General features: G+C 39.2%; 1 protein-coding gene across 1 annotated transcript; it reads left to right on the forward strand.

Moving 5' to 3' along the window:
- Positions 1–4,338: 4,338 nt before the first annotated feature.
- On the forward strand, positions 4,339–31,806 carry HSD17B13 (hydroxysteroid 17-beta dehydrogenase 13). Its single transcript, XM_045473417.1, has 7 exons — positions 4,339–4,650; positions 10,143–10,250; positions 11,161–11,292; positions 19,541–19,647; positions 22,148–22,285; positions 25,598–25,714; positions 31,594–31,806. The coding sequence occupies exons 1-7, from the start codon at positions 4,441–4,443 to the stop codon at positions 31,682–31,684; spliced, it is 903 nt and encodes a 300-aa protein (XP_045329373.1). The 5' UTR covers positions 4,339–4,440; the 3' UTR covers positions 31,685–31,806.
- The last annotated feature ends 40,283 nt before the right edge of the window (positions 31,807–72,089 follow it).

The raw sequence follows: 72,089 nt of genomic DNA on the forward strand, positions 1-72,089 counted from the left end.
CTGGTACACTTTAGAGCCAATCTGACCACTCCAGTTGTTTTTTGTTTTGTTTTGTTTTGTTTTCCTTTTTCTTTCCCTCTTTTTTTTTTTTTTTAATTGGTCTAGGGATGACTGGACAACCTCAGGATGAGAGAGATGTGCCTTTTACTTTCATAGACTTCCCTATAATTGTGGGTAGCCTCGTATAGTAATTCAAGCTAGCATCTTCTCTACACCATCTGTGTTCCCCAACAGAAAATGGCACATCTAACAAGTGTCCAAGCTAAAAACCTGGAATTACACCTGCCTCCTTTTGTTCACCTTCATCCCTCATCTCAGAAAAATCCTCTAGTCCTTGGCACACACGTTAAATATTGGTCACCATTCCCACACTTATATTTCCAGCCTGAATCTCTCCTCTGAATGCCACACACATATGCAAATACCTTCTTGATATCTCTGTCTCTATGACCTGCAGGCATTTCGACGCAATATTTCTGAAGCTGAGATTTTCGTGTTATCCCAAAACTGTTCCAAACCCCATTATTCCAGTTGCTCAGGTCTGTATGACCTGCAGGCATTTCGACGCAATATTTCTGAAACTGAGATTTTCGTGTTATCCCAAAACTGTTCCAAACCCCATTATTCCAGTTGCTCAGGTCAAAAAATGTAGTGTCATCCTTGATTCCTCTCTCTCACTCCCCACATTCATTACAAAAACAATTCTGGTTGTTTTACCTTGAAAATATATACGGGGTGCTTGGGTTGCTCAGTCGGTCAAGTGTTCAACTCTTGATTTCGACTTAGGTCATGATCTCATGGTTCATGAGTTCCAGCTGTGTCAGGCTCCGTACCGACAGCGAAGCCTGCTTGGGATGCTCTGTCTCCCTCCATCTCCGCCCCTCCCTTGCTCTCTCTCTCTCTCTCTCTCTCTCTCTCTCTCAAAAATAGACAAATAAACATCAGATATATCTATATCTATATCCAGAATTCTATCACCTCTTATCATCCCTACTGCCACCACCCTGATGCAAGCCACCATCACCTCTTGTTACCCCCAGCACAGCAGCCAGAATGGGTCTTTAAAGTATGAGTTCACATCATGCTTCAGCTCACAATATCCCATCAGCTTCTCGTCTAAAACTTAAAGCTAAAGTTTTTACCATGACCTAGAAGGCCATATGTAATCTAGTCTTCTTCCCCACTACCTTATTACCTGTATTAGAGTTCTCCGGAGAAACAGAGCCAGTAGGAAATTTTATATACATACATACATACACACATACATACATACATACATACATACATACAAGAAGAGATACAGTTCAAGGAATTGAGGAATTGGCTCATGTGATTGTGGGAGGCTAGCAACTCTGAAATCTGTTGGGGAGACAGGAAGACTGGAAACTCTTGGGCACAAGTTGATGTTGCAGTCTTGAGGCAGAATTTCTTCTAACTCAGGATATCTTAGTTCAGGCTGACAATATCAAGGATTTGGTGTCTAGTGAAAGCCTGCCTCCTGGTTTACAATCAGCCAGCCTGTTTTCTTTCTGTGTCTTTACATAGCAGAGGGGGCAAGGGAGGTCTCTGGTATCTCTCTCTCAGTCTCTTTTTTTTTCCAAATGTTTATTTATCTTTGAGAGAGAGAGAGATAGAGCCCTGAGTGGGGCTCTGTGCTGGCAACTCGGAGCCTGCTTGAAATTCTCTCTCCTTCTCTCTCTCTGCCCCTCCCCTCTTTCTCCCAAAATAAATAAACATTAAAAAAAATAAAGACTACTGATCATAGATATTAAGCACAAAATACCTTCACAGGAATACCTAGATTACTGTTACACTGAATAGCTAGAAACTATAACCTATCCATGTTGACCCATAAAACTGTCACACTACCCTCACCTTCTTTCAGTTCACGCCCTTGATGTTCCATGACCCACCAGACATATTCCTATCTCAAGACCTTTGTATGTCATTGTTCCCTTTCCAGAATGTTCTTCCTGCAGATACCCACATGGCTAGCTCCATCTTCCCTTTAAGTCTTTTTTCCCTTAGGTCTTTTCAGAACTTAGCACTCCTTACCTAAAACCCTGCCTACACAACCATGCCCTACCAGATTCCATTTCTGCCTCTGTTCTCGATTTTTCTCCCTGGCACTTACCATTGTGGAGCACACTATATATCTTCCTTATTTATCATCTTTATTGTCTACATTGCCCCTAGAGCATAAATTTCCCAAGGGAAGTGATTTGTTTTGATGTATTTTGTTCAATGCTGTATCCCCAGTGCCTGGAACAGTCCCTAAGACTATATCAAGAGTTTGATGTATATTTATTAAATTAATGCCCACTTATTCTGTTATTCCCTCTCCCAAATATCTCTTTGCCACCACTTTCATTCAGGCCACCACCATCTCTGGCCTGGGTGACCTAACAGCTGTCCAACTGGTTTCCCTCCATCTATTCTTGCCGTTCTTCCAATGCATCCTCCATCCTGTGGCATTTCTAAATCTGATGATGGCAGTCCTCTGCTCAAAACATTTTACTAGCCTTCCTTGATGCTGAGGCTCTCAATGATTGAGCCTCTATGCACCTATACATTATCTTCTCTCTGCCCTACACTCTCTTATCCAAGACAGACCTAGTCCTTCAATGTGCCATGATCTTTCACATCCCAGTGCCTCTACACATGGTTTCCTATATCTGGAGCATTCTTATCCTCTTCACCATGTGGTCAACCCCTGCTCGCCCTTTAGGTCCCATTTATGGCTCACCTCCCACCCACCTTCCATCTTCAGGACTGGTGATGCTCACATAGCTCTTTATATTTAGGACCACCATGGCACTATGCACCAGGTGAAGAATAAAGAGACAAGAGATTTCTATCCTCCCAAGGAAATGGGTAGCCAGATAACAGAGGTAATTGCTATATAATAATCTGACAGTAAGATATGAAAGACAGGATGGTAAAAGGGGATTGGGTAGGGAAAGATTTCACAGAATATTTTTATAATTGGAGAGATCAGAAGGTAGTTGAAAGCAAAAGAGACAGGGCCTGTAGGCAGGAAGAAGTTGGAATTAATAGGGAAAAAAGAATAATTGGAGGAACAAGGAAAGAAATCTTGAGAAGTACACAATAGCGATCAAGACCCTTTCTTTGCTACTATAAGAAAAAAAGTAGGATTGATATGCAGAGATGAAGCAACGGGTTTCATAAACAGAAAATATGCAGAGGCCTCTACAAGATGTGAACTTGGGATTTGTTCAGGTAGGAACTAGGTTTTGGAGCTTCAAGAAGTTTATAAGACATTTAAGACTACCTACTACTGCTTTATCAGTTTGGTAGGGCACAGAACCTTTGACAATTAAACCTCCAGAAAGGAAGGGGAAATTATTTATTTGAAGAGATTATAATCCTCAACTTCTACTTGGCAGACTACTATAGTTAGACTAAAACAGTGGGTTATAGCAATGTACATAAATCCTGTAAATGTCTCATGTTATAGTCTCCAAAGAAATAGTGGTATTTCCCAATAACCACCATTCTACTTTCTATCTCTATGTATCTGACTAATATAGGTTATATAAGTGGAGTCAAACAATATTTGTCCTTTTGTGTCTTTTATTTTACTTAGCATAATGTTTTTAAGGTTCATTCATGTTGTAGCATATATCAGAATCGCATTCATTTTAAAGAGGAATGATATTGCATTGTATGTATATATAACATTTTGTTTATCCATTCATCTGTTGATAGACACTTGGACTGTTTCTACTTTGGGGTATTGGAAGTCACACCACTTTTAAGTGGAGACTTTTGGAGCATAAATCAGGAGATTTAATGCTCATTCCCATAGTATCACAAAGGGATTTGATTGCTTTGTATAACCTCCAATCTCCCCCAAACTTAAGATGGTTTCAGGGAAATGTGCATCTCATGTAAAAAAAAAAAATTAGTTAACTGAAATATTGATGCTGAGCTTTCATGAATAAATGAATCAAACTAAGCTTGGTTGGCCCATAACTTTATTTAAGTCTCCTTAGGACAATACCTCTACTTTCTCTTTTTCCTTCAATTAAACACACACACACACACACACACAAGTTTACAGAAAGATACCAAGAGACTACCAAGAGACAATTAGCTGATGCACCATCTTTAGAATTATTTGTAGAATAATTGCACTTAATTGTGCAACACAGCACAAAACTCCTTCTCCATGAGCAAGTCCAGAGAGCACTTTCTCCAGGATTCCTTTGTCCCTGCGCCAAGCTTTTAGTAGCAATTGCATCATTTCCAAACTCGAGGTGTAGCCAGCCTATCAGAACACGTAGAGGAAATCTGGCTTACTTCTGCCAGTCCTATCAACACCTGGAGCACAGCTCTCCCCTGGACCTTTGTGCAGAAGGTGGCTCTTAGCTGCGGGTAGACAAGGATTGAGCCAGAGAAGGAGTACAGAGCAGAGCCATGAATATTATCTTGGATCTCCTCCTTCTTCTGCTCACCATCATCTACTCCTATTTGGAGGCATTGGTGAAAATTTTCATTCCCCAAAGGAGAAAATCTGTGGCTGGGGAGACTATCCTCATTACAGGAGCCGGACATGGAATAGGCAGGTCGACTGCCTATGAATTTGCAAAACGGAAGAGCAGACTGGTTCTGTGGGATATTAATAAGGTAATGGATTCATTTGCCCCATCTTTTAAAGTCATAAGTAAGGCATATGTTTCGAAAATTATTTGACTTAGCATCTGCGTACCTTTGTATTTTTCTTTTTTAATGTTTAATAGCTAACTTCCCTGGTGCCTTATTCTACATGCATTGGGGTGATTTGATGAAGGAAACATAACTGAGAACTAAGCAGTGATTTTTTTTATGCCATGATATTTAAGTTGATAACACAGATTCAGGAGCCAGGCTACTTCCAAGCTTCCAGTTTCCTTATCTTTGAAATGAAGATAATACCTCACAGGATGGGTAATAACAGGTGTTAGCAAACTCTGGCTAATGGAACAAACCTGGTCCTTGGGCAGGCTGTTGAGCTAGCAATGTTTTTTACCTTTTTAAAGGGTTGTCAAAGCAACAAGCAAATAAAGAAACAAAGAAGAACATCCGACAGAACCTCTTATTGCCTCCACTCCCACCCACACAATCCTAAAATATTTACTCTCTCGCAGTTTACAGGAAAAGTTTGTGGACTCCTTGGCAAGAGGATTAAACAAGTGAATTTTATGCACTAAGAACAATGTCTGTCCATACTAAACATAAGCCATTTTAAAAACAACAACAACATGCAGTGGGTCAGGCTTTCTCTTGAGCATTCATATTTTTCTTTGTAAACATTATATTAGCTACTCAAAAATAAAACTGAAATTTTGTATCATTTTCCCTACACTTGTGAATTCTGGAAGTCCATAAAAATAATACACAGAAAAATGTGACAGGATTTTTAGGTTGGAAAAACTGTGAAGTTTTTTTAAGAATCAGATTTTCAGGGCACCTGGGTGGCTCAGTCAATGATGGGTCCAACTTTGGCTCAGGTCATGATCTCATGGTTCATGGGTTTGAGCTCCACATCGGGCTCTCTGCTGTCAGCACAGAGCCCGCTTGAGACCCTCTGTCACTCTCTCTCTGCCCTCTCCCCATCCATGCTCACTCTCTCAAAAATAAATATGAAAAAAAAAATCAGATTTTCCACAGATCACAGTGAGATTTTAATTGCCACTATATTACTACTCTCTGATGTTCTTTGCTGTCATGTCCAGTTGTCCTATTTCTTAAAGCCTTCAAAAATGTCATTTTGGGGCACCTGGCTGGTGCCCCGATCAGTCGGTAATGTGTACCTCTTGATTTCAGGGTTGTAAGTCCAAGCCCCACGTTGGATGTAGAGATTACTTAAAAATAAAATCTTTAGGGGCACCTGGGTGACTCAGTCGGATGAGCGTCCAATTTTGGCTCAGGTCGTGATCTCACAGCTCATAGGTTCAAGTTCTCTTTCTCTTCCCTACTTCCTCCTCTCCCCACCCAGCCAAGATCGCCCAACACTGGTGGGAAACAGCTCCAACACTCTCCATATAACTTTCTAACACTGCTTGCCCTGAGTGAGTCTGAGATGCCTGTGGGACAGTCTGGTGAAGATATCTAATATGTGGCTGTATATTTAAATTAAAGAGCTTTGTGTTAAAGATATATAAACTCGAGGGGTGCCTGGGTGGCTCAGTTGGTTGGGTGTTAGACTTTGGCTCGGGTCATGATCTTGTGGTTTGTGAGTTCAAGACCTGCATCAGTCTCTGTGCTGACAGCTCAGAGCCTGGAGCCTGCTTCAGATTCCATCTCCCTCTCTCTGCCCCTCCCCCACTCACACTCTGTCTCTGTCTCTCAAAAATAAATAAATGTTAAAATTTTTTTAAATAGGGGCGCCTGGGTGGCGCAGTCGGTTAAGCGTCCGACTTCAGCCAGGTCACGATCTCGCGGTCCGTGAGTTCGAGCCCCGCGTCAGGCTCTGGGCTGATGGCTCAGAGCCTGGAGCCTGTTTCCGATTCTGTGTCTCCCTCTCTCTCTGCCCCTCCCCCGTTCATGCTCTGTCTCTCTCTGTCCCAAAAATAAATAAACGTTGAAAAAAAAAAATTAAAAAAAAATAAATAAATAAAAAATTTTTTTAAATAAAAAATAAAATAAAATAAAATCTTTAAAAAAAAAAGTCACTTGATCTTAGAAAAGTAGTTCTTCTCTGGTTCTTTCCAGACAGTAGAGAATACTGTACAAGGAAAAGTTGATACATTTTGTGTAACATACACAGGCATTTAATAGATGAGTTGATATACAGGGAAGTGATTTGTCATCAGTTGGTCCTTGAAGAGATTCCAATGAGCTTTCTAGAAGGGGACGAGATTTACAAATTGAGAAAACTGCTGTCTGCTGTTCTTAGGCATTAATGAAAGAAAGAAAGAAAGAAAGAAAGAAAGAAAGAAAGAGGAAAGATAAAAAAGAAAAGAAAGAAAGAAGTATAAATCCAGGAAAAAGTCTTGATAAAATATAACCTTTTAATCTCTTTCTAGCTATGTGTTTGGGAGAGATGACTGATATTTATTATATTTTTATTTTTTTATTTAAAAAAATTTTAATATTTATTTTTGAGAAAGAGAGAGAGAGAGAGAGTGAGCAGGGGAGGAACAGAGAGAGAAGGAGACATAGAATCCAAAGCAGGTTCCAGGCTCTGAGATGTCAGCATAGACACTTAACTGACTGAGCCACGCAGGTGCGCCTATTGATTACATTTTTTTAAATTCCAGTGACAAGGAATAAAAATGACTTATTTAAGATTCTGCCTGAAGGATGAGTCACCTAACCTCATAGGGTATCTTTGAATCCCTGAATTTTATGGTTAAACAATGAAGGTATTAAGGGCACCTGCATGGCTCAGTTGGTTAAGCAACCAACTCTTGCTTTCAGCTTGAATAATGATTTCCTGGTTTGTGGGATTGAGCCCCAAGTCTCTGCGCTGACGGACCCTGCCTGAGATGCTCTCTCTTCCCCTCCCCCACTTGCATGTGTGAGTGTGCTCTCACTCTCTCTCTCTCAAAATAAAAAAAAAAAAAAAAAAAAAAGAAAACTTAAAAACCAAACATTCAAGGTGTTAAATGATTCACTGTAAGGCTATAAATGTAACTCAGATCTCCTTTAACCTGTGGAAGGTGCCAGCTCTCTTGGTTATGGCTGATTTCTTTTGCCTTAGAGTCATGTTAGTGTGCCCTCATTCAATCTAAACTGTTGCTTTAGGAACACTCTGAAAAGTGGAGTCACTGCAAACTGGGGTTGAGGTTAAAGCAAATATTTTTTTTTAAAGGTGATTAACATGGAAAGTATTTATTTTATTTTATTTTATTTTATTTTATTTTTTAAGTTTTTTTTAATTAACTTTTTTTTTTAATATATGAAATTTATTGTCAAATTGGTTTCCATACAACACCCAGTGCTCATCCCAAAAGGTGCCCTCCTCAATACCCATCACCCACCCTCCCCTAAAGCAAATATTTTTGCTTACAAAAAGACAAGACATTACATTTTGTAGTTCTCTAGCACGGGTAGAAGACTGACACATTATTAATTCTTTAATCAAAGCATCTGATGAAAGCTCTGGTCATGAATTCTCTCTACTGACCATGAGTCTAGAGACAAAAAAATGCATGGTGGTTCTTGTAATCTGACAATGAGCAAGCTACGTCTAAATTGGTGAAAGAAAGGGGCGCCTGGGTGGCTCAGTCAGTTAAGCAACTGACTTCGGCTCAGGTCTTGATCTCACAGTTCATGGGTTCGAGCCCCGCATCGGGCTCTGTGCTGACAGCTCAGAGCCGAGAGCCTGCTTCGGATTCTGTCTCTCTCTCTCTGCTGCTCCTCCACTTGTGTTCTGTCTCTCTCTCTCTCTCAAAAATAAATAAAACATAAACAAAAAAAAAATTAAAAATAAATAAATAAATAAATTGGTGAAAGAGCTCCTCTCCTCCCTCTTTACTCCTCTGCAAGCCCCAAAAGGTTATGAGGGGATATTGGCTCTGTGACTTTGTGTCCTAATGTCTGTGAGGGTCTGTTCTTTGGGATTTCAGGCTGCTACTCTGGGGCTGAGCCTGAGGTAGTGGAATATGAAGGACCCAAGGGAGGCAGCACTGGCTAAGGGAACCACTTGCCACTCATTCAGGGACCGCCTCAAGTAACAGCCACACTGTGAACATCCTGGTGTGAGAAAAAGGCTTTCAGGCAGCCTTGCCTCTTCGTCACAGGGAAGAATCTACAAATTGTGAGAGGAAAAAATGTAATTAAAAAAATTTTTTAATGTTTATTTTTCAGAGAGAGAGACAGAGCATGAGCATGAGCATCAGCATGAACAGGGGAAAGGCAAAGGGAGACACAGAATCCAAAGCAGGCTCCCCACTGTCACCACAGAGCCGGACGTGGGGCTCAAACCCACGAGCTATGAGATCATGGCCTGAGCTAAAGTCAGATGTTTAACCGACTGAGCCACTGAGGCACCCCAAAAAGTGTAATTTTTAAAACCTTATAATCTCTATAAAATCAACAGATGTCAAAACTTGAAAAGAATTCTAGTTTTCCAGAAATACAGATCAAGAAACATCAGGACAGTTTTATCTTAGGAAAAAGGTCTTTGAATTTAGGCTGAAAAAAAGTTTCTCTATATCCATGTCTTGGGTTTCTGCATACAAAGTTACTATAAACTTATTACATGTATGAAGTTGTTACATAGATGAGACTCTAGCTGTGGCCTTTGCCCATTTTCACTCCAAAACACTTGAACATAATATTATATCACCAAGAGTGGTAGCATTGCCTCCCTAGGAAAGGCTTCCTCGAATAAGGATCCTTCTTTCTCCTTCCCTCCTAGTGGCTTAAATCAGAATCATCAAGAAAAGTATGACAGGCAGAGGCATATGGTTTAAAATTACCACTAGTTTAGAATTGCTATTTGGTGCTTTACTGCTACTATATGGTTGGTGCTCAGCAACAATTTGACAATCTGTCAAATGAAAAGCTGAATTTTCTTTTCTTCTGTGTACCCCAACACCTCCATTCATGACCCCACAAAGAGCAACATCTTTCAAGCATGTTCTGTCTATGAGAGTAGTCTGCTTTTAAAAAACTGCCTCTTGAGGAACCTCTAACCCAAGATAAAAAGCTGGAAAAACATGAAGGGTGTTTGGTTTGGTTTGTTTTGTTTAGATGCAGAATGGCTGTTGAGAATGTAGTCAAAGATAAAAAACCCATATCTAGTATGAGCACTCACTGGCAGAAACACCACATACACTCCCTTTGCAAGTTGGCAGGCAGTGTCTCTCACGAAGCTTTTGTACAAACAAGGAGGGCATTTTGGACATGAATTTTAATCTTTTATTTGTTTGTTTGTTTGTTTGTTTGTTTGTTTTTAAAGTAGGCTTCATGTCCAGTGCAGAGCCCAGTGTGGAGCCCAACATGGGGCTTGAACTTGCAAGCCTGAGATCAAGACCTAAAAGGACAGCAAGAGTCAGACACTTACCCTGAGCCACCTAGACATCCCATGAGTTTTAATCTTTAAAGAAATATCTTCTCCAAGTCTTTCTCCCTTTGTCTTGTCCCCTAACTGACCTACATCTTTCTACATTTGTTTTTTCCAATTACAGCACAGTGTTGAGGAAACAGCAGCTGAATGCAGAAAACTGGGGGCCACCGTGCATGTGTCTGTCGTAGACTGCAGTAACCGAGAAGACATTTATAACTGTGTAAAGCAGGTGAGATTTCAAACTACAAATTCCTTCAAATAATTTTGTATCTATTTCCATGGACATGGATTCCTTATGGCTGCCTGATTTAAATTCTATTTTAGCCTCTGCTAACTAAGGTGGTTGTATGAATAAGGAAGGATATACATTTCTTTCCTTGTATAGAACCCACTCAACTCTGCCTATTATTATTATTTCATATTACTAACCAATTTCTTTCTGATCAGAAGTTTGAGCAGTGGTATAGAGTGACAGAGAAGAGATTCATCACCAGAAGAAAGAATCACTTTCTTAGTTTTATCTTAATCCTATTACTTTTGCAGTAATTCCTTTTTTTTTCTTTATTTTCTCTATGGTATTTTATTTATGTTGCCAGTAATCTAGTCTTCTATAGAAAATGTAATGTTAGTAATTATTGTAACAATTTTTAAAAGAGTAAATATCAAATGAACCGAGCACTCTGATAAACTACTGCATCTTTTAATTTCATCTCTACAATAACTCTATTAACCTCATTTGACAGATGAGCAAACTGAGATTTTGCTCTGCTAAGGAGGAGTTAAGCCAGTCCACGATCATATAATTAGTAGGTGGTAGAAACAAGACTACTCAGTTAGCACTATAAAAATGTTTGATCAGAACCAATATATCAATTAATCAACACAAATATTAATTCACTTTATAGATAAAGTTTAAAAATCTATGATTTACATAATATGAAAATTCAGATGTTAAAAAACATAGTTTCTCCTAACTTTATGACAGTGTTCTCTTTGCATCCATTTTTTGGACTAAAGCTCTTTCCAGCCTGAACTCTGAGATTTCTTATCAAGTGGAATAAAGAATCTAATTCGTGGATGACATCAGCCCCAAAACTTTGAGTTTCTATAACATACCTAGTAATTTTTTCCCTTCACAGGTAAAGAAAGAAGTAGGAGATGTAACCATCTTGGTGAATAATGCTGGGGTAGTATATCCAGCTGACCTTCTTAGTACCAAGGATGAAGAGATTACCAAAACTTTTGAGGTCAACATCCTAGGACATTTTTGGGTGAGTGTGAGAAACATTTCCGGTTTGTGCATGTCTGACTCATCCTCTTAAGGTACATGAAGTTTGTAATTGAGTTCACACCTTTATATTTGCCTAAAATCAAGAATTACCAAATTAATTTGAGTGGAAGAGTCTCTGAGAGAAGGACACAGAGTTTGAAGAGACACAACTCACCAGAATGTAGGCTAGTTGGTCTGTCTTATCCACCAGAATTTAACACAAAACATGGCATGGGTGGACCAAGTGCTCAAAAAATACTTGTGGAGTTTTGCTAAGGGTTGTCAGTATACATTTTTTCAGTACTTTAGAGGAAATATATACAATATACATTCACTTGTGACCTCATGTCATGGAATTTTAGAACTGAAAGGACAACATAAATTACTACTTCTATGTATGTAGGGGTTGGACATTTTCTGCATGGGACTCAGATAAGCTCTAGATCCATGTTGGAACTTAGATAGATGGCTCTACAAACCTCTTGTAGTTGGTTAGTAGAAGACTGAAATATACCTTTGTAGAAAACATTTCTATGGATTAATCTTACAGTGCCCCAATATCAGTGTAGAGCAAATCTAGATTCTGGAAGAGAGAAGAAAATAGATATGTTCTTTCCATCTTCCTCAACCCGTCACACATGGTAATGAGGATTGATTATTATGACCACAAAAGTACATAGAGACCTCCTGTGTTAGTTGTCTATAGCTGCATAACAAATTTATTAAAATTTAGTGGCCTGAGTTGAGATGGTGGAGTAGTAGGGGGACACTATGCTTGCCTCATCCCTCGAACTCAGCTAGATAAATATCAAATCATTCTGAACACCCAAGAAATTGATCTGAGGACTCAGAGAACAAACTGCACAAATAGAGGGAGAAAAGAGGCCACATCATGGAAATAGGGACAGACTTCAGTGAGCAGCACAACATCCACAGTGGAGGTTTGAGCTGCTTACACCAAGCCTTGTCCATCTGTGCTCTGCAGGTACTTTTATATGAGGGCAAGTATACCTGAGAGCCAGAGCAGCAGTGGGCCCCTCCCCAGAAGACCAGCACAAACCCCTACATGCACCAAGTCTACTGACCATAGAGTGCTGCAAAGCCTTAGCTACAGTGGAAATAAGTTCTGTCCTCTTTTAACAAGAAGACCAAACCATATTAGTTGAAACTCACCACACAATGGACAAGGTCCAAATACTCCCCACTGAAGGCAAGGAAAAACTCTGCAGTGTACTGACCTGAGGGAAAGAGCATCCAAAACACAACAGCGGAGTGTGCATAGCATACACTAGAAACACCTCATGAAGCACCACAACCTGGACCTCTTCTTAATAAAGCCGTTACTCTCAGGAGTAGGAAACATAACAGGCTTTTCTAACACAGAGAAGAAAACAAAGATCTAGACAAAATGCCAACACAGAGGAATTCATTCCAAAAGAAAGAACAAAAAAGGTCATGGCCAGGGATCTGAAACAGGTATAAGTAATACGCTTGACTCAGAATTTAAAACAACAATGAAAAGGATACTAGCTGGGCTTGAGAAAAGCATAGAAGACACCAGGAGTCCCTTAATGCAGAAATAAAAGACCTAAAAGCTAGTCAAGCCAAAATAAAAAATGCTATAACTGAGATGCAAACATGACTGAATGTAATGACTACAAAGATGGAAGAAGCAGAGGAATGAATAAGTGATATAGGAGATAAAATTATGGAAAATAATTAAGCTAAAAAGAAGAGGGAAAAAAATATTGGATCACAAATGTAGACTTAGAAAACTCAGCAACCCCATAAAGCATAATAGTATTTGCTTCATAGGAGTCACAGAAGAAGAAAGAAGGGAAAAGGGCAAAAGGTTTATTTGAGCAAATTTTAGCTGAAAACTTCCCCAATCTGGGGAAGGAAAAACATATCCAAATCCAGGAGGCACAGAGAACTCCCATCAAAATCAATAAAAGCAGGCCAACACCAAGACATATCATAGTAAAATTTGCAAAATACTGAGATAAGGAAAATATTCTAAAAGCAACAAGGGAGATAATCCCTAACTTACAAGAGAAGGCAAATAAGGTTAGCAGCAGATCTAGCCATAAAAACTTGGCAGGCCAGAGGGAGTGGCATGGTATATTCAACATGCTGAATGGGAAAAATATGCAGCCAAGAATACTCTAACCAGCAAGGCTGTCATTCAGAACAGAAGGAGAGATAAAGAGTTTCCCAGACAAACAAAAACTAAAAGAGTTTGTGACCGCTAAACCAGCCCTGCAAGAAATATTGAAGAGGACTCTTTGAGTGGGAAAAAAAGACCAAAAGCAACAAAGACTAGAAAGGAACAGAAAAAAATCTCCAGAAAGAATGACTTTACAGATAACACAATGGCACTAAATTCATATCTATCAATAATCACTCTGAATGTAAATGGACTAAATGCTCCAATCAAAAGACATAGGGTATCGGAATGGATAAGAAAATAAGACCTATCTATATGCTGCATACAGGACACTCATTTTAAACCTAAAGATACTTCCAGATTGAAAGTGAAGGAATGGAGACCCATTACCAAGCTAATGGACATCAAAAAAAAAAAAAAAAAAAAAAACCAGAGTAGTCATACTTATATCGGACAAACTAGATTTTAAACCAAAGACTGTAATAAGAGATGATGAAGAGCACAGTATCATCATATAAGTCTACTGCCAACAAGAAGATCTAACAATTATAAATATTTATGCCCCAAATTGAGAACACCCAAACATATAAATAACATAACATAACATAACATAACATGACATAAAGAAACTCATTGATAATATAATAATAGCAGAGGACTTTAAACCCCACTTACAACAATGGACAGATCATCTAAGCAAAAAAATCAATAAGAAAACAATGACTTTGAATGACACAATGGACCAGATGGTCTTAACAGATATATTCAGAACATTTCATCCTAAAGCATCAGAATACACATTCTTTTTGAGCACACATGGAATGTTTTCCAGAATAGATCACATACTGGGTCACAAATCAGGCCTTAACAAATACAAAAAGATTGAGATCATACCATGCATATTTTGTGACCACAACACTATGAAACCTGAAATCAACCACAAGAAAAAACTTGGTAAGAGCATGATACATGGAGGTTAAAGAACATCCTACCAAAGAATAAATGGGTTAACCAGGAAAGTAAAGAAGAAATTAAAAAAATACATAGAAGCAAATGAAAATGAAAACATGATGATCCAAAACCTTTGGGATGCAATAGTCATAAGAGGGAAGTATATATCAATACAGGTCTATCTCAAGAAGCAAGAAAAATCTTGGGTGCCTGAGTGGCTCAGTTGGTTAAGCATCTGACTTCAGCTCAGGTCATGATCTCACAGTTTGTGGGTTCAAGCCCCACATCGGGTTCTGTGGTGACAGCTCAGAGCCTGGAGCATGCTTCTGATTCTGTGTCTCCTTCTCTCTCTGCCCCTCTCCTACTCATGCTCTCTCTCTCTCTCTCAAAAAAAGAAATAAACATTAAAAAAAATCTTTTTAAAAAGCAAGAAAAATCTCAAATATACAACCTAACCTTACTTGTAAAAGAGCTAGAAAAGGAATGAAGCCTAAAGGAAGGAAATAATAAAAATTAGAGCAGAAATAAATGATATAGAAACAACGGAAAAGAACAGTAGAACAGATCAATGAAACTAGAAGCTGGTTCTTTGAAAGAATTAATAAAGTGATAAACTTCTAGCCAGACTTATCAAAAAGAATAGAGAAAGGACCCAAATAAATAAAATCACGAATGAGAGAGGAGAGATCAAAACCAACACTACAGAAATACAAACATTTAAAGAAGAATATCATGAAAAATTGCATACCAACAAATTGGGCAATCTGGAAGAAATGAAGAAATTCCTAGAAACATATAAACTACCGAAGCTGAAACAGGAAAAAATAGAAAACTTGAACAGACCCATAACCAGACAAGAAATTGAATCAGTAGTCAAAAATCTCCCAAAACAAAAAGGGATGTCTGGGTGGCCCAGTTGGTGAAGCGTCTGAATCTGGATTTCAGCGCAGGTCATAATCTCACAGTCAGTGGGTTTGAGCCCTGCATTGGGCTCTGCATTGACAGCAGGGAGCCTGCTTGAGTTTCCCTCTCTCCCACTCCATCTGCCTCTCCCCTGCTTATTCTCTAAATAAATAAATAAATAAATAAATAAATAAATAAATTTTATTTAAAAAATAAATAAATAAAAAGATTTTTAAAATTTCCCAACAAACATAAGTCCAGGGCCAGATGCCTTCTCAGGGGAATTCTACCAAACACTTAAAGAAGAGTTAATACCTATTCTTCTCAAGGTGTTCCAAAAAATAGAAATGGAAGGAAAACTTCCAAATGTATTCTACAAGGCCAGCATTACCTTGATTCTAAAACTGAAGACCCCATGAGAAAGGAGAACTACAGGCCAATATCTCGAATGAACATGGATGCAAAAATTCTCAACAAGATACTAGCAAACTGAATCCAACAATACTATTCACCATGATCAAGAGGGATTTATACCTGAGATGCAGAGGTGGTTCAATATCCATGAATCAATCAACATGATACACCACATTAATAAAAGAAACGATAAGAACCATATTATTCTCTCAATAGAAGCAGAAAAAGCATTTGACAAAGTATAGCATCCATTCTTGATAAAAAACCTCAACAAAGTAGGGATAGGGGGAACATACCTCAACATCACAAAGGGACCCACAGCTAATATCATCCTCAATGGGGAAAAACTGAGAGCTTTTCCTTTAGGGTCAGGAACAAGACAGGGATGTCTGCTCTCTCCGTTGTTATTTAACATAGAACTAGAAGTCCTAACCTCAGTGATCAGACAACAAAAGAAATAAAAGACATCCCAATCAGCAAGGAAGAAGTCAAACTTTCACTATTCAACATGATACTCTGTAGAAAACCCGAGGGGCACCTGGGTGGCTCAGTCAGTTGAGTGTCCGACTTTGGTTCAGGTCATGATCTTGAAGTTCATGAGTTCAAGCCCCACATCGGGCTTGCCGCTGTCAGTGCAGAGCCCTTTTGGGATCCTCTGTTCCCCTCTCTCTGTTCCTCCCCCACTTGTGCTCTCTCAAAAAGAAATAAACATTAAAAAAAATAAGATGAAAACCCGAAAGACCCCCCAAAGAAATGGCTAGAACTGATACATAAATTCAGTAAAGTTGCAGGATGCAAAATCAACGTACAGAAATCTGTTGCATTTCTATAGACCGATAATGAAGCAGCAGAAAGAGAAATCAACGAATCAATCCCATTTACAATTGCACCCAAAACCATAGGATACCTAGGAATAAACCTAACCAATGAGGTAAAATATCTGTCCTCTGAAAACTACAGAACATTTTGAAAGGAATTGAAGAAGACATAAAGAAATGTTAAAACATTCCATGCTCAAGGATTAGAAGAAAAATATTGTTAAAATGTCTGTACTATCCAAAGCAATCTTCACGTTTAATGGAATCCCTAACAAAATATTACCAGCATTGTTTGCAGAGTTAGAACAATCCTAAAATTTGTATGGAACCACAAAAGACCCTAAACAGCCAAAGCAATCTTGAAATAGAAAAGTAAAGTTGGAGCCATCACAATTATGGATTTCAAGCTATATTACAAAGCTGTAGTCATCAAGACCATATAGTACTGGCACAAAAACAGACACATAGATCAGTGGGACACAATACAAAATCCAGAAATGGACCTACAACTAAATGGTCAACTAAACTTTGACAAACCTGTTAAGAATGTCCAGTGGAAAAAAGATAATCTCTTCAGCAAATGGTGTTGGGAAAACTAGACAGCAACATGCAGAAGAATGGAACTGGACCATTTTTTTACACCATACACAAAAATAAATTCAAAATAGATGAAAGACCTAACTATGAGACAGAAAACTATCAAAATCCTAGAGGAGAACATAGGCAGCAACCTCTTTGACCTTGGCTTTAGCAACTTCTTACTAGACATATTTCCAGAGACAAGGGGAAAAAGCAAAAATGAACTACTGGGACTCATCAAGATAAAAAGCTTCTGCACAGAGGTGCCTGGGTGGCTCAGTCAGTTGAGCATCTTGATTGCTCAAGACATTGATTGACTCTTGATTTCTGCTTAGGTCATGATCCCAGGATTATGGGATTGAGCCACGGGTCAAGCTCTGTGCTGAGTGTGGAGCCTGCTTGAGATTCTCTCTCTCTCTCCCTCTGCCCTTCCCCCCCTACTCTTTCTCTCTTAAAATAAAAATAATAAAATAAAATAAAAACTTCTGTACAGCAAAGAACACAATCAACAAAACTAAAAGGCAGCCTACTGAATGGTAGAAGATGTTTGCAAGTGACATATCAGATAAAGGTTTAGTATCCAAAATCTATAAAGAATTTAGCAAACTCACACCCAAAAACACAAATAATCCAGTTAAGAAATGGGCAGAAGATATGAATACACATCTTTCCAAAGAAGACATACAAATGGCTAACAGACACATGAAAAGATGCTCAACTTACTCATCATCAGGGAAATGCAGATCAAAACTAGGAAGATATACCACCTCATATCTGTCAGAATGGCTAAAATTAACAATACAAGAAACAACAGATATTGGTGAAGATGTGGAAAAACAGGAACCCTCTTGCACTGTTGGTGGGAATGCAAACTGTTGCATCCACTCTGGAAAACAGCATGGAGTTTCCTCAAAAAGTTAAAAATAGAACTACCCTGTAATTTAGCAATTGTGCTACTAGGTATTTAGTCAAAGGATACAAAAATACTAATTCAAAGGGGCACATGAACCCTGATGTTTATAGCAGCATTATCAACAATTGCCAAACTATGGAAAGAGCCCAAATGTCCACTGACTGCTGAATGGATAAAGAGGATGTAATGTATATATACACAATGCAATATTACTCAGCCATCAAAAAGAATGAAATCTTAGCATTTGCAATGACATGGATGGAGCCAGAATGTATTATGCTAAGCAAAATAGTCAGAGAAAGACAAATAACATGATTTCACTCATATATGGTATGAGACAGGTGAACATAGGGGGAAAAAAGAGAGAAGCAAACCATAAAACAGACTTTGTTATTATTTTGAGAGAGAGAGCAAGAGCATGAGCAGGGGAGGGGCAAAGAGAGAGGGAGAGAGAGAATCCCAAGTAGGCTCCATGCTCAACTTGGAGCCTGACACAGGGCTCAATCCCACAACAGTTAGCTGAGCTAAAAGCAAGAGTCCGACGCTCAACTGACTGACCACCTAATAGTCTGTGCCCCCAGACTCTTAATGATAGCGAACAAACTAAGGGTTGATGGAGGGAGTTGGGTGGGGGATGGGTTAAATGGGTGATGGGCATTAAGGAGGGTGCTTGTTGGGATGAGCACCGGGTGTTATATGTAAGTGATGAATCACTAACTTCTACTTGTTAAAACAAACAAAAATAATTTAAAAAATTAGTGGCTTGAGGCAACAATAAGTGTTTATTTTCCTTTCACAGTTTCTGTGGGTCAGAAATTTGGGAGTGACTTGGTTTCCCAGTTCTGGCTCTATTAATTTGCATAGGGTCCATAGGGTGTGTTTATAAAATTCTCATAAAATACTATTAATATTTCTCACAAAACAGTAAAAGCTTTTTGGAAATAAAGACAGACTTTTTATTTCCCGTAACATCAAAATATAATACATGATGTTACAAACAGGGAGATACTAAATCTATTCATGATGGATAATGATTGTAAATCAGGACAGAACTCAGCTGTTTCTAGTTAACTTGCTATAGTTGCACATGATTTCAACTCTTCTCATTAGAATGGTAAAACCCTAAACTAAAAAAAAAAAGTTACACGATACCAGACTACCATAGGAAATCTTCTCAGTTCTGAAAACTCTGAATTTTTCCCTTGATATTATTGTTCATATGATATATCCATAAAGGAGATATTTGATTGCTTCCGAAGGCAAGACAGAGGAATATTAAGATGAGTTCTTAGCATGTGATATTCAGTGCACAGCCCTCAATGCCAATTTAAACAAATACATTTCAATCTTTTTCATTTCTGTAGAAGTAATCATGAAATCTTGACACATATTCCATTTCATCACAAAAGTCTCAAATGCTCTTTTTTCTTAAAAATAAAACTACCTACTTTTGAAACTTAACACCTGTGCCATTGTTTTTTTTCTTTCTTCAATGATCTTTAAGATCACAAAAGCACTTCTTCCATCAATGATGAAGAGAAATCATGGCCACATCGTCACAGTGGCTTCAGTGTGTGGCCATGGGGTGATTCCGTATCTTATTCCATATTGGTAAGTATTCTTTTCCAGCAATGCCATATAGATAGATGGATGGATACATAATACATACATACATAATACATACAGACATACTCACATACTTTTAAGGGTTTATTAGACCTTAGATTCTAATCTTCATAGCAGGGTTATCTATGAAACTGGTTGTAATTGTTTAAAATATTTTCAGATTTCTGAAAACTGCTCTGTAAAGCAATGAAATGTAATGCCAAGTATGTTTCCATCGTATCCTGGAATGAGTACATGTTGATAAAAGAAACAGGGAACCCACAGACTAAGAAGTAAAACAGAAATACAGAAATCCAAATGAACATAAATGTATTCCATAGCCTGCATGCCCAAGATAAGCTAATTAGGGTGACCCCTGAATCAGAACATTTTCCAGTATTCTCGTGCCATGAAAGATTGTGTGTGTGTGTGTGTGTGTGTGTGAGAGAGAGAGAGAGAGAGAGGAACAGAGACAGAGACAGAGAGATTAAGAGAAACCATCTACCTGATTAAAAGATGCAGATAGTACACTCCATGATCTACCAAGGACACAAAGAGAAAAGGTTGAGAGGCCCTGAGGATACACTACTTGCAAAATATCTTTTCCTTATAAACTTCTTCAATGGCATCTCATTTCCTTACTTCTGCTTTATATCAACTTCATAGAAAAATTTAACTTGCTAACATTTGGTCCAGTTCTTTTTGTAACAGTCAACACATGAGTATCAGTGGGAGGGTGTAGGGGTGCATAATTAATGGATTTATTATTTACTTATACACAATGGTTAAGGTTAAACTGAGTCACGGACAAAATTACTTCTGACACTGAATGTGGTCACAGATATGGCTACATTTCAATGAAGTTAAGGGGTCATTGCACAGACATACGGTGTTTCAAGCTGTCTCTACCATCTTTTTTTTAATGTTTACTTATTTTTTTTTAAATTTTTTTTTCAACGTTTATTTATTTTTGGAACAGAGAGAGACAGAGCATGAACGGGGGAGGGGCAGAGAGAGAGGGAGACACAGAATCGGAAACAGGCTCCAGGCTCTGAGCCATCAGCCCAGAGCCCGACGCGGGGCTCGAACTTACGGAGGGCGAGATCGTGACCTGGCTGAAGTCGGACGCTCAACCGACTGCGCCACCCAGGCGCCCCAATGTTTACTTATTTTTGAAAGAGAGTGAGTGGGGGAGGGGCAGAGAGAAAGGGAGACACAATCTGAAGCAGGCTCCAGGCTCTGAGCTGTCAGCACATCTTAAAACACAAGTAAGAATTTCACAGATTAAACATTTGCTATTGTTTTAATGTTTAGATATGTGGAACCCAATATAATAATACTTTTCCATTTTCTCTTCTCCCTTAAGAAAGCATCAAGCCTTTAACTTTACTGTTCTTCTTGTCACCTGGATCAAAACTACAATGAATAGGGGCACCTGGGTGGCTCTATCAATTGAGCATCCAACTCTTGATTTCAGCTCATGTCACCTGCATTTAGAAACGAGAAAATCAGGGGTGCCTGGGCGACTCAGTCAGTTAAGCGTCCGACTTTGGCTCAGGTCATGATCTTACGGCTAGTGGGTTCCAGCCCCATATCAGGCTCTGTGCTGACAGCTCAGGGCCTGGAGCCTGCTTCAGATTCTGTGTGTTCCCTGCTCTCTACCCCTCCCCCGCTCATGCTCTGTGTGTGTCTCTCAAAACTGAATAATTAAAAAAAAAAGAAAGAAATCAGAAAATCAAAGAAGATAAAGTGATATGCTGAAGGCTGCACACACAACACACTCACATCACCTAAGGTCTTTTTACTCCAGATTTTCACAATGAAATTAAGAAGCCAAAGTGGCCTCCAGTGTCAAAAGAGAAACTAGCAACTAAGTTAACAAGAGAGGTCCCACAGAAGTTCCAATGTAGATATTAGTTATGTAGTTTTTCTAAATACGTCTTTCCTGATTCATATTTTTCAAAATAAAACAGCAATTAAAACTGATTAGGCAAGGGGCGCCGGGGTGGCGCAGTCCGTTAAGCGTCCGACTTCAGCCAGGTCACGATCTCGCAGTTCCGGGAGTTCGAGCCCCGCGTCAGGCTCTGGGCTGATGGCTCAGAGCCTGGAGCCTGTTTCCGATTCTGTGTCTCCCTCTCTCTCTGCCCCTCCCCCGTTCATGCTCTGTCTCTCTCTGTCCCAAAAATAAATAAACATTGAAAAAAAAATTGAAAAAAAAAAAACTGATTAGGCAAGAGTTTGAAGACTGAATGGAAAACCTTACCTGTAGGGTGGAAAAGTAAGCAGTAAGCCAGTTAATACATTACTAGGATTTGTTCTATTGCTATCATCGCTAAGTAAGAAACTGGTACATTTAAGAAAAAGTAAATGAAAATTGACCAAGTGGAAGATTTGGAAAATTGGCTTCTACTTATTCTCGAACCAAATCAGCATTGCCTTCTTACAGAAAGCTGGAGAATGTGTTTCACTGTACCTTAGCTAACAATGGTGGGTAATTCTCTTACAGTTCCAGCAAATTTGCTGCTGTTGGCTTCCACAGAGCTCTGACATTAGAACTTGAAGCCTTGGGAAAAACTGGAATCCAAACCTCGTGTCTCTGCCCAGTTTTTGTGAATACTGGGTTCACCAAAAACCCAAGCACAAGGTGAGGTCAAAGTCAACTCAGGATGAAAATATGGCATGAGAAATTGACCTGAAAACTGTAGGAGATTTTTAGGTGGGTCAACTGAGAAAATAGAAAAAAAGTGAAAAAGGAAAAATGTTTTTTTTTAAAATGTTTATTTCTTTTTGAGAGAGACAGATCGGGAGTGGGATAGGGACAGAGAGAGGGAGACATAATCTGAAGCAGGCTCCGGGCTCCAAGCTGTCAGAGTCTGATGCAGGGCTCAAACTCACAAAATGTGAGATCATGACCTGAACCGAAGTTGGATGCTTAAAAGACTGAGCCACTCAGGCACCCCAAAATGTTTTTCTTAATGTTGTATTGCCTTTTTCACTTTGAAATGAGATGAACAAAGGGAAAAAATTCATTGAGGACTGGCAGGAGTGACCAGCTACCAATGATTTAAGCAATTGGGGTTTATTTGTGAACAGGTTAAAGGTTCAACACACTCAGGTGCCAAGAGGGAGTGAAGGAGTGGGGCAGGCTGGAGAGGTGTGCTTTTTTTTTTTTTTTTTTTTTGCTTTTTTTTAATGTTTATTTATTTTTGAGAGAAAGAGAGAGAGAGGACAGGCAGGGGAAGGGAAGAGAGAAAGAGGGAGACAGAGAATCCAAAGGTTCCAGGCCCTGAGCTGTCAGCATGGAGCACAACGTGGGGCTTGAACTCACCAACTGTGAGATCATGACCTGAGCCGAAGTCAGAGCCATCCAGGCACCCCAGTGTGCTTTTTTTTTCCTTTAAGTTTATTTATGCATTCATTCTGGGAAACAGAGAGAAAGAGCATAGGGGGAGGCGCAGAGAGCAAGAGGAAAGAGAGAATCCCAAGCATGCTCCTAGCTGTGCTGTTAGCACACAGCTGGACGCAGGGCTCAAACCCACAAACCATGACATCATGACCTGAGGCAAAATCAAGAGTCGGACACCCAACCGACTAAGCCACTCAGGCGCCCCTAGATAGATGTGCTTAGGGGATGTCAAGAATGTCCTCTCCTGGAAACCCACTCCCAAGATGAGCGATACCTAACATCCCCCTCTCCCATTTGTGGTTCATCCTCCTCAAATAGAGTATGGAAAGGTACAGATATACGCCCTTTTCCATTTTCCACAGTGCTAGCATGAAGTACTCCAGTATCTTTCAAACTTGTCTTGTCCTAAGAATCATCACCTATGCTTCCATAAACAATAAATGTTCTTAGGGTCTTCCTTAGAGATTCTGATTCAGTAGGCTGCGATGAGCTCCAAGAATGAGTTGTTTTGTTTTGCTTTGCTTTGCTTTACAAGCATACCTACCAGGTGAGTCTGGAGACAGGTTTGGAAAACATTGATGTATTAAATATAATCACAGCATTTGATTACCACCTTGATTACCATTTGATTACCATTACCACCTTGTCCTCTGTGAAAGTGCAAATATTCTTAGAAGCAGCAATAAATTGAGTCCCTAATCCTTTAGTCAAGGTGAACTTCTATGACAACTTTGTCTCTGGTAAAGGAGGATTTGAGACCATAAGAGAGGAGAAATTGGTCCTGAAAGGAGAGTAAAAAGGCAGAAAGGTGAGCAGAAGGGTGCTAAAATTAAGATACCTTCTTCACAAATTTGCCTCAATTCTGGTATTTTTCTGCTGCAGGTTAATAAAATCTGAAGCCAGTTTATTTCTGGAGGATTTAGTCCTAAATACATTCATTCAAAAGAGCTAACAGATTCTCCTTTAAGCTTAGCCTCATTTGAAGCTATCGACCCTGAACTCTGAATTATCTGGGTTGTCTCTGGAGCTGTGGTCACCCCCTGGCAGGGGAGTCCTTAATAGTGTTAGGCCATAGATACTTAGCAGTAATACAATATTTAAGTAAATACTATGGTACGATTGGGACTCTGGGCTCAGTTTTCTTAAAAAGCAAACTGGGCCTAATAAAAACCCTCCTGGGAAGCATTTAAGCTTAGTGTATGCCAAGAGAACCAGGTGAACTGGTAGGGAAGGCACAATAGATGAGAAGAGTAAGGCTAATGAGATCCTAGGTGGTGTGGATGCCTGGGAGCAACCCCAGAGTCTGACAGCCAAGGCTGAAGATGTGGGATTGATTACACCCAGACTGCTGGATTCTGAATATTCCTCGGCAAAAGCTAAAATGTCCATAAAGTGAGGTTTGGCTCAGAGGCTGGGTTGATGAAACCAGCTAGGAAAAATCAGGAAGACAAAAGGCAGAACCCAATAATTTAGAGAGGTATTGATTTTTATTACTCTCTGCTGGCTTACTACTCAATGCCATGGAAACCTCAATCACATAATAACCTGTAGTATATCACAGAATACGTCAGGGAAGGAAGTTATAAAATTCATTAACTGCTTACTTAACTCTTCTACACAACCTTTTTATTCACTGGCCATTCAGCTCATGCCTGGACATCTTCATTTTGATGCAACACTTCCAATCCATTTACATTTTAAACTCTAATCATCATCTTGAACTAATGGGCATTCTACACTGGGCCTGTGGTTATGAATAAATATTCAAGAACCCATGTAGGGGCACCTGGGTGGCTTATTTGGTTGGGTGTCCACCTCTTGATTTTGGCTCAAGTCATGATCCCAGAGTCATGGGATCAAGTCCCGCATCAGGCTCGAGCTAAGCATGGAGACTTCTTGAGATTCCCTGCCCACACCTCTCCCCTGCTCTCTCTAGAAAGAAAGAAAGAAAGAAAGAAAGAAAGAAAGAAAGAAAGAAAGAAAGAAAGAAAGAAAGAGAAAGAAAGCCCATGTACACAGTCTTCAGTATAAGCAAGGCTATATACCTCCAGTAGCAATGCTATACTCCCTGTGCACATCTCGAACTCTCATTAAATTGCAGTATAGGTGATTCAGAGGTGGATCTCAAGTACGGAATGCCTTCAAATCCAGCTTTATGGGATAACTCCAGAAGAAAGAGAGTATGCTTAGCAAAGCTTTGTATTAAATAAGCCTGAAGAAAGATGTCAGATGTTTCCTTTCTGTCCCATGAGTAATCCTACCCACCATTCTTCCTTGCCTCTTCACATCTGTCATTTAATTCCTCTCCACCCTTTTGATATTTTGACTGAGTGAGCCATAAAACATGCATACCTGGTGTGAAAGTTTAAGACTCTGATAACAAAACATTCCCAAGGCATGTGGGGGTGGGGGTTGGTGGGGGCAGGTGGCGTTTGTGCAGTGAATCCTGGAACCTTTTAAATCCTAATTTGGTGATATAAGTTAATTTTCCTGCCTTTGTTAATTAAAACGACAACAAAAAGAACCAAACTTTTTTCTTCTTAATCATAGACTATGGCCTGTATTGGAGACAGACGCAGTTGCAAGAAGCTTGATAGATGGAATACTTACCAATAAGAAAATGATTTTTGTTCCATCATATATCAATCTACATCTAATACTAGGAAGGTAAGCACAGCACAAAACATCTAAAATGCTAAAACACCAGTGGAACTATTGTCCTCATGAAGAGTCTTTCTCTTGTGAAAGTTGCTGTGGAAACTCTCTGTGCCTGAGGAGAATGGTTACATTGTCTCTGTTATTGCCTTATTCAATCTATAAAAAAAAAAAAGAATGATTCATTTGCTCTAACATCTCAGTTTAATCTTTGCCAGAGACTATTCCAATTGAAGGAAACACAGTTGCAAGAGAACACAGTATCTTTAAAAATAAAGGGTCTATTTAAAAGCCTGCTGGAGTTTTGACTGAAATTGCATTGAATCTATTGATCAATTGGGGGAGAAATAACATTAACAATTCTGAGGCTTCCAATCCAAGAAAACAAAGAACCCAAAATATCTTTCCATTTTGTTCTTTTATCTTCTTCAGTATCTCCACACAACATTTTATAGTTTTCAGTGTAAAAGTCTTACACAGCTTTTATCAGGTTTATCCCAAAGCATTTCATGTTTTTGATGGTATTTCAAAAGGCAGTTAAAACAATTTTTCTATTTCCCATTGTTTGGTGCTGGTGTGTGTGTTTGATTTTTGCACTTTATCTTGTATTTTAGCAACCTTGCTAAACTCATCTCTAGCAGTTTTTTGTAGATGCTAACAGATTTTTTTTACAGATTATTTTAGATGATAGTATTGTCGGCAAATAAAGACACTTTTACTTCTTTTCCAATCTGTATGGTTTTTCTTCTTACTATATGACACTGGCTAGAACTTTGCATGCAATGTCACATAGGATTGGTGAGAGCATACCTCCAAGTAGTCTTCTTGAGCTTAGAAGAACAGTACTCAGTATTTCACAGTTAAGTATAATGTTAGCTGTAGATGTTTTTTCATAGATGCTTTTTATCATGTTGAGGAAGTTCCCTTCTGTTACTATTTTGATGAGAGTATTTACCAAGAGTAAATATCAGTTGTCAAATGCTTTTGCTGATGATATTAAGATCATATGTTCTTTCCATTTTAGTTTGTTGATATGGTGAACTACACGGATTCATTTTAAAGAATAAACCACCCTCGCGTTGTAATGTCTTTGTCTGATATTGCATCATGATAATATTGACTTCACAGAATGAGTTGGAAAGTACGCCCTCTTCTTCTCTTTTCCAGAATAGCTTGTGTGGTATTGGCATTATTTTTTCTTTAAACATTTGGAGAATTCACCAGTGAAGCCATCTAGGCCTGGTGCTTTCTTTAAGGGCAAGTTTTTAACTATAAATACAATTTCTTTAAAACCTATAGGGCTTTTCAGGCTGCTTATTTCTTCTTGGTAATGTGTGTCCTTCAGAGCATTTGTCCATTTCATCTAAGTTGTCAAATTCATAGGCATAAATTTATTCAAAATCTTCCCTTATTGTATTTGTAATATGTTTAGAATGTCTGATTCCTGATATTGGAAATTTATATTTTTATTTTTCTGTTCTCATCAGTCTATCTAGAGGTTTATCAATTTAGTGATTTTTCCAAAGAACTAGCATTTGGTTTCTTTTCTTTTCTTTTCTTTTCTTTTCTTTTAAATTTTTTTTAATTTATTTTTTTTTTCAACGTTTATTTATTTTTGGGACAGAGAGAGACAGAGCATGAACGGGGGAGGGGCAGAGAGAGAGGGAGACACAGAATCGGAAACAGGCTCCAGGCTCTGAGCCATCAGCCCAGAGCCCGACGTGGGGCTCGAACTCACGGACCGCGAGATCGTGACCTGGCTGAAGTCGGACGCTTAACCGACTGCGCCACCCAGGCGCCCCTCTTTTATTTTTTTATCCATTTTTTTGTGTGTTCTATTTCACTAATATCTGTTCTGATCTTTATTATTCCTTTTATTCTATTATTCACTTATTGGCTCTTCTTTTTCTAGTTTGTCAATGTAGAAACTGAGTTCATTGATTTTTTTTTTCCAGCATAGGCACTTAGCGCTATAAATTTCCCCCTGTGTACTGTTTTTAGTTCTGTTTCTCAAATTGTGACATTCTATGTTTTCATTTATATTCTGTTAAAATGCTTTCTAATTTCCCTTTTGTATCATGGTTTACTTAGAAATGATTTTTTTAGTTTCTAACTTTTTGGAGATTTTCTAGACATTTTTCTGATTTCTAATTTAATTAAACTTTGTATGACTTGAATGTTTTAAATTTACTGAGACATGGTTAAGTTCAGAACATGGTTTATCTTGGTAAGTGTTCCACATGCACCCAAAAAGAATGAGTATTCTGTATTGTTGAGTTTTCTATAAATGTCAGCTTATGTCAAACTGGTTGATAGTGTTGTTCAAATCTTCTGTATTTTTCGCTGATTTTCTGTTTATTTTATCAATTATTGAAAGGAGGCTCAAAATCTGTAGCTATTGTGAATTTGTCTGTCTTCTTTGCTTTTCTTTCCATTCTCGCTTCACGTATTTTGAAGCCCTTTTATTATGTGTATAAGCAATTAGGATTATTTTATCCTCTAAATGAGTTAACTACTTTGTCATGTTGGAAGTGACCTTGTTTATCCTTGCTATGAAATCTACTGATATTAATATAACCACTTCAGCTTCTTTATATTAATATTATCTTACTGAATCTTTTTCTGTCCTTTTACTCTTTTTCTGTTCTTTTACTCTGTCTTTTACTCCTATTTGTTTCCTTATATCTGAAATGTGCTTTTGTAAGCAGTATATAGGTGTTTGTTTGTTTGTTTGTTTTTTACTCTAATTTGACAATCTATCAGGGGCAATTTAATAGGGGGTATTTAGACTCTTTACATTTAATACGATTATTGATATAGTTAGATCTAAAACTTACTTTAAAGCTTGCTATTTGTTTTCTATTTATCCCATTTAATCTTGGTTCCTTTTTTTCTCTCTGCCTCCTTTTGGTTTGATTGAATACTTGCATGTTTTTATTTTATTTCCTTTGTTGGCTTACTAGCTATAATGCTTTGTTTTGTTACTTTAGTTTTTGCTTTAGGGTTCATAATATGCATCTTTAACTTATCACAGCCAATCTCCAAATGATATTATACAACTTCATGTACAGTCTAAGAACCTTACAATGGTACACTTCTATTTCTCCCTTCCTACTTTAGGCTATGATTGTTGTACATTTTACTTTGACTACATAGTTTTTGTTTGTTTAAACAGCCAATATCTTTTTAAAGAGACTTAAATAACAAAGAAAATTCTTTTTTTTTTTTAATTTTTTTTTCAACGTTTATTTTATTTTTGGGACAGAGAGAGACAGAGCATGAACAGGGGAGGGGCAGAGAGAGAGGGAGACACAGAATCGGAAACAGGCTCCAGGCTCCGAGCCATCAGCCCAGAGCCAGACGCGGGGCTCGAACTCCCGGAACCGCGAGATCGTGACCTGGCTGAAGTCGGACGCTTAACCGACTGCGCCACCCAGGCGCCCCCAAAGAAAATTCTTAAATGTTCATCCATGTGGTTAATATTTCTAGTGCTCTTTATTCATTTGTATAGATCCAGAGCTCTATCTGGTATCATTTCCCCTCTGCCTGAAGGGTATCCTTCAACAGTTTCTCAGGGAAGTTCTGCTGGTTATGAATTCTTGCACCTTTTGTATGTTTAACAAACTCTTTATTTTGCCTTAAGTTTTAAAAGATACATTCACTGATCTAGGTTGGTAGATTTTTGTCTTTCAGTACTAAAATCATATTCTCTACCACCTCCATGATTTCCATATTATCTCTTCTAGAGGCTGTTTTATCATTTTTAAAGGAACACAATATAATAAAGTTGATTAGGAACGAAGGTCCCACCTAAGTTCAAAAACCACTTTACCACTTACCAGTTCTTTGACCATGGATAAGCTATTTAGCCTCTATGGCCTCATATTTTCCATATATAAAATGGGGATGGTGATAATACCTCCTGTCTAAGCATACCATAAGAATAAAATAACATAACGCAAGGAAAGCCCCTGCCATTAAAAAAGACACAGAAGTCAGATGTTAAGGGTTTAGGAGGTAGAACTTACATAGAATTCTAGGAAGAGGGGGTGCTTGGCTGGATCAGTTGGTAGAGCATGCAACTCTTGATATTGGGGTTATAAGTTCAAGCCTCACACTGGGTGTAGTGATTACTTTAAAAGACCTTTAAAAAAATGCTAAGAAGAAATAGGATTATTTACCCAGAGGAGATAATCTCTCAGCTTTATTCTGAGGGACAGTTTATAATAAATTGAAATTATATCAATGAGAACTATACAAACTTGATAAGCTCTTGGGTCATTTTGAAACAAATCCATATAAACTGCTAATTTGGAATAGACCAATTCAAGAACAGTGGACAAACTGCATTGCTGCGTCAATTTCAATCTTCCATTTTAGCTTAAATAGACTAACTTAAATTAGCCTAACCTTGACCTCGTAGCAACATCATCTCAAGAGTTGACTGTTTTGTTGCCAAGCAACTGTAGGAAATGAGTTTCGTGGGATTCCTCCTCTCTTGGGGCTCAAACCAGGTCATATTAATGTAGAAAAAATCAAAATCATAGAATATTTGCATATGAACAAGAGAATGAGCATCTCTATCGTGTCAGAGTTGGAGAATAAGTATCCCTGTACAATAAACAAGAGTCTCAAAATCTTTGGTACTATTGTGGAGCTGTCATGGTGGTTTGTTACTGAGCAACTGGGAAATATAGTTAATATTCTCCACATAAAATTCCTTTTACAGACATAGACAATTTTGTGAGCAGATGCAAGTATTAACATGGAGGTTTCCTTGTGAGAATAGTTACAAGGCATGTACAAGTTCTCTTATATTTGTCTTTCTCTCAGCCAGAACTTCCCTGCCTCTCTGCTTATTCATCCATCTTCCACTCTACCTAAGGCAAGGATGTAAATCTTGCATTAGTCAACAATACCAAAGTATTTTTCAATATGACTTTCTTTGCAGATGACTACATCTGCTTTCTTATATTCACGTGTTGGCTCTTCCTTTCATCTGCCTGCTCAAATCTTACCCATCCTTGAACACTTTTGAAGTTTCCCTTCACTATTCCAGCCCATATTAATCCTCCTCACAGTTATAGTCCTTAATTAGAGAAGGCTAATATTTTTTAATAATTATTTCAAGGTGATCTCTCATCTCATTTTAGCCTCTCCGCTCAACAATAAGCTCCTCAGGCAGGAGCTGTTTTTCGAGGACTTTTGTCTACCTTATTATAAAGTACATAATGGATATTCAGTAAATAGTTAAGGAAGAGTGGAAGGAAGGATGGAGTGGGTTCTGGTGGTGTCTCTCTGTGAATGCTTAATATCAGGGTTCATGGACAGTTTCAGCAGAAAGTCCAGACCTTCAGTTTCAGATCTTTATCACATATAATCTCATATAAGATTTTACTAATATGAGAAGGCTTGAAGAGTGGTATATATCAGTGCTTTCCTTATATATCTATAGTATTTGAACGATGAATATTAAAACACACACACACACACACACACACACACACACAAAGGAAAGAGAGGTTGCTGTGAAGGAAGAAAGGAAGAACAGAGAAAGATTAAATGCAAACCAGATAACTCTCAAGGTATTCTAACTGACGACAAAAAAGAACTTCGGTGTCAAAAATTTTTAATTGATGGGGCGCCTGGGTGGCGCAGTCGGTTAAGCGTCCGACTTCAGCCAGGTCACGATCTCGCGGTCCGTGAGTTCGAGCCCCGCGTCAGGCTCTGGGCTGATGGCTCAGAGCCTGGAGCCTGTTTCCGATTCTGTGTCTCCCTCTCTCTCTGCCCCTCCCCCGTCCATACTCTGTCTCTCTCTGTCCCAAAAATAAATAAACGTTGAAAAAAAATTTTTTTTAATTGAAAACTTTTCTACTTTTTTTCCCATACAGATTTCTTCCTGAACGTGCCTTGGCAGCTATAAATCGTTTACAGAATATTCAATTTGAAGCAGTGATTGGCCACAAAACCAAAAGGAAATGAATAAACGAGCTCCAGCCAGAAATGCAGCTTAATGATGTAAATCTAAGTTTAGAATTAATGCTTCAAAGCTTTATTTCACATTTTTCAATAATGTTAATAATAAAAACATTGGTTTGACATTAGCAGCAGTCAAATGAACAAGACTAATTACCTGTCTTTCTCAAGAACATTAATGTAGTTTTACTAGTCAGAACCATTTTTCATTCCACACCTGTTAAAAACTTTTATGCTTACATAAACATACTTAAAAGGTAATTTTTCTTTAAGAGATGTTATTTTTTTTCTTTCTGCTTACGGGGGAACAAAGCTACCTCTCCAAAAGTAAACACAAAGAGAACTTATTTACACAGGGAAGTTTGAAGACCTTATCAACATGCACACAGTGTGAGATAGCAGTTAGAAACAAATTTAAGCAGGGGATTGTGCTCCAAAGGACAGAGAGGTTATTTCTATGAAATTCAACATTTGGAATCTTTCTCTAGCTTCTCCCTTTTTCATCAGCCCAAAACAGTGCAACGGTATTCTATGGTTTCTTGTTTGATTCTGTCCTTTATATAGGTCTTATATATCCACTAAGAGTGGGCCTTCCATACTTTCTGTCCTTTTCATAATCTCTTAAAATACTGTGACACTACGAAAGGTGACCCTCTCTTGAATCTCTGAATATCTGAAATTTTAACTTCATGATATCTCTTTCTTTATAGTTTATGCTTTCACATATCATTGGTACCAGATATGTTTAGATAGTTTTGAGCTTCAAAATGGAAACTAACACTGGAAAAGGAATTAGGCTGACTACCTAATACTAGACGATGGATCTAACAGGAGAAAAAGAGTGGTCTCTTTTTTTAATAGAAAAGAAATCTGATTCCCACCACATCAAGACTAATCTTGTTTTTATGTTTTTCTCATATGTAAGAGACTGCTTTTACATCAACTATCCTCCTGTTTTTCATTAAAAACAAATGATGAAAAATAAACCATTAATAAAAACAATTTATTGAAAATAAATGATAAATATGTTGTGCTTTTATTTTATTTTATTTTTTTTTTAATTTTTTTTTTCAACGTTTATTTATTTTTGGGACAGAGAGAGACAGAGCATGAACAGGGGAGGGGCAGAGAGAGAGGGAGACACAGAATCGGAAACAGGCTCCAGGCTCTGAGCCATCAGCCCAGAGCCCGACGTGGGGCTCGAACTCACGGACCGCGAGATCGTGACCTGGCTGAAGTCGGACGCTCAACCGACTGCGCCACCCAGGCGCCCCTGTTGTGCTTTTAAAAAACAACCTCTTGTGTTTATAAAATAGAGTTTTCATTTCTAATCTCTGAGTGTCTAGGAATCTCCTTTAGGAAGCAAGGGTCTAGATAGTAATAGCATCCAGATATTAAGGGGTGCAGGGGTTCTCTCAACTTTAGCTTCTCTGATAAGTGAGAGTGTTGGTTGATCAAATGACTTACTGAATCCTTTCTATGTGTGGCACTGAGGAGAGTATGATTGTTATGAGATATTTTTTTCCCTTGTTACTTTGGCAATAATTTTTGTTCATGATGACATTTTAATTTTTTGCTTTAAAACTAAGAACTTTAGGGATGCCTGGGTGGCTCAGTCAGTTAAGCATCCAACTGTTGATTTCAGCTCAGGACATGATCCCAGGGATGTGGGATCAAGCCCCACATTGGGCTCCATGCTGAGCGTGGAGCCTGCTTGGGATACTCTCTCTCTTTCCCTCTGCCCCTTTCCCCTGCATGTACTGTCTCTCTTCCTCTCTCCCTCTCTAAAATTTAAAAATAATAAGATAATTTTTTTAAAAATAATAAAACTAAGAACTTTATAAGGTAAGCTTTAAAATGTATTATTTTAGGGGCTACTGGGTGGCTCAGTCGGTTAAGCATCCAACTTCGGCTCAGGTCATAATCTCACGGTTCGTGGGTTCGAGCTCTGCCTTGGGCTCTGTGCTGACAGCTCAGAGTCTGGAGTCTGCTTCAGATTCTGTGTCTCCTTCTCTGTCTGCCCCTTCCCCACTCACATTCTCCATCTCTCTCTTTCTCAAAGATGAATGAACATTTAAAAAAAAGTGTAATTACATGGGGCGCCTGGGTGGCTCAGTCAGTTAAGTGTCTGACTCTTGATTTCAGGTCATGGTTTGTGGAATTGAGCCCCACATCAGGTTCTGCACTGACAGTACAGAACCTTCTTGGGATTCTCTCTCTCCCTCTTTCTCTGCCCCTCCCCAGCTGGTTCTCTGTCTTTCTCTCTCTCTCTCTCTTCCTCAAAATAAATAAATGAACTTAAAAAAATAAATAAAAGTGTGTTTACAAAGGTTCAAAAGAGAAATGTGGAAAATAGAAAACATAAGCCTATCTCCCACAATCCCATTCCCCAGAGGTCAGGCTACTAAGGCACAATCTTTTGATCAGTTTCTAAGGCATACACAAGCATATATATGATAAATACATTACATTCTTTTATTATATGTGTTACATAATATGTTGATAACATACATCATATTCTGTAACTTGTTTTTTTTAACTTACCAGTGCATCACAAAGAGCTTTTTCTTTCATTAGAGTTTAACCTCATGCTTTCTCTTGGGCAAACAGTACTAAATGATATTATAATTAATGATTGTTTTGTAATAGACATGTACGATGTTTCCAATTTTTCTCAGTTCATTCACTTGTTTTTTGGTTTTTTTTTTGTTTGTTTGTTTGTTTTTGTTTTTTTTTGTTTTTTTTTTGTTGTTGTTGTTGTTTTTTGCTTAACCAATACCTGTTGGAGAGCCTGGGCAGATGCCAGAGTAAGAAGAGCTCACCTTGTCCCAGGACACACCTACATAACAGCCATACAGGCACAACTAACCCAGAAAAAGACTGGCACAACAGATTCTCCACAGTTCATCATAGAGAGGAGCCTGCATTAAAAAAGGGTAGGAAGGGAGACACAGTCAGGAACAAAACTCCTGGAAACTAGCCACAACTGGAAAGGATGCCACAAGCATGAAGAAGGGAGAGGAACAGACCCCACATCAGGTACCCCAGAACAGGAGACCTGCACTGGGAACCCAAGTTCCCATAACATTTGGTTTTAAAAGTCAATGGGGCTTAACTTCGCAAGTTTTTATAATCAATGGGACTTAACTCCAGGTACCTTCAAAATCTGTGGGTTCAGGCTCTGGGAGAGCCAAAGGGTAATAGGAAATAGTCCCCACCCTTAAAGAAACAGCATAACAAACCACCCCTCCAAGATACAACATAGAAACAGCACTTTGAGAAGCATCTGAGGTATGTGAGAAGTAGATTTATTTACTAAACTCAGAACATGCCCTGGGGAGGCAGGGATCTTTAGGATATTTCTTTTTTTCTTTTTCTTTATTTTTTTTTCTTTTTTTTTAATATATGAAATTTATTGTCAAATTGGTTTCCATACAACACCCAGTGCTCATCCCAAAAGATGCCCTCTTCAATACCCATCACCCACCCTCCTCTCCCTCCCACCCCCCATCAGCCCTCAGTTTGTTCTCATTTTTAAAGAGTCTCTTATGCTTTGGCTCTCTCCCACTCTAACCTCTCTCTTTTTTTTTTTTTTTTTCCCCTTCCCCTCCCCCATGGGTTCCTGTTCAGTTTCTCAGGATCCACATAAGAGTGAAAACATATGGTATCTGTCTTTCTCTGTATGGCTTATTTCACTTAGCATAACACTCTCCAGTTCCATCCATGTTGCTACAAAGGGCCATATTTCATTCTTTCTCACTGCCATGTAGTACTCCATTGTGTATATAAACCACAATTTCTTTATCCATTCATCAGTTGATGGACATTTAGGCTCTTTCCATAATTTGGCTATTGTTGAGAGTGCTGCTCTAAACATTGGGGTACAAGTGCCCCTATGCATCAGTACTCCTGTATCCCTTGGGTAAATTCCTAGCAGTGCTACTGCTGGGTCATAGGGTAGATCTATTTTTAATTTTTTGAGGAACCTCCACACTGTTTTCCAGAGTGGCTGCACCAATTTGCATTCCCACCAACAGGCAAGAGGGTTCCCGTTTCTCCACATCCTCTCCAGCATCTAGAGTCTCCTGATTTGTTCATTTTGGCCACTCTGGTGTGAGGTGATATCTGAGTGTGGTTTTGATTTGTATTTCCCTGATGAGGAGCGACGTTGAGCATTTTTTCATGTGCCTGTTAGCCATTTAGGATATTTCTTCAAGAGCAAAAGACCTGGGGGTGCCTGGGTGGCTCCGTTGGTTAAGAGACTGGCTTCAGCTCAGGTCATGATCTCCTGATCCGTGAGTTCGATCTCTGTGCTGACAGCTCAGAGCCTGTAGCCTGCTTCAGATTCTGTGTCTCCCTCTCTCTCTCTGCCCCTCCCCCGCTCCCACACTCGCTCTCTCTCTCTCTCTCACAAAAATAAATAATCAATAGAGGCGCCTGGGTGGCTCAGTCAGTTAAGTGTCTGACTTCGGCTGAGGTCATGATCTCACAGTTCGTGGGTTTGAGCCCCACATTGGGCTTTGTGCTGACAGCTCAGAGCCTGGATCCTGCTTTGGATTCTGTGTCTCCTTCTCTCTCTGACCCTCCCCTGCTCATGCTCTGTCTCACTCTGTCTCTCAAAAATAAATAAATGTAATAAAGAAATTTTAAAAAATAAATAATCAATAAAAAAAATTAAACAAACAAAAAGAACAAAAGACCTGACAGGTGCCATTTCTCTTCCATGCTTCCTTTCCCCCACCCCCCCCAGCCAAGATCGCCCAACGCTGGTGGGAAACAGCTCCAACACTCTCCATATAACTTGCTAACACTGCTTGCCCTGCTCCCATGTTCTCTTGTGGACTTGTCCCATCCACCGCAGCACACCCCACTCCAGGGTGGCTCCTGACATAGCTCATTCTGCAAGCAGCTTCAAAAGTGACCAATGCCACTCTTTTCCAAAGGAGAGGGGAAGATAACCACACATGCCAGTTTGACAGCAGCCCCAGCAGGGGTCTGGGGGCAGACACCTGATCTGACTGCCAGTCCACCCACCACAAAAAGCTCACAAGGGGTAGTACAAGGAGAGAGTCCTATAGTTCAGGGTCACTGAAATCCCAACAGACTGGGAGAAGATATCTGGTTTAACTGCAGGCACTGCCCATCAACAAAAGCCTTTCAAAGGACAACATAGGAATGGTGCCCTACAGTTCCATGCAACCACAGCCCTGGCAAACAAGTTTAGGGCAGGCATGTGGTCTGACCCATCTATAAGCCTAAGGCCCCCCCATATTGGCCCCTTAACAGGACAGACACCAAATCCTGCCCACGACAGGCAAAGTGAGCCATTGCAGCCAACTGGACTGAAAACAGACATGGCTATGGGGCGCCTGGGTGGCGCAGTCGGCTAAGCGTCCGACTTCAGCCAGGTCACGATCTCGCGGTCCGTGAGTTCGAGCCCCGCGTCAGGCTCTGGGCTGATGGCTCGGGGCCTGGAGCCTGCTTTCGATTCTGTGTCTCCCTCTCTCTCTGCCCCTCCCCCGTTCATGCTCTGTCTCTCTCTGTCCCAAAAATAAATAAACGTTGAAAAAAAAAAATTAAAAAAAAAAAAAAAAAAAAAACAGACATGGCTCAGCCACAACATAAAGTGCAAGCCATACACACAGGATACCCCCTGAAACATCTGGTTCTGATGAACTGGGGACACTGCCTAGGACCTCTTCTTTATGAGGACATTACTTTCAAGATCAGGAGATGTAACAAACTGTCCTAAAACATAGAAACAAGAGAAAGAGCATTCACACAAGCAGGGGAGAGGCCGAGAGAGGGGGAGAGAGAGAATCCCAAGCAGGCCCCACACTGTCAGCACAGAGCCTGCCACAGGGCTCGACCCCACAAACTATGAGATCATGACTTGAGCCAAGATCAAGAGTCAGATGCTTAACCAACTGAGCCACCCAGACGCCCCCATTCTCACCACTTTTATTCAACACAGTACTCAAAGCCCTAGCTGCAACAATCAGGAGAAAAATAAATAAATAAATAAATAAATAAAAGGCATCCAAATTGGTAAGGAAGAAATTAAACTGACACTATTTGCAGATGACATGATACTATTTATAGAAAACTTTAAAGACTCCACCAAAAATAACTGCTAGAACTAAAACTGAAGCAGCAGAAAGAGAAATTAAGAAAAGCAACCTCATTTACTATTGCACCAAAAAGAATAAAACACCTAGGAAGAAACTTAACTAAGAGGTGAAAGACATATACTTTGAAAACTGTAAAACTTTGATGAAGAAATGCAAATGACACAAACAAATGGAAGGATATTCCATGCTCATGGATTGGGAGAACCAATATTGTTAAAATGTCCATACTGCCCAAAACAATCTACAAATTTAATGTAATCCCTATCAAAATACCAAAAGCATTTTTCAGAGAACTAGAACAATTAATCCTAAAATCTGTATGAAACCACAAAAGACCCAAGAAGAACCAAAACAATCTTGAAAAAGAACAAAGCTGGAGGTATCACAATTCCAGATTTCAAAATACATTACAAAGCTATAGTACTCAAAACAGTATGGCATTGGTGCGGAAATAGACACATAGATCAATAGAACACAATAAAGGGTCCAGAAATAAACCCACAACTATATGGCCAATCAGTCTACAACAACGGAGGCAAGAATATGCAATGGGAAAAGATAGTATTTTCAACAAATAGTGTTGAGAAAACCGGGCAGCTACATGCAAAAGAATGAACCTGGGCCATTTTCTTAGACCATACGCAAAAAATAAAGTCAAAATGGGTCAAAGACCTAATGTAAGACCTAAAACCATAAAACTCCTAGAAGAAAATCTAGGCAGTAATTTATTTGACATTGGCCATAGAGACATTTTTCTACGCATGTCTCCTGAGACAAGGGAAACAAAGTCAAAATTAAACTATTGGGACTTTTGTGCAGTGAAGGAAATCATCAATAAAACAAGAAGGCAACCTACTAAATGGGAGAAGATATTTGCAAATGATACATCCAATAAGGGGTTCATATCTAAAATGTATAAGGAACTTTAACTCAACACCAAAAAACCACAAATAATCCAATGAAAAAATGGGCAAAAACATGAATAGATATTTTTCCAAAGAAGACATACAGATGGCCAACAGACACATGAAAGGATGATCAACATCACTCATCATCAGGGAACTGAAAATCAAAACCACAATGAGATGTCACCTCATACCTGTCAGAATGACTAAAATCAAAAAGACAAGAAACAGTAAGTGTTAGTGAGGATGTGGAGAAAATGAACCCTCGTGCACTCTTTGTGGGAATGAAAACTGGTGCAGCCACCCTGGAAAAGAAAATGGAGGTTCCTCAAAAAGTTAAAAACAGAATTGCCATATGATCCAGTAATTCCACCACTATGTATTTACCTAAAGAAAACAAAAATACTAATTCAAATGACACATGCACCCCTATGTTTATTGCAGCATTATTTACAATAGCAAACATATGGAAGCAGTCCAAGTGTCCATCAACTGATGAATGGAGAAAGAAGATGTGGTATACATATACAATGGAATATTACTCAGCCATAAAAAAGAATGAAATCTTGCCATTTGCAACAACATGGATGAAGCTAGAGGATATAATGCTAAATGAAATAAGTCAGAGAAAGACAAATACTATATGATTTCAGTCACACGTGGAATTTAAGAACCAAAACAAATGAACAAAGACACAAAGAGACCAAAAAAACACCCCAGATTCTTAAACACAGAGAACAAACTGATGGTTACCAGGGAGAGGATGGGGGGAAGGATGAAACAGATAAAGGGGATTAAGAGTACACTTACCATAAAGAGCACTGAGTATGTATATTGTTGAGTCACTAGATTGTACACCTGAAGCTAATATAACACTGTGCGTTAATTATACTTAAACAAACAAGCAAACAAACAAACAAACAATTGAGTATCAGCCACAGTAGTAGGCCCGGGGGAAACATGAGTTTCCTGCCTTAGTGAAAGTCACATTCTAGTAGGTGGGGTAAACAATAAACAAACGACAAGTATTATGAGAGCATATTTAAAATAGTGGAGTCAGGGAAGACCTCTCTGAAAGCAACATTTGGGTGCAGAAATATGTGTGAAGTGAAGGCATCCCTTCATGCAAATACCTAAGGAAAGGAACATGCACACTCTGACAAAAAATAAACTTCTGTGAAGGACTGTTTGAGGTCAGAGTGGCAGCACAAATGGGTAGAATTGTAGGTAATACACTGAGAGAAGTAGGCAGGGACCAGATTACTGGGGACCACATAGGACACTAGTAAAAGTTTTTATTTTTCTGAGTGTAAGAGGAAGGATCTGAGAAATATGAGTTAGGGACTAACCCAAATAAATAAAATCCTGTGTTAGTTGCAAAGAAAACATTTCTTTTTATTTCCATTTTTGGTTTTAATCCTTTATGAGGGAAACTCAGAGAAATGCCTGGGAGCACAAATATTGAGCTCTTTTTTGCCCATTTTCCTAAATATTTTGAGTGTAGACTTCTTCCTTATAAGTTCCAACTGAGTTTCTAAATGCTTTACTATGACAGGCACCCAGTCATGATTCTCCCTGCAGGTTCCCACTGCCACTAAAATCCCAGTTCTCGGACTGTCTCTAGGGTATGCAGGTCCCTGGGCAAATATTTCTTCGGGGCTCCTGTCTATAAAAATAAGTTGATTTAGGAGCATCTAGATGGCTCAGTTAAGCATCCAACTTCGGCTCAGGTCATGATCTCGCAGTTAGTGAGTTTAAGTCCCACGTTGGGCTCTGTGCTGACGGCAGGGAGCCTGAAGCCTGCTTGGGATTCTGTGTCTCCCTCTCTCTCTCTGTCTTTCTCTCTCAAAAATAAATAAAACATTTATAAAAAAAAAACAGTTTAAGGGGCATCTGGGTGGCTCAGTTGGTTGAGCAGCCAACTTCAACTCAGGTCACAATCTCATGGTTCGTGAGTTCAAGCCTCACATTGGGTTCACTGTCAGCCTGTCAGTGCAGAGCCTGCTTCAGATCCTCTGTTCCCCTCTGTCTGCCCCTCACCTGCTTGCACTGTCCCTGAAAATAAATGTTTTTTTAATTAAAAATAAGTTGATTTAAAAATATATTATAAAAGGATACCAGGCTGGCTCAGATGGTAGAGAATGTGACTCTCTGTCTCAGGGTCATAAGTTCAAGCCCCATTTTGGGGATAGAGGTTACTTAAAAATTTTTTTAAATACATATTATAAAATTCATAAGTCCATGTGAAGTATAGTGACTTCTTGATGAAGACTTAAAATAATGGGTAGATTTCTTTATTGTTCAATCAGTGCATGTAAAGATTCTTCTTGATATCCAGCTATCATTTCTTCTTGTTTGGTCCAGGAATCATTTTCCACTTTCCTTTTTTTTTTTTTCCTTTATTACCAAATGAGCTATTTATTGCTAATTTCATATATTTTGCCACAAGAAACAGTAACAATGCTGTTATTACTCATAATTCCATGGCATTTGTAACATGTTTGTATTGAAATAATATGAATCTTCTAGCCTCTACAATACCTTACTACCATTTATTAATATTAGTTGCATCATTACCTTTCACTTTGCATTATCCATTGTGCTACCTATAAATACTGGCTTCCAATCATTCAAAGATTGCTATGGCACTTCTTAAATAATAATCACAAATTCAAATCTGATCTAGAATGTGCAGGAACATATGAAGAATTTGTTTTCTGATCCTGTTGAATGTGTGATTTAGAATCCTATAGCATAGCATGGAACAACCATCTTCCAACTGTATCTTGTCTTCATATAATATTGAATTAGGGGCTTGACTTATTGAATATGAAATGATACAACTTGGATTGGATTAATATGATATAAAGAATATTTCTAATAATACAACATATAGGATTTGCTTAAAAATAATAGAAGAAAGAGGTGGAAGTAATCCAAATGTCCACTGACATACGAATAGACAAAGAAAATGTGGTACGTATGTGCAATAGAATATTATGCAACCTTAAAAAAGGAAGGAAATCTTGTCACATGCTACAACATGGATGAACCTTGAGGACATTGTGCTAAGTGAAATGAGTCACTCATAAAAGTACAAATACCATATTATTCTACTCATATGAATTATCCATTCATATTATTATATTGATATAATATATCATATATCATAATATAATATAATAGAGATGATAGCTGGATATCAAGAATATAACATAATATAATATATAATATATCATATTATTCTACTCATATGAAGGTAGTCAAAATCATAGAAACAAGAGATAAAAAGACTGGGAGCAGGAGGAAAACGGGAATTCATATTTAACGATAAACAGTTTAAGAAAGTATAGTTTCAGTTTTGTAAGATGAAGAAGTTCTAGAGATGTGTTACACAACAATGTGAATACACTTAACACTACTGAACTGTGCACTTGAAAATGATTAAGAAGGAAAATTTAGTGTTTTTAAAATCATATATTTAAAAACTAATAGAGGAGGTGAAAGTCAGTAGAAATATAGATCAAACAAGTTGGCCAAGAGCTGACAACTGGAGAAGCTGTATGATGTGTAAAGAGATTCATTATACTATTTTAATGTATATTTTATAAATCTCTATAATAGAGAGCCAAGAAAAAAAATACAAAGGTTTTCAATTACTGGATAATATCTTAACATAATTTCTAATCACACAGCACTCTTTATCCAAAATGAAAATCTCTTTTCTCTTATGAAAATTTTTTATTTTAAATGTTAACTGTTGGGGTATCTGTGTGGCTCAGTTGGTTAAGTGTCAGATTTCAGGTCTTGATCTTACAGTTCATGGGTTTGAGCTCCGCATAGGGCTCCATGCTATGTAGAGAGTGCTTGGGATTCTCTCTCTCTGTCTCTCTGCCCCTCCTCTACTCATACTCTCTCATCTCTCTCTCTCTCAAAATAAATAAATACATGTTAAAAAAAAATTGTTGGCTGTCAAAATGAAAGGGAAAAAAAGGCCCTAAACCAGATAAATAAATAAACAAATAAATAAATACCTGAAAAGACCTTGGAAATAGAGATGACAATAGAAAAAAATAAAAATCGAATGGAGGAAAAAAGATGGCGGCGTAGGAGGACGCCGGGCTCACCGCACGTCCTGCTGATCACTTAGATTCCACCTACACCTGCCTAAATAACCCAGAAAACCGCCAGAGGATTAGCAGAACTGAGTCGCCGGAGCCAAGCACAGACGAGAGGCCCACGGAAGAGGGTAGGAAGGGCGGCGAGGCGGTGCGCGCTCCACGGACTGGCGGGAGGGAGCCGGGGCGGAGGGGCGGCTCGCCGGCCAAGCAGAGCCCCCGAGTCTGGCGGGCAAAAGCGGAGGGGCCTGACGGACTGTGTTCCGACAGCAAGCGCGACTTAGCGTCTGGGAGGTTATAAGTTAACAGCTCTGCTCGGAAAGCGGGAAGGCTGGAGGACAAAGGGAGGGAGAGCTGCTGAGCCCCCGGACGACAGAGCTCAGTTTGGTGGGGAACAAAGGCGCTCGCCAGCGCCATCTCCCCCGCCCATCCCTCAGCCAAAATCCCAAAGAGAACCAGTTCCTGCCAGGGAACTTCCTCGCTCCGCGCAAACACCCAACTCTGTGCTTCTGCGGAGCCAAACCTCCGGCAGCGGATCTGACTCCCTCCCGCTGCCACAGGGCCCCTCCTGAAGTGGATCACCTAAGGAGAAGCGAGCTAAGCCTGCCCCTCCTGCCCCCGTGCACCTTGCCTACCCACCCCAGCTAATACGCCAGATCCCCAGCATCACAAGCCTGGCAGTGTGCAAGTAGCCCAGACGGGCCACGCCACCCCACAGTGAATCCCGCCCCTAGGAGAGGGGAAGAGAAGGCACACACCAGTCTGACTGTGGCCCCAGCGGTAGGCCGGGGGCAGACATCAGGTCTGACTGCGACTCCGCCCACCAACTCCATTTATACACCACAGCACAGGGGAAGTGCCCTGCAGGTCCTCACCACGCCAGGGACTATCCAAAATGACCAAGCGGAAGAATTCCCCTCAGAAGAATCTCCAGGAAATAACAACAGCTAATGAGCTGATCAAAAAGGATTTAAATAATATAACAGAAAGTGAATTTAGAATAATAGTCATAAAATTAATCGCCGGGCTTGAAAACAGTATAGAAGACAGCAGAGAATCTCTTGCTACAGAGATCAAGGGACTAAGGAACAGTCACGAGGAGCTAAAAAACGCTTTAAATGAAATGCAAAACAAAATGGAAACCACCACGGCTCGGATTGAAGAGGCAGAGGAGAGAATAGGTGAACTAGAAGATAAAGTTATGGAAAAAGAGGAAGCTGAGAAAAAGAGAGATAAAAAAATCCAGGAGTATGAGGGGAAAATTAGAGAACTAAGTGATACACTAAAAAGAAATAATATACGCATAATTGGTATCCCAGAGGAGGAAGAGAGAGGGAAAGGTGCTGAAGGGGTACTTGAAGAAATAATAGCTGAGAACTTCCCTGAACTGGGGAAGGAAAAAGGCATTGAAATCCAAGAGGCACAGAGAACTCCCTTCAGACGTAACTTGAATCGATCTTCTGCACAACATATCATAGTGAAACTGGCAAAATACAAGGATAAAGAGAAAATTCTGAAAGCAGCAAGGGGTAAACGTGCCCTCACATATAAAGGGAGACCTATAAGACTCGTGACTGATCTCTCTTTTGAAACTTGGCAGGCCAGAAAGAATTGGCACGAGATTTTCAGTGTGCTAGACAGAAAAAATATGCAGCTGAGAATCCTTTATCCAGCAAGTCTGTCATTTAGAATAGAAGGAGAGATAAAGGTCTTCCCAAACAAATAAAAACTGAAGGAATTTGTCACCACTAAACCAGCCCTACAAGAGATCCTAAGGGGGACCCTGTGAGACAAAGTACCAGAGACAACACTACAAGCATAAAACATACAGACATCACAATGACTCTAAACCCGTATCTTTCTATAATAACACTGAATGTAAATGGATTAAATGCGCCAACCAAAAGACATAGGGTATCAGAATGGATAAAAAAACAAGACCCATCTATTTGCTGTCTACAAGAGACTCATTTTAGACCTGAGGACACCTTTAGATTGAGAGTGAGGGGATGGAGAACTATTTATCATGCTACTGGAAGCCAAAAGAAAGCTGGAGTAGCCATACTTATATCAGACAAACTAGACTTTAAATTAAAGGCTGTAACAAGAGATGAAGAAGGACATTATATAATAGTTACAGGGTCTATTCATCAGGAAGAGCTAACAATTTTAAATGTCTATGCGCCGAATACCGGAGCCCCCAAATATATAAAACAACTACTCATAAACATAAGCAACCTTATTGATAAGAATGTGGTAATTGCAGGGGACTTTAACACCCCACTTACAGAAATGGATAGATCATCTAGACACACGGTCAATAAAGAAACAAGGGCCCTGAATGAGACATTGGATCAGATGGACTTGACAGATCTATTTAGAACTCTGCATCCCAAAGCAACAGAATATACTTTCTTCTCGAGTGCATATGGAACATTCTCCAAGATAGATCATATACTGGGTCACAAACAGCCCTTCATAAGTTTACCAGAATTGAAATTATACCATGCATACTTTCAGACCACAATGCTATGAAGCTTGAAATCAACCACAGAAAAAAGTCTGGAAAACCTCCAAAAGCATGGAGGTTAAAGAACACCCTACTAACGAATGAGTGGGTCAACCAGGCAATTAGAGAAGAAATTAAAAAATATATGGAAACAAACGAAAATGAAAATACAACAATCCAAACGCTTTGGGACGCAGCGAAGGCAGTCCTGAGAGGAAAATACATTGCAATCCAGGCCTATCTCAAGAAACAAGAAAAATCCCAAATACAAAATCTAACAGCACACCTAAAGGAAATAGAAGCAGAGCAGCAAAGACACCCCAAACCCAGCAGAAGAAGAGAAATAATAAAGATCAGAGCAGAAATAAACAATATAGAGTCTAAAAAAACTGTAGAGCAGATCAATGAAACCAAGAGTTGGTTTTTTGAAAAAATAAACAAAATTGACAAACCTCTAGCCAGGCTTCTCAAAAAGAAAAGGGAGATGACCCAAATAGATAAAATCATGAATGAAAATGGAATTATTACAACCAATCCCTCAGAGATACAAACAATTATCAGGGAATACTATGAAAAATTATATGCCAACAAATTGGACAACCTGGAAGAAATGGACCAATTCCTGAACACCCACACTCTTCCAAAACTCAATCAGGAGGAAATAGAAAGCTTGAACAGACCCATAGCGAAGAAATTGAATCGGTTATCAAAAATCTCCCAACAAATAAGAGTCCAGGACCAGATGGCTTCCCAGGGGAGTTCTACCAGACGTTTAAAGCAGAGATAATACCTATCCTTCTCAAGCTATTCCAAGAAATAGAAAGGGAAGGAAAACTTCCAGACTCATTCTATGAAGCCAGTATTACTTTGATCACTAAACCAGACAGAGACCCAGTGAAAAAAGAGAACTACCGGCCAATACCCCTGATGAATATGGATGCAAAAATTCTCAATAAGATACTAGCAAATCGAATTCAACGGCATATAAAAAGAATTATTCACCATGATCAAGTGGGATTCATTCCTGGGATGCAGGGCTGGTTCAACATTCGCAAATCAATCAACGTGATACATCACATTAACAAAAAAAAAGAGAAGAACCATATGATCCTGTCAATCGATGCAGAAAAGGCCTTTGACAAAATCCAGCACCCTTTCTTAATAAAAACCCTTGAGAAAGTCGGGATAGAAGGAACATACTTAAAGATCATAAAAGCCATTTATGAAAAGCCCATAGCTAACATCATCCTCAACGGGGAAAAACTGAGAGCTTTTTCCCTGAGATCAGGAACACGACAGGGATGCCCACTCTCACCGCTGTTGTTTAACATAGTGCTGGAAGTTCTAGCATCAGCAATCAGACAACAAAAGGAAATCAAAGGCATCAAAATTGGCAAAGATGAAATCAAGCTTTCGCTTTTTGCAGATGACATGATATTATACATGGAAAATCCGAAAGACTCCACCAAAAGTCTGCTAGAATTGATACATGAATTCAGCAAAGTTGCAGGATACAAAATCAATGTACAGAAATCAGTTGCATTCTTATACAATAACAATGAAGCAACAGAAAGACAAAAAAAGAAACTGATCCCATTCACAATTGCACCAAGAAGCGTAAAATACCTAGGAATAAATCTAACCAAAGATGTAAAGGATCTGTATGCTGAAAACTATAGAAAGCTTATGAAGGTAATTGAAGAAGATTTAAAGAAATGGAAAGACATTCCCTGCTCATGGATTGGAAAAATAAATATTGTCAAAATGTCAATACTACCCAAAGCTATCTACACATTCAATGCAATCCCAATCAAAATTGCACCAGCATTCTTCTCGAAACTAGAACAAGCAATCCTAAAATTCATATGGAACCACAAAAGGCCCCGAATAGCCAAAGGAATTTTGAAGAAGAAGACCAAAGCAGGAGGCATCACAATCCCAGACTTTAGCCTCTACTACAAAGCTGTCATCATCAAGACAGCATGGTATTGGCACAAAAACAGACACATAGACCAATGGAATACAATAGAAACCCCAGAACTAGACCCACAAACGTATGGCCAACTCATCTTTGACAAAGCAGGAAAGAACATCCAATGGAAAAAAGACAGCCTCTTTAACAAATGGTGCTGGGAGAACTGGACAGCAACATGCAGAAGGTTGAAACTAGACCACTTTCTCACACCATTCACAAAAATAAACGCAAAATGGATAAAGGACCTGAATGTGAGACAGGAAACCATCAAAACCTTAGAGGAGAAAGCAGGAAAAGACCTCTCTGACCTCAGCTGTAGCAATCTCTTCCTCGACACATCCCCAAAGGCAAGGGAATTAAAAGCAAAAGTGAATTACTGGGACCTTATGAAGATAAAAAGCTTCTGCACAGCAAAGGAAACAACCAACAAAACTAAAAGGCAACCAACGGAATGGGAAAAGATATTTGCAAATGACATATCGGACAAAGGGCTAGTATCCAAAATCTATAAAGAGCTCACCAAACTCCACACCCGAAAAACAAATAACCCAGTGAAGAAATGGGCAGAAAACATGAATAGACACTTCTCTAAAGAAGACATCCGGATGGCCAACAGGCACATGAAAAGATGTTCAGCGTCGCTCCTTATCAGGGAAATACAAATCAAAACCACACTCAGGTATCACCTCACGCCAGTCAGAGTGGCCAAAATGAACAAATCAGGAGACTATAGATGCTGGAGAGGATGTGGAGAAACGGGAACCCTCTTGCACTGTTGGTGCGAATGCAAATTGGTGCAGCCGCTCTGGAAAGCAGTGTGGAGGTTCCTCAGAAAATTAAAAATAGACCTACCCTATGACCCAGCAATAGCACTGCTAGGAATTTATCCAAGGGATACAGGAGTACTGATGCATAGGGGCACTTGTACCCCAATGTTCATAGCAGCACTCTCAACAATAGCCAAATTATGGAAAGAGCCTAAATGTCCATCAACTGATGAATGGATAAAGAAATTGTGGTTTATATACACAATGGAATACTACGTGGCAATGAGAAAAAATGAAATATGGCCTTTTGTAGCAACGTGGATGGAACTGGAGAGTGTGATGCTAAGTGAAATAAGCCGTACAGAGAAAGACAGATACCATATGTTTTCACTCCTATGTGGATCCTGAGAAACTTGGCAGGAACCCATGGGGGAGAGGGAGGAAAAAAGAAAAAAAAAAAAAAAAAAAGAGGTTAGAGTGGGAGAGAGCCAAAGCATGGGAGACTGTTAAAAACTGAGAACAAACTGAGTGTTAATGGGGGGTGGGAGGGAGGAGAGGGTGGGTGATGGGTATTGAGGAGGGCACCTTTTGGGATGAGCACTGGGTGTTGTATGGAAACCAACTTGACAATAAATTTCATATAATAAAAAAATAAATAAAAAAAATAAAAAAAATAAAAATCATCACCTACAATCCACTGGAAATATTTCAGTGTATATCCTTCTGGAATTAAATATTTATATTTATATTTATATTCATATATATTTTTTTAATTATTGCTTATCTTGAGAGAGAGTGAGAGAGTACACACACGAGTGAGAGTAAGAGAGGCAGAGAGAGAGAGGCAGCAAGAGAACCCCAAGCAGGCTCCGTGCTGTCAGTGTGGAGCCTGACATGGGGCTCAATCTCGCGAATCGCGAGATCATGCTGAGTTGAAATCAAGAGTCAGACGCTTAGCGCATTGAGCCACCCAGGCACCCCATAAAAAATCTATTTTTAAATATCATTTGTTGCTATCAGATAAAAAGAACCTATACTTACACCATATGGGAAATGACTCCTTCCTTGTTTTCAAGAAAGTCTTTCAGGGTACCTAGCTGGCTCAGTCAGTGGAGTATGTGACTTGATCTTAGGATTGTGAATTGGAGGCCCATGTTAGGTATAGAGATTACTTAAAAATAAAATAAAATCTTTAAGATAAAAAAAGAAATAGATCCATTTTGAAATCTTTCAAAATAGATTCATAATGAGCAACTACATATTGTATATGCAAAATTATGTGTTTATGTGCAGACTTTTTTTCCTCTAGAGTTAGTATTGAAAAAGATCACATTCTAGAAATGGAAGGATTATAGCCTCTATACATCTGGATAATCATTATGTTAAATGATATGTAATTGGGCAAAGGACATAATAAAAGAAGAAAAAGCTTATCAGTGAATAAACTGTTTAAATGTTTTAAATCTAGGGGCTTGTTGCATTGATATTGAAGCTCACCAGTTTATCTTTCCAGAGTTAGGAGGCAACAAAAGTCCATTCAAGCTCTAAAACTGGATAATTTATATAGAGATTGCCTTAATATGACAACTTCAGGTTTTCAGCAGTATCACTGTTTGCTCTAAGACTACAAACAACTCAGATGGTAAACACATTTTAGGGAAAAATTCTGAAATCAGAAAAGTACATGTTATCAGCTATATCTTACTAAAACCCAGTTCGAACATTTTAATTTTTTTCAAGTATAATTAACAGTGTTATATTAGTTTCAGGTGTACAATATAGTGATTCAACAATTCTGTACATTACTTCAGTGCTCATCATGATAAATGTACTCCTAATCTTCTTTATCTATTTCACCCATCCCCCTATCCACCTCCCCTCTGGCAACCACCAGGTTGTTCTCTAAGTAGTTTGAACATTTTATTTTATTTTTTTAAAGATTTTATTTTTCGGGGCGCCTGGGTGGCGCAGTCGGTTAAGCGTCCGACTTCAGCCAGGTCACCATCTCGCGGTCCGTGAGTTCGAGCCCCGCGTCGGGCTCTGGGCTGATGGCTCAGAGCCTGGAGCCTGTTTCCGATTCTGTGTCTCCCTCTCTCTCTGCCCCTCCCCCATTCATGCTCTGTCTCTCTCTGTCCCAAAAATAAATAAACGTTGAAAAAAAAAAAAATTTTTTTTAAATTAAAAAAAAAAAAAAAGATTTTATTTTTCGTTATCTCTACATGCAACATAGGATTGGAACTCACGACCCTGAGATCAAGTGTCACATGCTCCACTGACTGAGCCAGCCAGACACCCCTGTAGTTTAAACATTTTTTTTTAATTTTTTTACATTTCTTTATTTTTGAGAGACAGAGAGACAGAGGATGAGTGGGGGAGGGGCAGAGAGCGAAGGAGACACAGAATCTGAAGTAAGCTCCAGGCTCTGAGCAATCGTTCAGCACAGAGCCTGATGCAGGGCTCAAACCCACAAACTGTGAGATCATGACCTGAGTCGAAGTCAGACACTTAACTGACTGAGCCACCCAGGCGCCCCTTAAACATTTTAAAAATTAGTAGAATAAATGGCAAAATTTGAATAAAATTATAACAATGTTAATTTCCCAGTTTTAATAATTGTACTTTGGTTTATGTAAGATATTAACATTTGGAGAAACTGGTTGAAGCTTATACCTGCACTATTTTTACCACAGTTCTGTAAATCTGAAATTATTTCAAAATGAAAAAGGTTTTGAGTGCTAGTTTCTCTATATATGATTGGCATCTTCTGAGTAAAACTTGGGTGGCTCAGTCAGTTAATTTGATTTCAGCTCAGATTCGTGAGATTTCACAGTGAGACCCAGCCTCACTCCGGGCTCTGCACTGACAGTGAGGAACCTGCTTGAGATTCTCTCTCCCTTTCTCTCTCTGCCCCTCCCTGCTAGCTCTCTCTCTCTCATAAATAAATAAATAAATAAATAAATAAATAAATAAAATAAAACAAAATAAAATTCCAAGCTTGATGGTTTAGAAATTGAGAAACACACACTGTGAGAAGGTAAAAATAAAAGGATGACGGTCTGAGTTACCCTACATCCCAGCAAATAGCAGACATGCAGACGGCTTCCTGCCCAGAGACCCAGCTACCTTTTTGATGTGTAAAAGAGAGCCAGATACCAATAACTAAGCATAGATACCCATCAAATTCTTAATCTTTGACTTTTTATATAAAATGGAATTCTTATCTGCACAAAGACAAACTAAATATGGAACTTAGAGCCATGCAGACTACAGGAGAAAGGGGACTTAGTGTCATTTTAATTTATTATCATTAGCATAAAGGAAAATATACAAGTTAAGTAAACTAATTTTGTTTTCCTAATAATTGGACATAATTACACTTTCATGAATGTCTTCTTCATGCTTTCTTCCTATGCGTCTGAATGAACTTATCACAAGGTCTCTCTATGTTCAATAAATTTAAGCTAGTGCCTGACCCTTTAATGTGCAATTAAGAACATCTCTGAGCCTGGTATTTAAAACTATGAATAGCTATTAATTTCACAGTAGTTATTACCCAGTAAGCAGGCACAGGTCTTATGTTAAAGCTGTTAGCAACAGAGCCAAGTATGAAAAAAAAAAAAAAAAAAAACTGAGTTAAATTGATAAAACACAAGGCAAATAGATGGCCTAAGAAAATTTCAAAGCAACCAAGCAATGGTGCCAAAGATCCAGTTTCAGTAAACCAGATGGTTTTATATCATATAGACACTACTGAAATGTTAATTCTTTTCCAGCTTTCTGGTTTTGCCAATATGTTGAAGATAAGATCAGCTTCGTGGAAATGCAAGCTGTGCAATAGCACAGAACCCTGTGCTAAGAATGGCCCCATGATTGTTTAATGGTCTGCTATCCCCATCTTGAAATTCTTCATATATATATATATATATATATATATATATATATATATATACATATATATATACACACGTATAATTTATTGTCAACCTAGCTAACATACAGTGTATACGGTGTGCTCTTGGTTTCGGAAGTAGATTCCTGTGATTCATCACTTGCATACAACACCCAGTGCTCCTCCCAATAAGTGCCCTCCTCAATGCCCATCACCAATTTTCCCCTCTCCCCCTCTCCCCTCAATCAACCTCAGTTTGTTCTCTGTATTTAAGAGTCTCTCATGGTTTGCCTCCCTCTCTTTTTTCCCCTTCCCTTCCCCCATGATCTTCTGTTAAGTTTCTCAAATTTTACATGAGTGAAAACATGTTATCTGTCTTTCTCTGACTTATTTCACTTAGCATAATACCCTTGAGTTCCATCCACATTGTTGCAAATGGCAGGATTTCATTCTTTCTCATTGCCAACTAGTATTCCATTGTATGTATAAACCACATCTTCTTTATCCATTCATCAGTTGATGGACATTTGGGATCTTTCCATAATTTGGCTATTGTTGAGAGTGCTGCTGTAAACATTGGGGTCCATGTGCCTCTATGAATCAGCACTCCTGTATCCTTCGGATAAATTCCTAGTAGTGCTATTGCTGGGTCGTAGGGTAGTTCTATTTTTAGTTTTTTGAGGAACCTCCACACTGTTTTCCAGAGTGGCTGCACCAGTTTGCATTCCCACCAACAGTGCAAGAGGGTTCCTGTTTTTCCACATCCTCACCAACATCTGTTGTTGCCTGAGTTGTTAACTTTGGCCACTCTGACTGATGTGAGGTGGTATCTCAATGTGGTTTTGATTTGTATTTTCTTGATGATGAGTGATGTTGAGCATTTTTTCATGTGTCCGCTGTCCATCTTGAAATTCTTAATTTTGGAACAAGGGATCCTGCATTTTTATTTTGTACAGGGCCTTGCAAATTGTGGACCTGCTCCTAGCTGAAGGCACCTCCAATACCAATCAGTCTTCATCCATTCTCCTTTTCCTTTTTCTCCTTTCATTTCTTCCCCTCCTGATTCACCCACCAAGTAGCCAATTCTTCCTCCTTCATTGTGCCTCCTCTGTCCCATTTCTAATGCTTCAAATTCTCACTCCCCTCTCCTCCTTTCCTTTCTATCTAATCCTCACCCACCCCATTCCCCATTCAGGGTGAGACCCTCAAGAACTGGTGTCCCAGGAGCTAGTATGACCAGAGACAACCTGGCTTAGCATTTCAGCCAATGCCAGCTCTGTAGTCTTAAAATGACCATGCTCTCGGGTCCTTTTGATCCTGCAGAGATGGGGTGAACTACTATCCCTTGACTGTTCCAACACACATTTAAAATTTGTATTCCCTGGGGCACCTGGGGAATCAGTCAGTTGAGTGTCTGACTTCAGCTCAGGTCATGATCTCACAGTTTGTGGATTCAAGATCCACGTCAGGTTCTGTGCTGACAGCTCAGAGCCTGGCACCGGCTTCAGATTCTATGTCTCCTTCTCTCTCTGCCCCTCCCCCACTGGTGTGCACTCTCATGCACTCTCTCTCTCTCTCTCCCTCTCTCTCAAAAATAAATAAAAATTTAAAAAATTGTTTTAAATTTGTATTCCCTGCTTCCTAATTATTCCAGACTGAATACAAGGAAAATCCACCTTTCAGTTAAAGGATGTCTTAGAAAACAAGCTATCTCTCTGAAACAACCTGAAAAATGGATCTGAGGGAGGAGATAGACCAGATACCTTGAGGGCTCCTGGAATCTTGGAAATCTGGGCGGTCCAGTCTGACTCTGTAGTCACTCTTCTCAGCATGGAAATGTTACTGTGTTTTATTCACACTTACATAACCTGTCACCTGATGCTGTTAAGATCAATCTGTACACATTTCACAAAAGGTGATGCCCTCTGTTTGCAGAACCTTACTAAATAAGGGAAAGGTGAACATTATAAATTTTGGCTAGCAAAGCTTAAACAAAAACAAATGAAACACATCTGGGGGTGGTGCCAACACAAATGGCAGTAGTTACTCTTGATTTTCAGGGCCCCTGGCAGGTGAAGGCCTGATGATTTTGGCATGAAGGGCTTTGCGCAGTTTCATAAAAGAAAATTCAGTATTTGAACTAAAACATGATCCAGGGTCACACAGACAAATATCTTAGTTCAGTCAAGGTAAAAGAGGAGCTAATCTTGAGTAGGTTCTGGAAAAGAAGTCACGATTCTTACTCTTAATGATGGGGGCAAAGTGCAAAGCCCCCTTTCAATATTGCTTGCTTTCTTGATTTTTGAGGGACTGTGGTTTTCTAGCAGAGACATTGTGGTGGTAGAGAGAGGGAAAAAAATTTTTTTGTGGGTCAGTAACCAAAAAGTATTTTGTCAAGTAAGTAATGGAGAATGAGTAGCCCGTGGTAACACAAGATATTGTAGCAAATAAACTCCACATTTCCAGTGGTTAATTAATACAATGAAAGTGTGTTTCTTACTCAGATAAAGGACCCATGCAGGTATGCCTGGTCAAAGGGCAGTTCCCGTGGTTATTCCAGGGCTCAAGATCCTTCCTTCTTGTAGTTCATTTGTTTTCCAAGATCTCAGGCTCTCTAAATTGGATAGTGTAAGAGAGATGGAGAAGCTGCATCTACTTCTAAAAATCCTGTAGCCCCACTCAAATGTCCACCAATAGATGAATGAATAAACAAAATGTGGCATAAGCCTGCAATAGAATTCCACTCCACCATTAAAAAGGAAGGACATTCTGACACAAACTATAATGTGAGCGAACTTTGAAGACATGGTAAGTAAGCCAGAGAGGAAAGGACAAATATTGTATAATTACAGTTATAAGAGGGATATGAACTGGTCAAATATGTGTAAACAGGAAGTAGAACAATGGTTGTCAGAAACAGATGGGAGAAAGGAATGGGGAGTTATTGTTGAAAACATACAGAGTTTCAGAGCACCTGGGTGGCTCTGTTAAGCGTCTGACTTCGGCTCAGGTCACAATCTCATGGTTCGTGAGTTTGAGCTCTGCATCGGGCTCTGTACTGACAGCTCAGAGCCTGGAGCCTGCTTCGGATTCTGTGTCTCCCTCTCTCTCTGCTCCTTCTCTTCTCATGCGCTATCTCACTCTCAAAAATAAACAAACAAAGAAACAAAGAAACAAACATACAGAGTTTCAATATCACTCATCACCAGAGAAATGCAAATCAAAACCATAATGAGATATTATTTTATACCTGTCAGAATGGCAAATGTCAAAAACACTAGAAACAACAAGTATTGGCAAAGATGCCAAGAAAAAGAAAACTTTGTGCACTGTTGGTGGGAATGCAAACTGGCACAGCCATTGTGGAAAAGAGTGTGGAGGCTCCTCAAAAAGTCAAAAATAGAACTACTCTATGATCCAGTAATTGCCGTACTGGGTATTTACCCCAAACTATAAAAACACTAATTCAAAAGGATGAATGCACCCCTATGTTCATTGCAGCATGATTTACAACAGCCAAATTATGTAAACAGCCCAAGTGTCCATCATCTAATGAATGGATAAGGAAGACATGATATATAGATATATAGACAATGAAATATATATATAATGGAATATTACTTGGCCATAAAAAAAGAATGAAATCCTGCCATTTGCAATAACATGAATGGAGTCAGTCAGATCAAATACCATATGATCTCACTTACATGTGGAATTTAAGAAACAAAACAAATGAACATAGGGGACAAGAAAGAGAGAGACAAACCAAGAAACAGACTCTTAACTATAGAGAACAAACTGGTGGCTACCAGAGGGGAGGTGGGGGGACAGGTGAAATAGGTGATGGGGATTAAAGAGTATACTTACCATGATGAGCACTGATAATATCTAGAATTCTTGAATCACTATATCGTACACCTGAAACTAATATAACACTGTATGTTACTATACTGGAATTAAAATACAAAAAATTCTAAAGCTTAAAAAATAATAAATAAATAAATAGAATGTATACAGCTTAATTTGGGATGATGAAAAGTTCTAGAGATGGGTAGTGGCAACAACTGTTACAACAAGGTGAATGTACTAAACACCACTGGGCTATAACTGAACCATTCAAAAATGGTTACAATAGTAAATTTTATGTTATGTATATTTTACCACAATAATAATAACAAAACCCTCAGCCAAGAACTAATTAAGAGGGTCTAGGAATGAATAGCGAGTGCGAACACCACACTGTAAGAGGAAGCACAAAGTTTGGATGGACAGCTAGCCTTTCTGCCATAACCAGGAAGGGAAAGGGGCAAAGCACTGAAGTATTCTTTTTAAAAATAATCCCTGCCTGATCCTCACTCCTCTCCATTGCAATAAAATTTCTGAGCCATTATTTGCTTTTAATGTTAATAGTTCATTCTCACGTTTTAAAATGTTATCAGGGCGCCTGGGTGGCTCGGTTGGTTAAGCATCCGATTCTTGGTTTCGGCTCAGGTCATGATCTCATGGGTTCGTGAGCTCTGCTCTACGATATCATTTAAGGACCCAGACTCTTCTTGCTCCATCTTCTCCTAGCGTGTAACTCTTATGCTCTAGCACATCCTAGTTCCAGTCCAAAGGAAGTGGGAAAGAGGAAGAAAAAGGAAGGCAGCTTCCTTCCAAGTGAATGACCTGGAAGTCACATACGACTTCCATTCCTATGGCTCAGCCACAATTTAGTCATATTGTCACACCTAGTTATCAGGGGGAGCTGAGAGTTAAGTGTCTACCTAGACAGTGATGAACACATTGGAAACTCAGGGGAAATTTGATTATTAGCAATCTCTGCCATGCGTGGTCATCACATTAAAATCCTGTGCTTAACCATCAGACCATATGTAGTAACCGGGTACCAGAGATGGAGAGTTACTAAGAAGAATTTGTATTGAAAGCAACTTAAAGAAATTCTAGGTCATAGAGAATAAGGTAAAAAATAGTCTGTAGAAACAGGTGGCACAAATTGGTAGTGGGATGAACCCTGATTTTGGATTCCAGAAGACTCAGGTTCTATTTTGCCTTTGCCATTTATTAGTGTACATGCATGGGCAACTTGCTTAACTTCTCTCAACTTTGGTTTTCTCATCCGTAAAATTAAATTGACAACAGTAACTACTTTCAGAATTACTTTGGCAATTAATAAGTTGATGCCTATGATATCTAAAAAACATGTCAAGTTTAATTTCCAAAACCAAGCTCTCAACATTCTTTCTCAAACCTGCTCTTCTTGTTGTCTTTTCTGTCACAGTAAATGGCAACCTCATCCTTCTGACTTCTCAGACTACAACCCTCGGAGTTGTCATTGACTGTCATTTTCCATCTTCATATCTAAATCATCAGCAAATCCTCAAATCACATCCATAATTCAACCCCTTCTCACCACTTGTTGGGCTGCTGTCCTAGCCAAAGTCATTATCTTTGCTTTGCCTGGATTATTGCAACAGCCTAGACAAGAGACTGGCAGCTATTTCTTTGAGAAACTGAATCACTCAAGAGAGAAGATCTATTGATTCTGACATTTGGGGGTCCAAAGTGGAAAATTTTAGTGGTCTTGCAAAAAAAAAAAAAAAAAAAAAACTACAGTGAAGCTGACCTAACAAGACCTACTGACCCATTTCTCCAGAACTTTTTAAATTAAATTTTATTTTTTTTAGTATCTGGGGACACAAAGATTGCCAGACACTTGAAAAATATGTTTTCTGCACGGCAGGTAAAGGTCATAAGCAATTTTTAAAATACTAAAAAAGAAACAATAAAGAGGAAAATAAAAACTTACTCTTTAATTGATATCATCAGAGACATAAGACAGGATATTATTAATAGGAAACAACAGAACAAAATCGAGTCCTTGACAATTACAAATTACATAGCAGGCATAAAAAATTCTGTGAAAACGTTGACAGATGAAACTGAGGAAATATCTAGAAAGAGGAACCAAATGAGAAAAAAAATGGAAAATAATAAGGAAAAGGTTTTTTTCTAGTTTGTTTTGAGAGAGAGAGAGTGTGTGTGTGTGTGTGTGTCTGTGTGTGTCTGTGTGTGTGTGTGTGTGTGTGTGTGTGCAAGGCAAGGAGAGGAGCAGAGGGAGAGAAAGAGAGAATCTTAAGAGGCTCCATGCTCAGGGTGGAGCCCGATGTGGGACTCCATCCTGAAACCCTTGGATCATGACCTGAGCCGAATTCAAGAGTCAGACACTTGGAGGAGTTAAGATGGCGGTGAAGTAGGGGGACCAGGCCTTCCCTCATCCCTGAAACACAGCTATATTGCAGTCAGATCACTTGGAACACCCAGGAAATCTATGGAGTGGCAGAAGGATCTCCACAGGTCAAGGGAGACAGCTTGGTGGGGTCGGGGGCGTGTATGTGAATTGAGGGAGATAAAAGGTGCAGGCACAGAGGGGAGGGAAGCCCTTCTGTGGAGAGACAAAAGGGAAAGATGGAGAGGCTGTGAGATTGTGGCACTGAATTAGTACAGGAGGAAAACCTCTCCGGACCACGGACTAGGGAACAAGAAATACAAAGCATACCTGTTACTATTGTGAAAGTCTCAGGAACTGAAGATCAGAGTTTTCAAAAGTGCGAGACTTTCTCCAGACAGAAGCCACAGCCACATGTGCATGTCTGTGGGGAGGGAGCCGGCCCCAGTGGCAGTAGTGATCTCAGGGTCACATTGGGAGAGAACAGACCCCTTCCTCAAGTACTGTGCAAAGAGGGCTTATTGCCTCCCCAAGGATAAAAGACCGTGCAGGTGCCAGCCAAAAGCCCTTGATTGGCAGGGCAGAGTGGTACCACCACAGAACTGGGTCTACGCGGGTGTGGGATCCTTTAAGACATCAGGTTTTGAATCCCAGTCAAACACCTAGGAGACATGAGAGACTGTGGAGCAGGGCAAGCCAACTGTGGGCACTGCTCTGTGAGGGCTACCTGAACAGTGTGATTTGAGACACCCAGTTCAGGAGGGAGAGACTGGGGTGTTGCCATTTTTCTCCCCATCACCAACACAGTGGGCCTTCAGGGAACAGGACAGGAGCCCCCAGTGGAGGCAGGAACTGCTTACACCAAATCCCACTCCTCTGGGCCTGGTAACTGATTATCTACTGGAAGAAGACTGACACTGAGCCAACCAGACGACCTCTCCTCCAGACCAGCACAGCTACTGGTCCCAGGCACCAACAGACAGCTGTTTTGTGTTTTTGTCTGTCAGGCTGTCTTTTTCTTTTCTTTTTTTCCTTCTTTTCCTTTCCTTTCCTTCTCTTCTCTTCTTTTTTTTTTTTTTTTTTTTTTCTTTCCACCCTCTTTTTCTTTTCGTGTCAGGCTCATAGTTTCTGACTTTTTTTTTTTTTTGGCCAGATATATGTATCTGTAGATATATATCCACAGATATATATATATATATATATATATATATACTCTGTTTTGTTTGTTTAATCAGGCATTTTTACTCTATTCTTTAAATTTTTTTAATGTTTATTTATTTTTGAGAGAAAGAGACAGACCGTGAGTGGGAGGGGGGGCAGAGAGAGAGGGAGACACAGAATCAGAAGCAGGCTCCAGGCTATAAGCTGTCAGCACAGAACACATGGGGCTCAAACTCACAAACCATGAGATCATAACCTGAGCCAAAGTCAGATGCATAACCAACTGAGCCATCCAGGTGCCCCTTTTACTCTATTCTTTTTGCACCTTTTCTATATCTCCTTCTTTATTTTCCTTTCTCTCTCTCTGGATTAAGCCTTATGGGTTTTTTTTTTTTTATTCTCTGTTTGATCTTTTATGCGCCCCTTTCATTTTTCTCTTTGTGTGAGATAAGGCTCCCCCCACCCAACCACCTTCGCTTTTTTCCAGGGTTACTGCAACAAAAAAAACCAAAGCACACCTAGTGGAAGTTCCAAACACTCCACCACTGCAAGCAAGGATGAGTTTTGCAGAGGACTGACCAGTGCAATAGAGCAGCCAAAATGCAGCAACAGAGTGCATGCAACACACTCCAAAAACATTTCCTGAGGTTCCAGGCCCTGAACAGTATATGACCTTTTTATTATAGTAGTACTTGCAAGTGCAGGACACATAACAAGCTATTAAAACATGTAAAAGACAGAAACCTGGCCAAAATGATGAAATGGAAGAATTCTCTTCAAAAGAAAATCCAGGAAGAAATGACAGCCAGAAAATTGCTCAAAACAGATATAAGCAATATATCTGAACAAGAATTTAAAATAACAGTCATATGACTAATAGCTGAGCTTGAAAAAAGCATACAAGACAGCAGAGAATATAATGCTGCAGAGATCAAAGACCTAAGAAATAGTCACAGTGAATTAAGAAATGCTATAAATGAGGTTTAAAATAAATTAGATAACAGTGACAGTGAGGATGGAAGAAGCAGAGGAGAGAATAGGTGAAATAGAAGAATAAAATTATGGAAAATGATGAAGCTGAAAAAAAGAGGCAAAGGAAATTATTAGACCACAAGGGGAGAATTAGAGAGCTAAGTGATTCCATGAAACTAAATAATATCTGTATCATAGGAACTACAGAAGAAGAAGAGAGAGAGAAAAGGGCAGAAGGTTTATTTGAACAAATTATAGCTGACAACTTCCCTAACCTGGGGAAGGAAACAGGCGTCAAAGTCCAAGAGACACAGAGAACTCTCTTCAAAATCAACAAAAACAGGTCAACACCATGACATATCACAGTGAAACTGGCAAAATACAAAGATAGAGAGAATTGTGAAAGCACCTAGGGACAAATGGGCTTTAACCTATAAAGGTTGACACATAAGGGCAGTAGAAGACCTGTCCACTGAACCTTGGTAGTCAGAAGGGAGTGGTAGGAAATATGCAATGTGCTGAACAGGAAAAATATGCAGCCAAGAATCCTTTATCCAGCAAGCCTGTCATTCAGAATAGAAGGAGAGATAAAGGCTTTCCCAGACAAACAAAAACTAAAGGAGCTCATGACCACTAAACCAGCCCTGTGGGAAATCCTAAGGGGGACTCTTTGAGTGGAAAGCAGCAATGACTACAAAGGACCAGGGACATTACCACAAACACAAAAACCTACAGATAACACAAGGGCACTAAATCCATATCTTTCAATAATCACTCTGAATGTAAATGAACAAAATGCCCCAATCAAAAGACATAGGGTATCAGAATGGATAAAAAAAGAAATAAGATCTAATATATGCTGCCTATAAGAGACTCAGTTTAGACCTGAGGACACCTGCAGAATGAGAGTGAGAGCACAGAGAAACATCTATCATGCTACTGCACATCAAAAGAAAGCCAGAGTAGCCATACTTATATCAAACTAGATTTCAAAACAAAGACTGTAAAAAGAGATGGAAGAGGGCATTAATCATAATTAAGGGGTCTGTCCATCAAGAAGAGCTAATAATTGTAAATGTTATGCCCCCAGCATGAGAGCACCCAAATATATAAATCGATTAATCACAAACATAAACAAATGTATAGATAATAATACCATAATTGTAGGAGACTTTAATACTCCACTTATAGCAATGGACAGATCATCTAGGCAGAAAATCAATGAGGAAACAACGGCCCTGAATGACACATTGGACCAGATGGACTTAACAGATACATTCACAATGGTTCATCCAAAACCAGCAGAATACACATTCTTCTCAAGTGCACATGGAACGTTCTCCAAAACAGATCACAAACTGGGTCACAAAACAGCTCTCAACAAGTATAAAAAGATTGTGATCATACCATGCATATTTTCAGATCACAGCACTATGAAACTTGAAATCAACCACAAGAAAAAATCTGGAAAGTCCCCAAATACATAGAGGGGACACCCTACTAAAGAATGAATGGGTCAACCAGGAAATTAAAGAAGAAATTTAAGAATATATGGAAGCAAATGAAAATGAAAATACGACAGTCCAAAACCCTGTGGGATGCAGCAAGGGCAGTCCTAAAAGGAAAACACATTGCAATTTAGGGCCATCTCCAGAAGCAATAAAGGTCCCAAATACACAACCTAACCTTACTAGAAAGAAAGGCAGAAGCAAAGAAAGGCCAAAGCCAGCAGAAGAAGAGAAATAATAAAGATTAGAGCAGAAATAAACAATATAAAATTTAAAAAAAACACAGTAGAACAGATCAGTGAATAAGAGCTGGTTTTTTGAAAGAATAAACAAAATTGAAGAGTCAGATACTCAACCGACTGAACCACCAAGGCACCATGGAAAAGGTTTTTGGTTTTCTTGTTGATTTTTTGTTTGTTTGTTTTGTTTGTGTTTTAAGGCTATCCGGCATGCCTAAGTATCTGTCTAACAGGAAGGCCAGAAAAACAAATGTCTAATTAAAAATAAGGAAGGAAATTTCAATAAAACCAAGAAGAAAGGTAACCAGGAATGTTGGAAATAATTATTCAAATTGAAAGGGCAAGTTATATATACGTGAGTGTCCAGATTGAAAGATTGCTACAAACAGTGAATGAGAAAATATTTATACCAAAGTGCATCATCATGAAATTGCAAACCACTAAGGATAGAGATGATCCTCAAAGCTCACGGAAAGAAAAAAACTTCACATTAAAAGTTGAAGTGATAATGGTATCACACTTGTCAACAGCAACATTGGGAAACTAAAAGACTAGGGAGCAATGCCTACAAAATTCTGGGGAAATATAATTTTAAAACCAGAATGCTTTATCTAAGAAAATTATCAGAGAAATATAGGATAGAGGGAGAGATTCTCAGAAGCACAAGTTTGCAAATGTAAATGCAGGCAGAACTAGAAGCTTGTCAACCCACTCTACAGCCTTTCACAGGAAGTAATCAGAGGATATGCTTTGTCAAAATGACAGGATAAACTAAGACAACACCTATTGCAAGAATCAGAAGAAAAACAGGGAAATACAAGAGAGGTGAAGTTACAACAGGCCTACAGAATGACAAGTCCAGATTGGAGCAAGAGGAAGAAGAGTTCCAAGAGGGCTATCTCAGTAATGTGACAGAGCCAACCTGTACAGGCTCGCAAGAGTAGATGGTGTGCTTCTCTTTCCACCTTTTCATTTGGTGACATCACAACTGGTACTTTGAAATCTATCATGGTGGGCATATTTACACAATGGAAGGGAAAAAGCTTAGGGTTCAGTTCCTTCTATCCCCCAAGGAGGGCTAGTTGTTAAACATTTACCAGTCCACTCCTGAACTTAGCAGATTTGCTCCTAAGTTTGAATATATGGAAATTTGTAGCAAGAGATTTTTTACAAAGCTATTGGGAATGTGGGGAATTAGCCATAATTTCAAAACTAAACAAATGGGAAAAAATGAAGCAATTATTATCTCTAGGAAAAACAAAAAGTACGCAATAAATATACTATAATTATGATGCATTATCTGGCTCAGCGATGAGCAAATTTTACATAATCATAATAATGAAAGCACTAAATACGGATTTAATCAAAATTGGAGTATAATTATACTGGAAGGAAGAAATGAAGTGAAAGGGTCTGTGAAAGGGAGCTAAAATCTTCACCTGTCATACTGGAAGCAGTGGCAGGCATGAGAATGTCCCTTAGATCTCTAACTGCAGGGAGGATATCTATACATTGGGCCCTGCTGCTGCACTCTGAAATCTATCACTACATTTATGCAGAGGTCATACTTCCCATGGGCTGCTCCAAACTGGTGACTGAGAGAGAAAGGGATATTAAGGTAGACTGGTTTCTAGGAGATAGGGGATTTCTCCAATAGGTGACTATGATTCAAAGACTCCCCAAGAGCTTGCTGACCTTTCCTTTGAACTGCTCTGTACTGTAAAGTGATTCTACCCAATCTTCCCCCTTTCCCTCTCTCCTGACTTAGTAAGAACTACATAGCAGTCTGATAGCATTTCAGTTTTCCTTTGGTTCCCTCTCCATTTTTCCTTATAGGCATTTCCCTAATAAATTTCCCAATTTGTGTCCGTCTCTGGGAGGGTCTATACTAACATAGATATCAATTAATAATGCCTAAAATTAATTAATCAAAAGATAGCTGTATATACCTTTTTCTCTTAGAATATGCATTTAAATATCAAAAGAAAGAGCTAAAAGGAGTGATAAAGGGGCATACATTTTTATTTTACTTTTTTAAATATGAAATTTATTCTCAAATGGTTTTCCATACAACACCCAGTGCTCATTCCAACAGGTGCCCTCCTCAATACCCATCACCCACCCTCCCCTCCCTCCCACCCCCCCATCAACCCTCAGTTTGTTCTCAGTTTTTAACAGTCTTTTATGCTTTGGCTCCCTCCCTCTCTAACCATTTTTTTTCCTTCACCTCCCCCATGGTCTTCTGTTAAGTTTCTCAGGATCCACATAAGAGTGAAAACATATGGTATCTATCTTTCTCTGTATGACTTATTTCACTTAGCATCACACTCTCCAGTTCCATCCACGTTGCTACAAAAGGCCATATTTCATTCTTTCTCATTGCCACGTAGTATTCCATAGTGTATATAAACCACAATTTCTTTATCCATTCATCAGTTGATGGACATTTAGGCTCTTTCCATAATTTGGCTATTGTTGAGAGTGCTGCTATAAACATTGGGGTACAAGTGCCCCTATGAATCAGCACTCCTGTATTCCTTGGGTAAATTCCTAGCAGTGCTATTGCTGGGTCATAGGGTAGATCTATTTTTAATTTTTTGAGGAACCTCCACACTGTTTTCCAGAGCGGCTGCACCAGTTTGCATTCCCACCAACAGTGCAAGAGGGTTGCCATTTCTCCACATCCTCACCAGCATCTATAGTCTCTTGATTTGTTCATTTTAGCCACTCTGACTGGGGTGAGGTGGTATCTGAGTGTGGTTTTGATTTGTATTTCCCTGATGAGGAGCGACCTTGAGCATCTTTTCATGTGCCTGTTGGCCATCTGGATGTCTTCTTTAGAGAAGTGTCTATTCATGTTTTCTGCCCATTTCTTCACTGGATTATTTGTTTCTCGGGTGTGAAGTTTGGTGAGCTCTTTATAGATTTTGGATACTAGCCCTTTGTCTGATATGTTATTTGCAAATACCTTTTCCCATTCCATTGGTTGCCTTTTAGTTTTGTTGATTGTTTCCTTTGCAGTGCAGAAGCTTTTTATCTTGATGAGGTCCCAATAGTTCATTTTTGCTTTTCATTCCCTTGCCTTTGGAGATGTGTCAAATAAGAAATTGCTGCGGCTGAGGTTAGAGAGGTTTTTTCCTGCTTTCTCCTCTAGGGTTTTGATGGTTTCCTGGCTCACATTCAGATCCTTTATCCATTTTGAGTTTATTTTTGTGAATGGTGTGAGAAAGTGGTCTAGTTTCATTCTTCTGCATGTTGCTGTCCAGTTCTCACAGGACCATTTGTTAGAGACTGTCTTTTTTCCAGTGGATATTCTTTCCTGCTTTTTCAAAGAGTAGTTGGCCATACTTTTGTGGGTCCAATTCTGGAGTCTCTATTCTATTCCATTGGTCTCTATTTCTGTTTTTGTGCCAATACCATGCTGTCTTGATGATTACAGCTTTGTAGTAAAGGCTAAAGTCTGGGATTGTGATGCCTCCCTCTTTGGTCTTCTTCAATATTACTTTGGCTATTCGGGGTCTTTTGTGGTTCCATACAAATTTTAGGATTGCTTGTTCTAGCTTTGAGAAGAATGCTGGTGCAATTTTGATTGGGATTGCATCGAATGTACAGATAGCTTTGGGTAGTATTGACATTTTAACAATATTTATTCTTCCAATCCATGAGCACAGAATGTTTTTCCATCTCTTTATATCTTCTTCAATTTCCTTCATAAGCTTTCTATAGTTTTAAGCATACAGATCTTTTACATCTTTGGTTAGGTTTATTCCTAGGTATTTTATGCTTCTTGGTGCAATTGTGAATGGGATCAGTTTCTTTATTTGTCTTTCTGTTGCTTCATTATTAGTGTATAAGAATGCAACTGATTCCTGTACATTGATTTTGTATCCTGCGACTTTGCTGAATTCATGTATCCGTTCTAGCAGACTTTTGGTGGAGTCTGTCAGGTTTTCCATGTATAATATCACATCATCTGCAAAAGGTGAAAGCTTGACTTCATCTTTGCCAATTTTGGTGCCTTTGATGTCCTTTTGTTGTCTGATTGCTGATGCTAGAACTTCCAATACTATGTTAAACAACAGCAGTGAGAGTGGACATCCCTGTCGTGTCCCTGATCTCAGGGGGGAAAGCTCTCAGTTTTTCCCCATGGAGGAGGATATTAGCTGTGGGCTTTTCATAAATGGCTTTTATGATGTTTAAGTACATTCCTTCTATCCCGACTTTTTCAAGGGTTTTTATTAAGAAAGGATGCTGAATTTTGTCAAATGCTTTTTCTGCATCGATTGACAGGATCATATGGTTCTTTTCTTTTACTAATGTGATGGATCACACTGATTAATTTGCAAATGTTGAACCAGCCCATGCAGCCCAGGAATGAATCCCATTTGATCATGGTAAATAATTCTTTTTATGTGCTGTTGAATTCGATTTGCTAGTATCTTGTTGAGAATTTTTGCATCCATATTCATCAGGGATATTAGCCTGTAGTTCTCTTTTTTTTTTTTTTTTTTTGCTGGATCTCTGTCTGGTTTGGGAATCAAAGTAATGCTGGCTTCATAGAATGAGTCTGGAAGTTTTCCTTCCATTTCTATTTTTTGAAACAGCTTGAGAAGGATAGGTATTAACTCTGCTTTAAATGTCTGGTAGAATTCCCCAGGGAAGCCATCTGGTCCAGGACTCTTATATGTTGGGAGATTTTTGATAACTGATTCAATTTCTTCACTAGTTATGGGTCTGTTCAAATTTTCTACTTCTTCCCATTTAAGTTTTGGTAGTGTGTGGGTGCTTAGGAATTTGTTCATTTCTTCCAGGTTGTCCGGTTTGTTGGCATATAATTTTTCATAGTGTTCCCTGATAATTGCTTGTATTTCTGAGAGATTAGTTGTCATAATTCCATTTTCATTCATGATTTTTATGTATTTGGGTCATCTCCCTTTTCTTTTTGAGAAGCCTGGCTAGAGATTTATCAATTTTGTTTATTTTTTCAAAAAACCAACTCTTGGTTTCATTGATCTGCTCTACAGTTTTTTTTAGATTCTATATTGTTTATTTCTGCTCTGATCTTTATTATTTCTCTTCTTCTGCTGGGCTTGGGGTGCCTTTGATGTTCTGCTTCTATTTCCTTTAGGTGTGCCATTAGATTTTGTATTTGGGTTTTTTCTTGTTTCTTGAGATAGGCCTGGATTGCAGTGTATTTTCCTCTCAGGACTGCCTTTGCTGCATCCCAAAGCATTTGGATTGTTGTATTTTCATTTTCATTTGTTTCCATACATTTTTTAATTTCTTCTCTAATTGCCTGGTTGACCCATTCATTCTTTAGTAGGGTGTTCTTTAACCTCCATGCTTTTGGAGGTTTTACAGACTTTTTCCTGTGGTTGATTTCAAGCCTCATAGCATTGTGGTCCGAAAGTATGCATGGTATGATCTCAATTTTTGTATACTTATGAAGGGCTGTTTTGTGACCCAGTATGTGATCTATGTTGGAGAATGTTCCATGTGCACTTGAGAAGAAAGTATATTCTGTTGCTTTGGGATGCAGAGTTCCTAATATATCTGTCAAGTCCATCTGATCCAATGTATCATTCAGGGCCTTTGTTTCTTTATTGGCTATGTGTCTAGATGATCTATCCATTGGGTATGTGTCTAGATGATCTACCATTGGGGTATTAAAGTCCCCTGCAATTACCACATTCTTATCAATAAGGTTGCTTACGTTCGTGAGTAATTGTTTTATATATTTGGGGGCTCCCGTATTCGGCGCATAGACATTTATAATTGTTAGCTCTTCCTGATGGATAGACCCTGTAATCATTATATAATGGCCTTCTTCATCTCTTGTTACAGCCTTTAATTTAAAGTCTAGTTTGTCTGATATAAGTATGGCTACTCCAGCTTTCTTTTGACTTCCAGTAGCATGATAGATAGTTCTCCATCCCCTCACTTTCAATCTGAAGGTGTCCTCAGGTCTAAAATGAGTCTCTTGTAGACAGCAAATAGATGGGTCTTGTTTTTTTATACATTCTGAAACCCAATGTCTTTTGGTTGGAGCATTTAGTCCATTGACATTCAGTGTTATTATTGAAAGATATGGGTTTAGAGTCGTTGTGCTGTCCGTAGGTTTCATGCTTGTAGTGGTGTCTCTGGTCCTTTGTGGTCCTTGCAACATTTCACTCACAGAATCCCCCTTAGGATCTCTTGTAGGGCTGGTTTAGTGGTGATGAATTCCTTCAGTTTTTGTTTGTTTGGGAAGACCTTTATCTCTCCTTCTATTCTGAATGACAGACTTGCTGGATAAAGGATTCTTGTCTGCATATTTTTTCTGTTCATCACATTGAAGATTTCCTGCCACTCCTTCTGGCCTGCCAAGTTTCAGTAGATAGGTCTGTCACTAGTCTTATTTGTCTCCCTTTATATGTTAAAACGTGTTTATCCCTAGCTGCTTTCAGAAGTTTCTCTTTATCCTTGTATTTTGCCAGTTTCACTACGATATGTCATGCAGAAGATGGATTCAAGTTATGTCTGAAGGGAGTTCTCTGTGCCTCTTGGATTTCAATGCCTTTTTCCTTCCCCGGATCAGGGAAGTTCTCAGCTATGATTTGTTCAGCCCCTTTCTCTCTCTCTTCCTCTTCTGGAATTCCTATTATATGGATATTGTTGCGTTTGATTACATCACTTAGTTCTCTAATTCTCCCCTCATACTCCTGGATATTTTTATCTCTCTTTTTCTCAGCTTCCTCTTTTTCCATAATTTTATCTTCTAATTTTCCTATTCTCTCCTCTGCCTCTTCAATCAAGCAGTGGTCACCTCCATTTTATTTTGCACCTCATTTATAGCATTTTTTGTTCCTCGTGATTATTTCTTAGTCCCTTGATCTCTGTAGCAATAGATTCTCTGCTGTCCTTTATACTTTTCTCAAGCCCAGCGATTAATTTTATGACTATTATTCTAAATTCTTGTTACATTATACTGCTTAAATCGTTTTTGATCAATTCATTACCTGTTGCTACTTCCTGGAGTTTGTTTTGAGAAGAATTCTTCCATTTCGTCATTTTGGATTGTCCCTGGGGTGGCGCGGAACTGCAGGGTACTTCTCCTGTGCTATCTGGAGTAACTTGTGTTGGTGGGCGGGGCCACCCGATGTCTGTCCCCAGCCCACCACTGGGGCCACAGTCAGACTAGTGTGTACTTTATCTTGCCCTCTCCCAGGGGCAGGACTCACTGTGGAGTGGTGTGGCCCCTGTCTGGGCTACTTGCACACTGCCAGGCTTGTGGTGCTGCTTCGGTGGGATCTGGCGTAGTAGCCAGGAGGGATCCACAAGGTACACGGGGGGCGGGTGGGGCAGGCTTAGCTCACTTTGCAGTGGTCCCCCTTGGGAGGGATCCTGCAGCACCGGGAGGGACGCAGGCCTGACGGAGGGATGGATGCACAGAAGCACAGCTTTGGATGTTTGCACGGTGCAAGCAAGTTCGGTGATGGTGAATCCCTTTGGGATTTTGGCTGGGGAATGGGAGAGGGAGATGGCACTTCCCAGCGCCTTTGTTCCCCGCCAAGCTGAGCTCTGTCTTCTAGGGCTCAACACCTCTCCCTCCTGGTGTCCTCTCACCCTCCCAGTCTCCAAGCAGAGCGGTTGACTTATAACATTCCAGATGTTAAGTCCTGCTGGCTGTCAGAACTCACGCAGTGCAGCCTCTCCACTTTTGCAAGCCAGACTCGGGGGCTCTGCCTTGCAGGACAGCCTGCCCCTCCACCGCCCTGACTCCCTTCTGCCAGTCCGTGTAGTGCGCGCCACCTCTCTGCCCTTCCTATCGTCTTCCATGGGCCTCTTGTCTACACTTGGCTCCGGAGAGTCCGTTCTGCTAGTCTTCTGGCAGTTTTCTGGGTTATTTAGGCAGATGTGGGTAGAATCTAAGCGATCAGCAGGGCGAGGTGAGCCCAGCGTCCTCCTACACTGCCATCTTCTGAGCCTCTCTTCCAAGGGGCTTACATTTTTAGACGTCTTTAGCACTACTTGACTTTTAGTATATGTGTATATATCAACTATTTTTAGGTAAATTGTCTTTAAACATTTGTTTATTTTGAGAAAGAGAGAGAGAGTGAGGGAGGGGCAGAGAGAGAGAATCCCAAGCAGTCTCCACTAAGGGCTCAATCCCAGAAACCATGAGATCATGACCTGAGCTGAAATCAAGAGTCAGACCCTGAACCCACTGAGCCACCCAGGCACCCCTTAAGTAAACTGTTTTTAAAATGACAAACTACTGCTGTAGACAGTAGATTATTTAGAGATTTAGATTATTGAGAGAAACCAAGATTTTATCTTGACTTTATAATCTGTACTTCCAGGAGATGATCAGTCTTTACACGGACTCCTTTCACTTTCCTTTGGACATCAGTGGTTTCCGGTTGATTCATTAAACTCCTTGCAGACAGCTCCACCAAAAGGGAGCAAATGAAGCTGCCATCTAAAGGCCTATGCTGGAATGCAAGCATATTGACAATGTCCTTGAGTTGTTGTTTCTAGGTTTAATATATATGGAAGAATAATTTTTAGAGATGCTATTTTTTCCCTCTTCTCCTCCCTATTTTGGGTAGACAAATGTTTAGTATTACCTTGCCTTGGGATTTTTACAAATGTCATCAAAAGTAGCATACATCCTCAAAAATTTCACTAGAACTTTTAAATAAAATCCAGGAGAGTAATTTTACACTTACAAAAAAATATTTTATATGCCAGGACAATTTATTAAAACATTATATTTTATTATCTAAAAATAATAATAACTCCACTCACCGTTTTGGGGATAAAGATTATTTTCCCATGCTTTGTTCCAGTCTTTATAAAAACATTACCTAAGCCTAATCCTTTAAGTTTTCACTGAAAATGTAGTGGGGAGTTCTAGTTAAATTAAGAGATTGAAACATAAACTTACAACTATTCCTTTTCATAATTTCTCAAAAATGGCAATTAGGGAAACTTTAAAAAGTATAAAGTGACAGGATTTTTTTTTTTTTAAAGACTACAACAGAGAAGAGAATGTAGAAAGCAGATGGAGGAGTGGTAAATAACTTAGGAGAACAGAAAAGCTGAAGCCTAACCCCCCAGAGGGATAAACCAAAAAGAATCAAACTAATCTTCTTGGCACCTAAGTTTTAAGTAAATTAAAGTAAAAAAAGCAAACAAGCATGATATCCTCAAGATTTAAGATACATATAAGATATCAGATATTTCTAGAACAAGAAAAATGTGCTATTTTATAAAAGGAACATTTTGAAAACAAAAGGGGTAACTTGGAAGTTAAATATATTATGGACATTAGAAATGCCAAAAAAAAGGGGGGAGAGGGTCAGGTTAGAAGATAAAGTGAAGGAAATTTCACAGAAATTAAAATAAATACAAAGAGATTTAAAATAAAAGGAAAGACAGATAAGAAAACCGATGCACCTGGGTGGCTCAGTCGATTAAGCATCTGACTTCAGCTCAGGTCATGATCTCCAGTTTGTGAGTTAGAGCCCTGCGTCAGGCTCTGTGCTGACAGCTCAGAGCCTATAGCCTGCTTTGGATTCTGTGTCTTCCTCTCTCTATGCCCCTCCCCCACTCATGCTCTGTGTCTCTCTTTCTCTCAAAAATAAACATTTAAAAAAAGAAAAGAAAGAAAGAAAACAAGAAAACCAGAGGAGTTCTAGAGAATAGAAGAAAGAGAGGAAGAAAATTAACAAAGAACTATCACCAAAAAATTCTCCTATTCATTTAGTCATGAATTCACTTATTCACTTTTTAGTGAGTACCTAATATGTGCCAGACCCTGTACTAAGTGATGAGAATTCAGCAGTAAACAATAAAGCAATTAATTTCCTGACGTCATGGAACTTTCTCGGAAATGAAGGTTATAACTCTTTAGATAAAAAGAGCCCACTGAATACCATTGGCAATAAATTTAAAAATATTGGCAATAAAGCACATCGTCATGAATTTTCAGAACACCAGGGTGATGAAAATCTCCTAAAATCT

Source organism: Leopardus geoffroyi, chromosome B1, assembly GCF_018350155.1.
Source record: "Leopardus geoffroyi isolate Oge1 chromosome B1, O.geoffroyi_Oge1_pat1.0, whole genome shotgun sequence".
Taxonomy (NCBI): domain Eukaryota; kingdom Metazoa; phylum Chordata; class Mammalia; order Carnivora; family Felidae; genus Leopardus; species Leopardus geoffroyi.

Bases quoted from the DNA above. Each gene is read 5' to 3' on its own strand.
- HSD17B13 (XM_045473417.1), top strand. From the start codon at position 4,441: ATGAATATTATCTTGGATCTCCTCCTTCTTCTGCTCACCATCATCTAC. The intron at 10,251-11,160 runs GTGAGATTTCAA...TTCCCTTCACAG, and splicing joins TTTATAACTGTGTAAAGCAG to GTAAAGAAAGAAGTAGGAGA. The intron at 25,715-31,593 runs GTAAGCACAGCA...TTTCCCATACAG, and splicing joins CTACATCTAATACTAGGAAG to ATTTCTTCCTGAACGTGCCT.